Source organism: Chelonia mydas, chromosome 2, assembly GCF_015237465.2.
Source record: "Chelonia mydas isolate rCheMyd1 chromosome 2, rCheMyd1.pri.v2, whole genome shotgun sequence".
NCBI classification, from domain to species: domain Eukaryota; kingdom Metazoa; phylum Chordata; order Testudines; family Cheloniidae; genus Chelonia; species Chelonia mydas.
This window is the reverse complement of record NC_057850.1, coordinates 126,598,928-126,671,016: the sequence shown is the minus strand read 5'-3', so window position 1 is coordinate 126,671,016 and position 72,089 is coordinate 126,598,928. Positions and strand designations below refer to the sequence as shown.

At 40.1% G+C, this 72,089-nt stretch overlaps 1 long non-coding RNA gene across 1 annotated transcript; it reads left to right on the top strand.

Moving 5' to 3' along the window:
* Positions 1-31,534: 31,534 nt before the first annotated feature.
* Positions 31,535-50,317, top strand: LOC122464574. Its single transcript, XR_006288747.1, has 3 exons — positions 31,535-31,547; positions 47,136-47,139; positions 50,051-50,317. It is a non-coding gene; the product is annotated as an uncharacterized LOC122464574 (long non-coding RNA).
* The last annotated feature ends 21,772 nt before the right edge of the window (positions 50,318-72,089 follow it).

Genomic DNA, 72,089 nt, shown 5'->3' with positions numbered 1-72,089 from the left:
CTCAGTAGCGATTTTGCTGAGATGACCAGACTCACTCTCTTACAGTAGGAATGCAAGATGAATTCATATTGGATGGTGCAAACATTTCTTTTCTCTGTTAAACTAAACCTTTATCTACTTTGACTTCTATGAGATCATGTTGAATAGAAGTTACATGTCAGAATGGGAAATATAAACACACACTTATTCAATAAACAGTAGAGAGAAATGTATATCATTCATTAAAGAGTCATAAAATGGCAATTTTAGAGCAGCTATAAGTGGTTTATGATAAACAAATGTTGCACTCTTCTTTTTCCCTGTTATAAGGTTTATTATAAGATTCCCAAGCCCACTAAAGCAGATTGTAAACTTTCCTTAATGTCATGCTTCCTGCTATAACATGCAGTTTCAGGGCTCTGAAGGAGAATGTTAGCAAGGGAAAGCACTAAATTAGTAGTGAAGTTAATTAGTTTAGAAGTTTCCCCCTTGAAAAATAAATTTCATTCAATACAGACTTTGCTGTGTCAGACACCATATGAAGAAGTCATAGTCATAGAGTGTAAGGCCAGAAGGGATCACTCGATCATATAGTCCCATTTCTGAATATCACAGGCCACCAATACTACCCAGCACCCACACACCAAACCCTACAATGGAAATTAGACCAAAGTATTACAGCCCACAGGAGACTCGAGAATTATGTGCCACAAGCAGAGAATAGAGGGGACTGAGATGCACCAGTGCTCCAGACCCCAGCAATGGCAGGGAAATGATTAAATGAGATCCACCCAGCTAATTCTAACGAGTGACCCACACCCACTATGCTTCAGAGGAAGGTGAAAAAAACCCCAAGGTCACAGCCAGTTTTGCCTGTGGTAAAACCCTTTCCTGACCCCACATATGGATACCAGTTAGACCCTGACATGTGAGCAAGAACAATCCAACCAAGCCCCTGAGACAGAGAATATCCAGTGCCATCTCTAGGCTGGGCCCTGGGTCACTGTACCCAGTGTCCCATCTCCAGCCACAGCCATCCTTGATACTTAGAATCATAGAATCATAGAATCATAGAATATCAGGGTTGGAAGGGACCTCAGGAGGTCATCTAGTCCAACCCCCTGCTCAAAGCAGGACCAATCCCCAATCAAATCATCCCAGCCAAGGCTTTGTCAAGGCTGACCTTAAAAACTTCCAAGGAAGGAGATTCTACCACCTCCCTAGGTAATGCATTCCAGTGTTTCACCACCCTCCTAGTGAAAAAAAATTTCCTAATATCCAACCTAAACCTCCCCCACTGCAACTTGAGACCATTACTCCTTGTCCTGTCCTCTTCTACCACTGAGAATAGTCTAGAACCATCCTCTCTGGAACCACCTCTCAGGTAGTTGAAAGCAGCTATCAAATCCCCCCTCATTCTTCTCTTCTGCAGACTAAACAATCCCAGTTCCCTCAGCATCTCCTCATAAGTCATGTGTTCCAGACCCCTAATCATTTTTGTTGCCCTTCGCTGGACTCTCTCCAATTTATCCACGTCCTTCTTGTAGTGTGGGGCCCAAAACTGGACACAGTACTCCAGATGAGGCCTCACCAATGTCGAATAGAGGGGAACGATCACGTCCCTCAATCTGCTCGCTATGCCCCTACTTATACATCCCAAAATGCCATTGGCCTTCTTGGCAACAAGGGCACACTGCTGACTCATATCCAGCTTCTCGTCCACTGTAACCCCTAGGTCCTTTTCCGCAGAACTGCTGCCTAGCCATTCGGTCCCTAGTCTGTAGCTGTGCATTGGGTTCTTCCGTCCTAAGTGCAGGACCCTGCACTTATCCTTATTGAACCGCATCAGGTTTCTTTTGGCCCAATCCTCCAATTTGTCTAGGTCCCTCTGTATCCTATCCCTGCCCTCCAGCATATCTACCACTCCTCCCAGTTTAGTATCATCCGCAAATTTGCTGAGAGTGCAATCCACACCATCCTCCAGATCATTTATGAAGATATTGAACGAAACCGGCCCCAGGACCGACCCCTGGGGCATTCCACTTGACACCGGCTGCCAACTAGACATGGAGCCATTGATCACTACCCGTTGAGCCCGACGATCTAGCCAACTTTCTACCCACCTTATAGTGCATTCATCCAGCCCATACTTCTTTAACTTGCTGACAAGAATACTGTGGGAGACCGTGTCAAAAGCTTTGCTAAAGTCAAGAAACAATACATCCACTGCTTTCCCTTCATCCACAGAATCAGTAATCTCATCATAGAAGGCGATTAGGTTAGTCAGGCATGACCTACCCTTGGTGAATCCATGCTGACTGTTCCTGATCACTTTCCTCTCGTGTAAGTGCTTCAGGATTGATTCCTTGAGGACCTGCTCCATGATTTTTCCGGGGACTGAGGTGAGGCTGACTGGCCTGTAGTTCCCAGGATCCTCCTTCTTCCCTTTTTTAAAGATTGGCACTACATTAGCCTTTTGCCAGTCATCCGGGACTTCCCCCGTTCGCCACGAGTTTTGAAAGATAATGGCCAATGGCTCTGCAATCACATCTGCCAATTCCTTTAGCACTCTCGGATGCAACTCGTCCGGCCTCAGAGGAAGCAGATAGAAAAAACCTTCCCGAATACTTTGGAGGATGGGGGAGAGAATCCCTTCCTTACCACTGCTGATAGCCAGCTGAACCACCTGATACATGAACTTTAGGAACATGACTGTCATGGTTCCCTCCCCACTCTGAACTCTAGGGTACAGACGTGGGGACCCGCATGATAGATCCCCTAAGCGTATTTCTACCAGCTTAGGTTAAAAACTCCCCAAGGCACAAATTCTCCCTTGTACCTTGGATTAGGTAATGCTGCCACCACCAAATGATTTAGACAAACACAGGGAAAGGACCACTTAGAATTTCTACTCCCCCCTAATATTCCCCCAAACCCCCACACCCCCTTTCCTGAAGAGGCTTGATAATAAACAACATGAGCACAGACCAATCTTGGGTTTTTTTAGGACACTAAAAAAAAAACCAATCAGATTTTAAAGAAACAGAACTTTATTATAAAGAAAAAAAGTAAAAGGAGCACCTCTGTAAAATTAGGATGGAAGATAATCTTGCAGGGCAATCAGATTCAAAAACAGAGGATTTCCCTCTGGGCCAAACTTTAAAGTTACAAAAAGAAAACCAGGCATACACCTTCCTCTCAGCACAGAGAAAATCACAAGCCAAAACAAAAATAAGCTAACGCATTCCCTTGCTAGTACTTACGAATTCTAATGGGGTTGGATTGCTTGCTTCCTTGATCTGTGTCCGACAAGCACACAGAAGAGACAGACCAAACACCCCCCGCACCCCAAGATTTGAAAGTATCTTGTCCCCTTATTGGTCCTTTTGGTCAGGTGCCAGCCAGGTTACCTGAGCTTTTCAACCCTTTACAGGTAAAAGGATTTTGTGCCTCTGGCCAGGAGGGATTTTATAGTACTGTATACAGGAAGGTTGTTATCCTTCCCTTTATATTTATGACAATGACATAAACTGGAAGTGAGCCCGAGGGCTGTTAAGCCCTGCCTCCAGCATCATAAGCAACCCCATCATACACAGGACCTAACCAGATCAGCCACACCATCACCGATTCATTCATCTGCACGTCCATCAATGTAATATATGCCATCATGTGCCAGCAATGCCCCTCTGCTATGTACATTGGCCAAACTGGACAGTCCCTACGTAAAAGGATAAATGGACACAAATCAGATACCTGTAGGAGAACACTTCAATCTCGCTGGACACACAATAGCAGATTCAAAGGTAGCCATCCTGCAGCAAAAAAACTTCAGGACCAGACTTCAAAGAGAAACTGCTGAGCTTCAGTTCATTTGCAAATTTGACACCATCAGCTCAGGATTAAACAAAGACTGTGAACGGCTAGCCAACTACAAAAGCAGTTTCTCCTCCCTTGGTGTTCACACCTCAACTGCTAGAAGAGGGCCTCATCCTCCCTGATTGAACTAACCTTGTTATCCCTAGCCTGATTCTGGCTTGCATATTTATACCTGCCTCTGGAAATTTCCACTACATGCATCCAACAAAGTGGGTATTCACCCACGAAAGCTCATGCTCCAATACGTCTGTTAGTCTATAAGGTGCCCCAGGATTCTTTGCCACTTTTACAGATCCAGACTATCACGGCTACCCCTCTGAAGCTATATTCCATATTATCATTGTTACTGAAAATTGAAGCAAAGTAGTCATTTAGTTTTGGGGACATACCTAGATTCCCTTTAATTTCCTTCCCATCCACATTACATAGTTGCCCAACCTCATCCTTCCTTATTCTCCTTTTATTTATATAACTAAAAGCCTCTTATTATTTACTGTAATCTCCTTGACAAGAGTTAATTCACCTTGACTTTTAGCAATTCTCACTTTATTCCTACATTTTTGAACATCCACAATGTAGCTTTCTTTGCTGATCAACCAATTTTCTCATTCCGCAAAGGTTCTCTGCTTACTCCTAATAACCTTTTTGAGGTGATTATTCATTGAGGTGGGTCTGGAACCTTTTCCTATAAGTTTTTTCCCCTCTTTCTTGGGATGAATATTTCAGACAGTTTTTGGATAGTTGATCTGTGGAAATTCCATACCTCCTCCACAGTTAAGTCCCTGAGCTTCTCAGTCCAGCTGACTTTTTTAATCAATTCCCTAAATTTCTGAAAGTCTGCTCTTTTGACATGAAAAATCATAATTGACAACCTAGTTTTGATTATCATTCCATTTAATCGAAGATGAATCAACTCATGATCACCCAAGGTTATTTCTTATAACCAGCTTTTGTATGATGTCCTCACTATATAAGAAAACCAAGCCTAAAATTGCATTCCTCTTGTTGGTGCAGTGACAATTTGATGAAGAAAATATCCAATGATCACATTAAGGAATAACTGGGTCCTACTAGTATTAGTTGCATTTATTCTCCAATCCATATTCCGAAAGTTAAAGTATCACATTATGACATAATTCCCTAAAGTATGTATCTCTTCTAATAACATAAAGGAGGTCAGTATCCATATCTGAGTCTGACCCTGGTGGTCTATAACAGACCACTAACACTACCCCAGCAGAATCTGTTTTACAATCATTCCCCAAAGTGATTTTGACACAGACAGATTCTGTTTTTGTCCATACCATCCGTTTGTATTTCTTTACAGTTTATTCTTCATTGATGTACAATGCTACCCTACAATCTTTACCTTGATTCTTATATTTCCTGAACAGCATCTGCCCTATATTTCACTTATGAGTGTTATTCCAGCATGTTTCTGTAATCCATATAATATCCAGTTTGACTCCCTGCACCAGTAGTTCCAGTTCCTCCATTGTATTGCCCAAACTCCTTGAATTTGTGTACAAACATTTCAGTTGTTTCCCCTCGGATCTTGCTCAGTTTTCTACACTGCGGTGTTCCATTATCCTTTACTATAGCTGCATAATCTCTAGTCTCTCCCAATCTTCTCCCCTATCTCATAGTTTAAAGCCCTTCTTATCAATCATGCCAGCCTTGATTCCAGAAGATTAATACCCTAGGTACTCAAGTGGCATCGATCAGTTGAGAAGACCCTTTTCTGTAAATACCTCCCAATGGTTAATCATTTTAAACCTTTCTCATCACACCAGTCCTTGAGCCATCTCTTGCTCTTCATTATCTTGTCACTCCTTTGCTCTCCTTCTCTAGCAACCAGAAGTAATCAGCTGAAAATCTAATGAGTTTCCATTTCTTTAAGCATCTTACTCAGCCAAGCATAGTCATCCTTGATCTAATCTAGTGGGAATCTAGTAGAATTATTCCTGATATGGAGTCAATCTGTGGATTTTTCTTCACTCCATCAGGATCCTCTTCAGCCTCAGATCCTTATCTCAGATCATTGGTCCTGGCAGACAACAAACTCTTCCATTCTCTGGATCTGGTCTGATGACAGGCCTGTCAATTCTTCTGAGTATGGAGTCCCTGATCACATAGATTTGTTTCTTGCAGTGTTATTATGCATCTGTTTTATGTTCTCTCTCACAGTCCCCTATACATCATCCTCATTCTCCTTAGGCTCTGTAGTGACTCACTTCCCTTCTTTTTCTTTCTTGCTACCCCATCTTCTGCCTATTTCTCCTCCTCATTCCCCAGGACAGCAAACCTGTTACTCAACTTAATTTCACCGCCAGTAGCTGGTCCCTCCTTCTGCACTGACCTCATGGTCATGCTGACCTATGGATCACCCTCCTCTTCCGGCAGTCCTCCCTGCAGGTCCTTTCATTCGGCAAATGTCCGCAAATCTTGAGTTATCTGTACCATCTCTTCTCTCCTGCATTATACCTTGAAATATCCATCTGAACTCCATCATTGTCTTCAGCTATGTGTCTAATCCTTGACTGTTCTCTGCTATGAGGTCTATCAGGAAACATTTCATGCATCAATAGCTTCCATCAGATATCTTCTTGAGGATGATGTAAATCCTGCAGCTTCTGTATCCAACCATCTTCTTTCTCTCCTCTTCTCCTATGGCCACTTCTAGTGCTGCCTCAATAGCCATCATTGTCTACTCTTCCTAGACCCTATTACTAGAGAAAGTCATATTTTGTAAAGTTTATTGGCTCCTTCATAGCCAAAAATGAAGGGCTCCATCTTACAAGCATTTAGGAATGCATTTAACTTCATTCATAGGAGTTATTTATGTCTGTAAAATAAGCAGATGGCTCTATAAAAAGAGTATGTGAATCATACCAAATTATATTTGTTTTCTGATGTGCCCTAATGAGGATTTGTATCAGATAATATAACTTACTTCCACTTGTCACCTATACCTGAATTTGAACAATAAGTGAAAAGGTTATTCTCTAACAACCCAGGTTGCCCCACATGAAATTTGTTCACACCTTCAAGATTATAATTCAATCATCGATATACACCATGGATTAGATTATACCGATTAAGAGGCAGAGTCATGCAGGAGAGGGAAGAAGGTGAAACACCTGAGCAGTATGCCTGGAGGCACTGTGTTTTAGGTGTAATGCCTTTCTTGCATGCTATGGGAAATGCATCAACATATTGCCCACCTGAGACATTCAGTGTGGCTGGCAGCACTAGCCACTCTGTGTTGTTTTCCTTAATAAGATATAGAGACCTTGTGTTTAACACTTACCTTATTTTATTTAAACATTACATAACTCTACAACAGCAATCAGAATCTGGCAATGACTACAGTCTGTGTAACACACATCCACTCGGAGTGGCACTGTTCCCCGTCTAGGGGCCACAGATAGATGTTGATGATCTAGCCTTGGCTAAGAGAACCGGGTCTTTTAGCTCAGGCAGTAGAGATTCAGCTTTCAGACCCAGAGATCCCAGGTTCAAGACCACTGCTGATGACACATGCCTGGGCTACGTGTAACAAGTGGTGGCCCTATCACACATCAGCTCTTGGTCCAGTGCTGTGTTATGTCTGCAGCTCCCTGTAATCCAGAGGTCTCCCTGGAAAAATGGCAGGCAAATTTGGGCTCTGCATTCTCACCAAAATCCTTGTACAACAACAGCTGTTCCACACACACCTCATTCCCCTCACACTGCACCATGTAGAGGGCCAAGTTATGGGTGTCTTCTGTGAGAGTTGGGGGTCAGGGGCTCAAGTATCTGTGCTGGACCAGTCATAATTTAGTCCCATGGAAATTTCACATACCTTATAAAATGCCAGTTTATCACTGCATATATCCTATCACACAATAAACAGAAACCCAAATCCTCACAAACAACAATACATCAAGGCTATACTCAGAAACCAGACTTCCATCTGGCTCAGAGCAGCAAAAGTCACCAAAGGCAGCACGAGCATTGGCTTCAATGGTATCTCTATTCATCAAAAGTTTTTGCCCTCCCACATTCATACATAGTCAACTGTCAGTGTATTGCAGTTCCCTGGACTATGACAAATTATTCATAACTCCAGAGAGGAAAATACTTTCTGAAAGAAATGACAATGCTCAGCATGAGCCTGATGCAACCATTTGTCCATTTTGGAACTTGAAAAATACTCAGTCATAAAGATTCTTAGTAATGCTCACAAAATGACAAAAAGAAAAACCTCTAAAAGCAGCTGTGTTAACTAAGCACACAAGAACAACCAGCAAAATGCTCCACCAGCAGATGCATGAGGCTACAGTACCCCAGCAGACCTTGTTCACCCAGCAGTAACCCACAGCAGCAGATGATAAAAACAGCCAAAAAAGAGAGCCACCAAAGACTCCTAAACCATTCATTAAGTGTCACATGCACGCACACTCACAATTCCCTGCCTGTGAAAATTGCTTCCCATCCAAATGCAGTGGCAAGCTCCCAAACAAACAAAAGAAAAACACAAACAGAATAAGTAGAGACTGCTGTGGCACCTGGCTTTCCTATTGGCACTCAGCCAACATATATCCCATATGATGAATATGTAAATATACCAATCAGATAATAAGCTAATGCACAACAATCTTGGTGCCCCCATACTGTGGCGTCTGGAGAAAATTCACCATGAATCTGTCCGTAATTAGCACAATTCTGTCTGGAAAATTCATCCAGTAAACTGTTTATTTTTATTCATTCCATTGTGGTAATATATTTCTAACAGAGAGATCCCTATTCCTAACAAATAGTATATATTCCAGTAGTTGAAGAGTATTTTGAATGCTTTGTAGTCAGATATCTTAATTTTATTTATATATATATATATGAAAAATATAGCAAATTCACCCTAAAATTACAGCATCTCTTCTTTGAATATTGAATAAATGTTCTGAGAATTTACAAGTAAATCTATTAATTAGTTTAGGTGTTCATATAATTTAAAAATGGATCTTTTACAAATTTAGTGTCCTTTGCCAGATTTTTTGTGTCCCAAATAATCCAACTAAAAGAATAATGCAGACACTTCAGTTTTCCATATAGCTTAAGCTCACTGATACGTTGTGTGGAGGTTACATTTGAAAATTTATTTATCTTTTAAAAAGACTAAATGATAATAATTTTCCTGTTCTTCATAACTAGAAATGTCTTCTTCCCCAGAGGATGACAAACAATGTTTCTTTGAAAGAGAATGCCAAATGACTGCCATCTTTCAAAATGGCTGCCACCTCCCCTCATGGTTATCAATGGGACTGTGTCTGCATCCTAGAAGCAACAAGAACCACCATCATCTCTCTCACTGGGAACAACTGGGTGGATATTTTGAAGGATATCATCCCATGAAGTTAATCTCTTTGAGAACAATCAGAGATGGCAGCCATTTTGAAAAAAAGGCAATTCTTTGCAAGTTTCGTGAAGGAGCTGATTGATGCACCAGTCTCTGCAGACAGAAACTAAGTTATGAAAAGTAAAAGCAAAAATAACTATTAATCCTATAAATTTATTTTCAGAAGCTGCCAATTTCACCAGATTTGCTCAGAGCAGACAATAAGGTATGCAAGTATTGTCATCCCAGAAGTTAAACAATGGCTTAGATCTCCAAAAAGATCATGAAATTGACCCCCAAGTCATTTAGGCTTTTAAAACAAACATGTTATTTGAGCTGTCTTCTGATTTTCAACCTCCACCACCACAGCCAGAGTGTGTGTGACAATTGTTGCAAATTTGTAGTGTAAAACATGATTTTTGGTCACTTCATCCCTCAATTCATTTTGTGTCCCAGACCTCACATCATCTCTGAACCCGCTGCCCCCGCCCCCATCTTTAAATCCATTAATGCTGTGTCCCCTAGGCCCTGACATTTGCTTCACCCATCCAAGCACATAGCAATTCTGCATTCCTCTTTCCTCACATCTGCCTCTTATCCCTTAGCACATCCCTGATTCTTCACCCTTTCCCCAGGCCTGGGGGAAAGGCAACTCCCAGAGGGTTCTCCTTTCCCTGGTTCCAAGATTAGTATTGCAGCATTAGATTGGAGGACTCCTCCTAAGGGTGTTGCCAACCCTTTTGATTTATAGCAACACAATGTTGGGCCCTGCTGGAACTGGTCCCAGGATGACATGAGAAGTTCCAGCCCTCACATGACTTTTAGATGGCCCACAGGAAAACACCTTTGATGGGCTGTCTTCCCCACTTCCCCACCCCTGTGGAAGAACAGCCAATCACAATTACAGTAGGAGCCAGATGAAGCTCTCTTCCCCTCCCCTCAGGAACCCAGAGAAGTTTTGAAGTGAGGGCAGGGGCAAAAGAGGTAACACCATTTTCATAAGAGGGCAGGAGGGAGCAGAGAAAAGCCAACCGCCTTTGCTTCCTCACCTCCTGTGAAAAATTGTTTACCTCTTCTCTCCTCCCCTCTCCTCCTAAGAGCCCTTCTCAAATGGCCAGTATGCTTTGAGGTACTCCAGAGTGTCATGAAGCAGCCAAAGCGTATTGGTAAGTCTGACCATAAAAGTTAAATGTCTAAAAAAAAAGGTTTAAGGTTGATATTTCTTATCTTCAAATATTACTGGTACCATTCTCTGAGTTTCTTGTTTAGTGCTCATGTATGATGTTTTTTAATTACAAACAGTTTAAAATTCTCAAACGAAAAACTATGCTAAAATGGGAATGGAGCTGAAAGTATATATCAGTTATTATTGGCAAAATACATCACAGGGATGTTGTAAAAATCCCCAAATGAAGCATTATAGATGCAGTAAATTCAAAAGTTAAAATTAAACTTAAAATAAATTCACACATATTCATACACAGGTCAGACCACCCAAGCAACCTTAAACTCTGTCGTATAGTGACATAATGGGAGATATGGGAGGAGAGAAAAATCTAATGTGTCTTTAAAAATCTGTTTAGTCTAATGTGGGAACACGAACACTAAAACTACAGAATCATATGTTTATTGCACGGTGGATGTCTAGTTACTAGGTTGGTATCTTAAGAGGAGTTAATGTGGTAAAGTAGGTTATGGAAAGCTGGCATGCCCTAAATTGCAGTGCATGTTCCATGGATTATGGCAGGGGTAATCAATTATTTTTGTCAAGGTCCAAATTTCTTGGTCAAGATATAGTCAAGATCGAGACTTCAGAGACAATAATAAAAAAATAACTATAATGATAATAGTAAGTAAATAAAAAAGATTTTGGGTCCACTCAAAAGGGTCTGATGGTTTGGATTTGGCCTGCAGTCCACCTATTGACTACCCAGGGCTTATGGTAACTTTGGTAATCCTAAAATGCATGCCTATGGATAGAAGAGTAAAAGGTATGTAATGTTATATGGCTTAACTTGTTGTTTCCTTGCTTTTGTCATTTTGCATCAGGTATACTATATTAACTCTTTCTAAATGAAGTTTTTTGTATTTTAATTTCCAAGTAGTGGTGGGTTGTTGTTTTTTGTTTGTTTGTTTGTTTTTCAAGAGGGCTTCCGTAGAAATTGTGTCATTACAGAAGTGTGCCATGGTGAAACTTTATCTAATAGATATTATGTGCATTACCTGTTGGTACCTACACTTTCAGTTATGACAAATAATGACTAAAAATGACCCTAAATCCTACTATTTTTTTTAAAGATCTGTGGCACCAAATATACTAAAAAAAAAAAAAAAAATCTTTCTGCCATTTTTTGTATAACTAGTCAATGTTTTTCAGAAGACATCAATTGATAAAAAGTTGAAGAAAATTACACAACTGCACACATACCACAGAGCATAGGACCAGATTTTCAAAGTTATTTAAGCACCTAAAGATGCAGATAGATGCTTAGTGGGATTTTCCAAAGCACCGTAGCTTCCATTAGGAGTTAGATACCCATCTTCATCTTTAGCTACCCAAATACCTTTATAAATTTGGCCTATAGTACTTACTACCATGAGTTAAATCCCACTGGCTTCAGTGGGATTACTCACAGCAGTAGACATTACACTCATCATGTGCATTTGCAGGATCAGGCCACATACTAGTCAGTTCTCCTTTGCATTCCTTTCAACCATTTCCCATTTGAGGGAAGATTCTTAGAATCTTAAATTAACAATATACCATCTCCCACAGGCTGGAGGGTACAATTTGTCTCAGAGCAGACTTATTTATGTAACTACAGCACCTACAGCCTCCTACCCCACCAAGACTTGAGCCCCATCTTTAGGGTCAGGTAGGGTGACTAGATGTCCCGATTTTATAGAGACAGTCCTGACATTCGGAACTTTGTCATATATAGGCACCCATAACTCCCCCCCCCCCCTTCCTGATATTTTACACTTGCTGTCTGGTCACCCTAGGCTCAGTACAAACATACAGTAAGAGTCATGAGACATGAGACATTTTCAAGTTAAACAGACAAGACAGACAAAGGATGGAGAAAGGCAGCATTATCTCCATTTTACAGGTGAGGAACTGAGATAGAGAGATTAAGTGACCTTCCCAAGATTACACAGTAAATCTGTGGCAAAGCTATGAATTGAAACTGGATCCCCTTGAATTCCAATCAATACCTTAACCATTAAAGCAATCTTCCTCTCTATAGGAATATGTTTTACTGTTGTTTATGCAACAGAAATTAGTACCTAAGGCTACTGTTTTAATATATACATTAATAAAACATGAACCATACCTTATCTGAAACAGTATAAATGTTTTCACTATTGATTTCTTTTATCACCCCCACTCCATTACACAATGATTAGCATTCATTGATTTTAATAAAAGGAAATATAATCACACCAAATGCATAATATTAACTCAAATTGGAAGAAAAGGTATATAAACAAACTGTATGTAACTAGTAAGTTATTCATAGATTCTCTTGGGCACAGAATAGTTGTTTTAATTAAGAACTATGAAATACATTATATTGTTCTGTAATTTCAGTACATACTGGCTGGTGATAAGTATAAATATTCATTTGTCAAACATTACTACATTACATTACATTACAATATGATAGAAGTCTTTAATTAGGTAAAAGTTGTTATAAAAAAGGACAGTGATCAATTCGTCTCTATATACTCCAAAGGTATGACAAGAAGTAAATCATCTTATTTTTCAGCAAGATAAATTTACGTTAGAAATTAGGAAACACTTTCTAATTATATGAAAAGGGGTCTGGAGTAGGAGACCTCTTGGTGTTCCTTCAACCCTACATTTCTATGATTCCATGATTTGACAGTGGCTTTGGCTGCTAGAATTTGGGTTTTATTGGACTCCTTTTAACTGTGCACATTGGAACCTGCAAAGGGTTAGGGCTCATGAGACCTGCTAGATGGTAGGGCCCATAGAACTTTAGCCACTGAAACACCTACAGCACTTGTCTAGGACTGGGTCAGCTAGTATGCTACTGGGAACTGATGTGCAACAAAAAAGTGCTCTAGAGACGCCATGAGGAGGCAAACAATTTGTGGTCTTGTTCATCCTCTGTCCACTGGAGAGACACCATGAGAGGTGATGATGACAAATGACCTGTATAGGAAGTCCTTGCACTGAAGTTTGCAGAGAAGTGGAGAGTAATGTTTGTGGACATGTTCAGGCAGGAGGCCCGGGGTTGAGAAGACTGCCCCAGCTCCAATCCAGATGCAACTTCAAGACAGACAGCACTAACCTCAGTAGTCTTAGGAGGTTATCGGAGAGAAATAAAAGCTCCCATCCTCACACCTATTATTTTATTGTTATATTACCATAGTACCTAGGAGCCGTAGTCATAGACCGGCATCCCATTATGCTAGGCACTGTATGTACACATACACATACACACACACATACACCCCCCAAAAGCCAGTCCCTGCCCTAAAGAGCTTACCACATATTACCCAATATGACATATGTGTTCTGTCCTCACAGCCCCTTTTTCATTTTTCAAATAATTGTTTTCCAATACATTTCCATCATCATATTTGGAGTCCGTACATCAACTTGTGGGCAATCCCAATATTTGCTTACGTTACAAGGCTGACCAGATGTGTGGCACGGACAGGAAAAGTTAAGTGGCCCTGTTCCCACATAGGGTCACTTGCTCCAGGAGTTCTACATGCTTTTGATCTACTTCCGTATTTGTTTGGAACAGCAACTCTTCCATTCCTGATGTTCCACTATTTAATTCACTCTACTCCCAACATTCATTTCCTTCTGAACTGCCTCTGGAGAAATAAATCAAGTATTTTGGTGTCCTGATAGAACCAAGGTTCCTTCCTGGTTTGGTGCTACTATACTTTGGTGATTTCATTGGGATTCATGGATTTAAGTATAGCAACTCTATTCAGATGATGCACAGATTACTCTTTTCTGGTTTGTGTCTTGCTTGCCTGGGAACGAGGGGAGGGAATCTCTCATATTAAATACGGATAAAACAAGGATTCTGTTTTCTTCCCCTTGATTATTACTTCTTATAAATGCTCTTAGCAATTTTAAATTAGCGGCTGGTTCATATTTTGCAATCTAGGAGTTTGGGGGTGCTTTTCCTGAGTTCTATCCTTTGAGCCTTCTATTAAATCAGAGCTTAAATCCCGTCAGATTCAGTTGCTTAACATTTCTTAAACATGGGATTTTCTGATTAACTCTGCCGCTAAGAATGTCATTCATTTGATGATAAATTCTCATTTATGCAATTGTTATACAATTTTTGCCAGGTATTGGCAAAGCAGCCCATTGCACAGGGCTGGATCTGACAGACTGCAAATCCTGTCATGGCAGGGGGTCTAACAGAGAGGCACAGTTATGCTCACGTTTGCTCATGTTGAAACCTGCAGGCCTTGTAAGGAATGAGTGCATGAGATGTGCTTGATGCTGCCTTGCAGAAAATAAATACATCTTAACACTTGATTATCCCAGCCCAGGCAGTCAACCAAGACTTTTTTTTTTTACTACGTAGTGGCTTGTATCTAACCACCCCCCATTTACTTCCCTTCCAGTCCAGTGGAGCAGGGATCCTCAGCTGGTGTAACTTGTGGCATTCTGGAAAGTTACATCAGCTGTATAGCTGTCCCTTGAAGTCTTGGAGGAGGAGAACTAGGAGTCTTGTGGCACCTTAAAGACTAACAGATTTATTTGGGCATAAGCTTTCGTGGGAAAAAACCACTTCTTCAGATGCATGGAGTGAAAGTTACAGATACAGACACAAATATTCTGACACATGAAGAGAAGGGAGTTACCTCACAAGTGGAGAACTAGTGTTGACAGGGCCAATTCAATCAGGTAGGATGTTGTCTATTCCCAGTAATTGATGAGGAGGTGTCAATTCCTGGAGAGGCAAAGCTGCTTTTGTAGTGAGCCAACCACTTCCAGTCCCTATTCAAGCCCAAATTAATGGTGTCAAATTTGCAAATGAATGTTAGTTCTGCAGTTTCTCTTTGAAGTCTGTTTCTGACTTTTTTTTTGTTCAAGTATGGCTACTTCTAAATCTGTTATAGAATGTCCAGGAAGATTGAAGTGTTCTCCTACTGACTTTTGTATGTTATCATTCCTGAGGTCTGATTTGTGTCCATTTTTATGGCTGACTTAGAACAACGCTTCCTCAGCTCTCATCCCCTAGCACCCCTCCTTTACTTGCACTACATTGATGACAACTTCATCATATGGACACACGGGAAGGAGGCCCTTAAAGAATTCCACCTAGATTTCAACAATTTCCACCCCACTATCAACCTCAGCCTGGACCAATCCACACAAGAGATCCACTTCCTAGACATTACAGTGCAAATAAGTGATGGTCACATAAACACCACCCTATACCGGAAACCTACTGACCGCTATACTTACCTACATGCCTTCAGTTTCCATCCAGGACACATCACATGATCCATTGTCCACAGCCAAGCCCTAAGATACAACCAAATTTGCTCCAATCCCTCAAACAGAGACAAACACCTACAAGATCTTTATCAAGCATTCTTAAAACTACAATACCCACCTGGGGAAGTGAGGAAACAGATGGACAGAGTGAGACGGGTATCCAGAAGTCACCTACTACAGGACAGGCCCAACAAAGAAAATAACAGAACACCATTGGCCATCACGTACAGCCCCCAGCTAAAAGCTTTCCAGCACATCATCAATGATCTACAACCCATCCTGGAAAACAATCCCGCACTCTCACAGACCTTGGGAGGCAGGCCAGTCCTTGCTTACAGATAGCCCCTCAACCTGAAGCAAATACTCACCATCAACTATACACCACACCACAGAAACACTAACCCAGGAACCCAACCCTGTAGCAAACGTCGTTACCTACTCTGTCCCCATATCTACTTTAGCAACACCATCAGAGGACCCAACCACATCAGCCACACCATCAGAGGCTCGTTCACCTGCACGTCTACTAATGTGATATATGCCATCATGTGCCAGCAATGACCCTCTGCTGTGTACATTGGCTAAACCAGACAGTCTCTATGTAAAAGAATAAATGGACACATATCGGACATTAGGAATGGTAACATACAAAAGCCAGTAGAACACTTCAATCCTCCTGGACATTCTATAACAGATTTAAAAGTAGCCATACCTGAACAAAAAAACTTCAGAAACAGACTTCAAAGAGAAACTGCAGAACTAACATTCATTTGCAAATTTAACACCATTAATTTGGGCTTGAATAGGGACTGGGAGTGGCTGGCTCACTACAGAAACAGCTTTGCCTCTCCTGGAATTGACACCTCCTCATCAATTATTGGGAGTGGACTACATCCACTCTGATTGAATTGGCCCTGTCAACACTGGTTCTCCATGTGTGAGCTAACTCCCTTCTCTTCATGTGTCAGTATATTTATGTCTGTATCTGTAATTTTCACTCCATGCATCTGAAGAAGTGGTTTTTTACCCACGAAAGCTTATGCCCAAATATATCTGTTAGTCTTTAAGGTGTCACCAGACTCCTTGTTGTTTTTGTGGATACAGACTAACACAGTTACCCCCTGATACTTGGAGGAGGATGTTTAGGTTTCCTTCATCTCTTCTCCTCCTTTCTGATCCCCTGTCTATAAGCTCCCCCAGGGCCTAATAACAGATGAAGCAGGATGCTACCCACTCACTGCAGCTGAACTTTATTCCAGGGCTCCTTGAACATTGCAATCTGAAGTGAGCTGTAGCTCACGAAAGCTCATGCTCAAATAAATTGGTTAGTCTCTAAGGTGCCACAAGTACTCCTTTTCTTTTTGGTCTGAGAATGCGCTCCTTTCTCCTGGAGTGGGAACCACAGTGAAGCCATTCTTCAGCCACTCCCCAGCTGCTGACCACTTGGGTGCTGGTAAGTTTTTCTGTCTCCTGGCCCTTCCTTCCTCCATCCCCAATATCCTGTCTTTGCAACCCTCCCTTACTCCACTATAGATGGTGATTTTTTTTAATTCCTTCAGTGTTCTCAATAAGTCTCCAGCAGTTCAGGAAGTATGAATCAGCCCCACCATTCCGAATTGAATTGTCCAAGTTACTTACTACAGACCTCATTAAAGTCACATTACCCCTTTTTCTGTGTGTTCTGAAAAGTCATTTATATAAAAAAAAAAAAGCTTTGTATCTTCCTCCTAAATTATTTCCATATCAAACATGCTAAGTTTACAAGCAGAAAGATATTTCTCCCCCTACCCATACTGCTAGCTCTGCAAATTCAACCTAAAATCTGAGAGCCAAGTTGGATCATACAACACTGCTAGCAAAAAAAAAAAAACAAATTAGCTAGGTCTTGATCTCACAAAGTAACATCCAGAGGTGGACATGTGAGCTTACATCGATCTTAGAGATTTGCACAGGTTTAGGAGGCTTACTATGTACCATCTTGCGGGACTGGGGTCTTATTTAAGTGTCTAAACAGGGAGTTTAAAGACCAACTTTAGTCACCTAGTTTTGAAAATCTTGACATAATGGCCTCACTCACTGGTTCTAAACTGATGTAACTGCATTAAGTTCAGTGGAGTTATTCCTGACATATATGACTGACAGGAGAGGCAGTATGGTCTAGTGGCTAAAATACTCTCCTAAGGCTCAGTTGACATCAGTTTTATTCCTGGTTCTACAACTAGCCTGTTGGAGGACCTTGGCCAAGTATCTTCACCTTTTGGTTCCTCAGTTTCATCTTCTGTAAAATGGGGTTATTTGTATTTGTAAATTGCTTTGAGATCCACTGATGAAGAGTGCCATATAAAACATATAAAAGTTATTTATTATTATTATGAACCTGTACAAGAACTTCCAATATATTAGCTGAACTATCTGTATTAGAGAGATGAGGCACACTGCATACTCATCTCTATTTCTATCTCTGATGAGAACAAGAACTCAACTATACTATTTTCCCTAATAACTTTATTTAACCTATTTTCTGTAATCACTTTGTTTAAACATTTATATTGTACTTCAGTATCCACTTATTCTTATTTTTTATAATATTGAATTTACAGTTTTTTATAGTTCTTGCATATTTTCAATTTACTTTTATTCAAACTTTGTTTGTATTTTTTTTTTTTTGGTAAAGCACATTGCAATTTATGAAACATCCTACATACAGTAAATTAAGAAACAATAAATGAATATTTTCCTCAATGGGGTATTAAAAGCATAAATCATTTTCAAAATGCAATAGTGGAAGAGACACTTTACAAAAAATAGTTAACATTTTTTTTCTTAATAATTTACACTTAAAGAAATATTTCAAATGAAACAAAGATTTACCATATATGCATCTGAAGTACATCTAGATTTGCTCATGTATTTTCCAAACAGAGATCAATAAGCTCTGTTCCATAACATGCTAAGGATCAGTGTAATTCATTTGTAGAGTTTTAAACCTTGAGGTTACCAGTAAGCCATAAGAATTGGCCTGCTCCCAAAAGGATGTGTATAGACAGGTGAACCAAGAATGGTTCTTGATATGGACCAAATGACTTGCCTACTCAGGAAACAGCAAAATGTTGGAGTTCGAACATGGAGAAAAAAGGGATAGTGCTCCTAACTGTTGGCATTTTTCAGTGATTCGAGGATATAGGAGTGCTGTTCAAACACGAATTGAATTTATAGTATGCTATAGGGGCCTATGTCTTAACCCACTGTTGTCAATAAAAAGATTCCCATTGCCTTCAGTGGGCTTTATCATCAGGCCATAGATTTCCTGAGGGTTGTTGCCAATTCTTTCAAACCTACCAGTGGATGTGGGAACAGTCTGAAGGAACATTGACTTTAATCTTGAATCTTCTAGGAGCTGCCAGATTGTTAGTAGTGAGTTGCTGGATAAAGAAAACTCCCACCCTCTACAACAGATTGGTTTTGATTAAGATCTCGGAAGTAGAGGATGAGTTATTTTTCTGTAAACACTGTGCACATAACAAAACAAACAAAAGCGGTATCTAGACATATGGTTACTGTCTACTGAGTAGTCATACACAGTACACTCAACTGCAGCAAACCCCACGCTTGAAAATTCTGGTTGAATATGGGCTTACACAGAAAGATAAAGCAATGATATGCAATAGAAGATTCACTAAACTGTATGGACCTGACTTATAGAAGTAGGGGCTTTCCCTGAAGAAGAAACAAAACAGAACTTTAGAACTCTGAAATGAGTAAAACATAGAGAGACTAATTAACATTTACAGTTAAAACGTAAAGTTCTGTTCTCAGGAAAACCTAAATATTATATAACTCTGGTTAAGTCTGATTGCAGTAATTATTTAGAAAGCAATTATAATATTGACCTGCTGCTCCTGTAGACTACCTTCCCCATCTATTCAGTATCCTCATTATAGTTACTAGATCTGCGTGTAAAACATGGTGCATGAACATTCATTTCAATTCCAAATGGGTTTTCAGTGGTCCATGTTTCTGTCTTTGTGAGGATGCATTAAAATAGTACGTATACATGCATATATATCCTTCAGGTGTAATAATAAAACTTTGCACTTGTACACAGCCTTTCTTCTGAGGATGACAAAATCCTTTACAAAAATAAATTAAGTATCATAATCCTCACAAGAGGTACATAATTATTATATACACTCTGTAGTAGAGTACATAGAGATACAGTAAGATTGCACGATTTGCCCAAGTTCAAACAATAAATCATTTGTGGACCAAGCACTAGAATCCTACAATGTTTACTCCTTGGAAGAAATTCTGGCCTCAGTGAAGTTAATGGTAAAATTTTTGATATCAATTGGGTCAGGATTTCACGTGCAAGCGGGGGAATAGTCCCGCTACTGTGGGGAACTTTCCTGGCTTCTGCACTACCCCGGAGAAGTGGGCTAGCAAAAGGATCTGAGTCCTCACTCCCACTTCCTTTACCCAGTGGCCTCCCTGCCCTTGAGGACTCCGCTTCCACTCTCCTGTCTGGCAGAGTCCTCGTAACCGCAACAAGACTGGGCCCAGGATTCCTGGGGGGCTCGACCCCCAACCCTGCTGTGGTCACCTAGGACAGAGGCTAGGGTGTCCCCACTCAGGGGTACTCTCTCTGCACTGGGCACTTCTCTGACCCACGGACCATTACATACAATTTAAAGCAAATGCAAGTTATTTAATCAACAATTAATTTTAAAAAGAGTAAGGAAAAATGGGAAAGGTGAAAGGAAACACATCAACCCGCTCTGTGGCGGGGAACATCACAAACAGGGTCTCTGGAATGTCAGGGCAGTTCACAGTCTGTTCCTTGTAAGTCCCCGGCCTCCTTCTCAGGCCCTGGCTGTGCTGCAGGGATGCTGTGGATTGGACACTTGGTCTGGTGGTGGCCACATGCTCTCAGGCTCTAAGTGGTAGGACCCTTCTTCCCTGTCGGGGTTACAATCCAAGCCTGGCCTGCAGAGGCTCTTGGCTGAAGCGTCTCCCTGTGCTGGGCCTGCTGCTCAGGTTCCCCCCTCGCTCTCCCCAGCTGCTCACCGCACCCAGCTCTAGACTGCTCCAGCCCCAGCTCCACCACTCTGTCTCAGTACTGCTGCTGCTGCTGCTCTGCCTCCAGCTCCCTGGGCTGCTTCTCTGGCCCCTCTGGCTCTGGTTGCTGCAGCTCTGCTCCCAGGACAGGTCTGCTCTGCAGGCTGCTTCTGTGACTCTGCTCCCAGCACTGACCTGCTTCCTGGGCTACTTTTCTGGCCCCTCTGGCTCTGGTTGCTGCAGCTCTGCTCCCAGGGCAAGTCTGCTCTCTCTGGGCTGTGCCTCTGGCTTTGGGGCTGCAGCTCTGCTCCCAGGACAGGGTCTGCTTTCTCTGGGCTGCTTTTCTGGTCCCTCTGGATCTGGCACAGCTCTGCTCCCTAGCTCAGCTCAGGCCCCTGCTTTCTCCTTAGCTCAGCCCCACTCTGTCTGACCCAGGCATATCCAGCTCACATGGAGGACGGGACCTCCCTGGCCTCCTGACTCCCTGATTAGCCTGCCCGCCTTGTCATTCAGGCTGGCCTGGAGCATTGCCTCTCCCCATTGTACCTGGGGGCTGTCAGTTTCAGGGTCCTGATTCCCCATCGAACCTTCCCCCTTTTTCGTACTGGGAGCTAGCCAACTAAAGCACCCCCACTGAATGTTAGTAAGGGGGCAACAGTCCCCTTACACACAGACAGCTGTTTGCTCTTACCACTAGGTTGTATTCCTTCCAAGAGCTTTATCTATAGTTGGATCTAAATCTGAGAAAAAACAAGGGGAAAGGTCAATTTTAAAGTATGGTCATACAGCAATCCTTCACAAGGAAATGAATATTACAAAAACTAGGCTTACGAAGCAAGAAGACTTTACTGAAACCTGCTGGATTCTAGAACTGGTCAAAATTTCAGACATTTTTCACTTGGAATGAGGATTAAAAGCAGACAACCTGAATTTAACTCCTATGCCTGTCTAAAATGATCCCTGAATAAAAACAGCTAATGTTTCCAGGACTGAAGAATCATGCACATCCCAGACTAAATAAAAACAATTAATTGACTAAAGAGTGTGAGCCTGAGCTCTCTTATTCTGCACAATATCTGCTACATTAATGCTGTGATATTCTAAATTGGAAATCTGAATGATGATGTTAAGTTTTGAACTCATAGTGTAGATCATATGATATGTTTGGTCTTGCATGATTGAATCAATATAACTCTTAGAATCAGGTTTATGAATAGTGCTGGTCATGAATGTTTCCACAAAACCAATTTTCATCAAGAACTGCCGATTCATTGAAACTGAAACTTTTTTGTGAATGCCTGAGTGAGACCAAGGATTTAAACCTGGGTCTTTCACATCCCAGATGAGTGCTCTATAGACTAACCCAGGAGTCGGCAACCTTTGGAACCCAGTCTGTCAGGGTAAAGCCACTGGCAGGCCACGATGGTTTGTTTATCTGGAGCGTCCACAGGCACAGAGCCCTGCAGCTCCCCCTGGCCGTGGCGCAGGCCAAGGGACGTGCTAGCCACTGCTTCCCACAGCTCCCATTTGCCAGGAATGGCGAACAGCGGCCAGCGGGAGCTGCGGAGCTCCATGCCTGCAGATGCTCCAGATAAATAAATCAGCCCGGCCTGCCAGCAGCTTTACCCTGACGGCCAGGTGCCAAAGTTTGCCGACACCTGGATTAAGCTATTGGCTGTTCTGCATTGGCTCTTACTCCGTTTCTTCAGTTGGAGCTGTTCTTCTTTGTATAAATAATTAAATATTCATTGGGACAGAGTGAGAGAGTGACTCAAAAATCAAATAGTTAAGTCCCTCACCTGGGATTTGGGAGGTCCAGGTACAAGTTTCTACTCTAACTTTCTACTCTCAATAATTCAGTGAGACCCACCCCAGAAGAGCCAACAGCCTGTTTTTTAAAGGGACTCTCTTTAGCAGAGCTGCACAAAATTCTGAAGTTTCACTTTGCAGTTTCTTGGGAAACTTTCCTGTGGTTTCACTTCATACGTGTCACACCTCATGAGTTTTGCATTATATATGGGGTTATAGTTTATCAAACACGTTGAAAGCAAAATTTGCTCTTGGAGAATTCATTCCTCTGAAGTTACAAGGATGAATTTGACCCTGAAAGTATAAAACACTTTATGAATGGTAAGCAGTGTGCAAGGTAACAAAAGTGATTATGTGTGTGTAGGTTGATCAACTGTACTGTATTTTTTAATAAATATTCCAAATTTGACTTCAACAGGAGTACTCACATGCTTAAATGCTCTGCTTGGTCAGTACCAGAATCCTCAGCACTTTGTAGGATCGAGCCCTTGGTGCATAACAGTAAGCAGTGGAAGAAAAATAAATAGAACCAAACACTGCAGAGAGAGGCAGAAAGCACATGACTACTCACCGTAGTTGAACAAGGAGAAACTTTACTGCAAGTAAAAAGGTGAAGAAAAAATCAAACAAAGATATGATGTCAGCAATGTGTCAATTGACATGATTCCAGAAGATGTCCAGCATTCAGGAAAAAAAATGAAGAAATTGTAATAGGCCTAGCCACTTGGCAAAAACATGAAGACAATGCAGGAAAATGCATGATTTAAAGTCAGAACATGAGGATTCCTCTAGCAAAGGAGCTGCAACTTCAAAATGACTGACCAATAAATATGAGGGCTGTCAAACAAAAAAAATAATCACAATTAGTTGCAGTTGTAATCGCACTATTAAACAGTTTGGACATAGCTGAAGAAAACAAACTTCCTCCTTCTCACATCACTGCCACAATATCTATATGTAACCACATCGTTTACCTGGCCCTTATTGTCATAATATTAGAGCACCCCACAACAAATGAATTTTTCTTTACAACAGCCCTCTGAGTAGTGGATAATTGTTATCTGTTATTATATATATGTGTGTGTGCACACACATATAACTGAAATTCAGACAGGTTATGTGACTTACCTAGTCTGTGGCAGAGCTAGGAGTTGAACTCATCTCTCCTGATTTCCAGTCGTTCTTTAGCTATAAAATCAACCTTTCTGGTTCCCCCCACAAAGCAAAGCCACATTTTACAACCCTACCTTGTAGGACATGAAAGGGAGACACAATAACATAAGTCGAGTGCTATTTCATCACCTTACAATGTTGCATTATTACACTTTGTACTGATATGACACCATTGACACAATATGATGTCAACATTGCAACACACAAGTTTTTATAACAATGATGTACAGGTACATGTATGTTTTGCTGGACAAACGTAAAAATAGGGTGCCTATTTGTAAATATTAATATTATAATTAAGGCTGGTCAAAAAATTACCACTGAAACTATTTTTGACAGAAAATCGGGTTTTGATTAAACATTTATCTTTGTGAAAAATGGCTGCTTTCTGTGGAAATATTTTTTCGTTGCTGCTCCCCCTCCCCCCCACGAAATATTTTGATTTGGATATGCTACCACTGTGCCTCATAAGAACTGTAGTTCAGTTTCCCCCTAGGGGCCATCCTCTCCCATGATGCACCATTTTTTCTCATGAAGAGAAGAGACTGTAGTGTATTGTGGGACATGTATTCGGAATAGGGAGTCTACTGTATAGAAGAGAAAGGGAGCATAAGTGAGCAAACCTACAACTCTCATGAGGCTCCACAGTCATTTTCATTTTTTCAGATCTAAATATTTTGGGATAGGGCCAAATTAGGTCAGGTGTTTGTTTTTTTCCCCCACTGGGAAGTTAAGTTATAACTAGACCTCTTTGGAACCCCTCCCTCCTCCCACTGCAAAAAATTAACTTCCACGTCAGAAAATCTGACCCCGGCCCAAAATATTTAGACTATTCAAAGTTATTAAATAAATGGTGTTAAAAGCATTATTCAATGATTGCATACTCCCTATTTTTTAATTTTTACTTCAGTTTTACACGCACACTATTTTCCCCTTCATCTGCACAACAACAGTTCCTTCCTGCCCGGAGCTCACTTTAGTTATCTCTGAAATGTAGCCATGTGGTGTGGGGTTCAGTGAAGCAGATGTGCACAGCACCCCCACACAGCAGTAAAGATGCAGTGATCCTTCCTAACACCAGCATTTGGGAAGTAACTTGTCAAACAACCCTAAGGAAGTAGGAAAGATCAATGCACAGCTGAAAGTGCCCATTCTGGACCATAACTCTACCATCACTACACTGATGTACTAATGACTAGCTGCCAAGACATCTGATGTGTGCTAATAAAGGTGTTCATTTAATTTAATTTTTGCAATACGTAATTGCCACAATTTCCTCCGATACTGGTAAGTACAGTAAAATAAGGGACAATATTGTCATTCTGTCTAGAATGGCTCACGATCGTGAGTGCCAGCCTCAAGGCAAAGTGGTTGTGTGTTCTATACTTAGATTTCACCAACCAAGTATCAAGTGTGAACTCCTCAAATACTGCAACAACCTTAACATGGACTCACAGACCATACCCTTGGGTACTCTATCTTGCCACTGAGGTAAGCTTGCCTTTGTGATCGATGTCCTCTTTCACCAAAAATAACCACAATATTCAGGTTACTCCCAGTCCCAAAGGACCAATCACTTAACTCAGGTCAATTGCACCTCAGATCTCAAACCAAAGACAAAGCTTGTCACCAATCCAATAATAAAATAATGAAAGATTTTTAGGAAAAAGAAATGAGAGTTATTTACAAGGTTAAAGCAGATAAGCACACTCACAAATGAGTTACAGTCTTAGGTTCCAAAAGGTAACAGAAACTGCTGCAAGCTTTCTATGTCGTCTAGAGCTAACCTAAGCCAAGCAGCTTGGGGATCCCTTGCTTATGCTTAGAAATATTGGCCTCTCTAAATCCCAAGCAGCACAGTGATACAGATCCTTCTGGTCAGGGATTTTTATTCTCTTCCTCCACAAGTCAAACCGACAAAACAAGCGTGGCACCTGCCTTCTCTTCATAGATGTGTGTTGTGGGTTAAGAAGACAACCAACAAAGTTTTTGTCCTTTGATGTTTCACAATGGGTCATTTGGTTTCAATGGGCCTTTTTGTGTGCAGGACCAGCACTTTACATTAATTAATGCTTCTTTCTTGTTTGGTGAGTTACACAATTACAGAGGTTTACAATGCAAACACTCAATATAGCTATACCATGGGCTACAGTTGTTACAAGTGAGAGCACTATGTGCAGCATCATACAAGCATTTTCACATGTCTAAACAGTAAACATATTATTATCAATTTAACATCTATTTTAACCATGCCAACACACAGATTGGCTTCCCACTATGCATTTGTCAGTGTTCACATAATCTATTTTCTTTAGCACCTGGTCTGTCATCATCACAATCATATCTCAGCAATGGAGTCTTTGGTACATTTCACTGTGTGGAAATATAAATATTTTACTACTGATGAGATCCACTTACTCTTCCATTAGAGTGGAGAATCTGTCCTGTATAGTACACAGCAGGGTTTTGGAGCAGAGCCTGGAGCTGGAGCGCGGAGCAGCTCCAGAGCAGTGGAGCTGCAGGTTTTTGCCTGGAGCTGGAGCGGAGCCGGAGCACAGCTCCAAAGCCCTGGTACACAGGAAAGCAAATGTTTTAGAGATTACCCAAATCAATATCTGATCCATCATTTCATATTATATAAATCAAGAGTGTTCATTCTGAAGTTAATCCATTTCAAATTCCCCATTCTTCTCAATATTTCAGATGGAATAATCTATTTTCTTTAGTCAATAAAGCTACAGCCATGTGAAATCCCATTAGGTTTATATGATTCAACAGCTATATAAAGCCATTGGAAAACACAGTGAGACAAAATGGGCTGAAGTGCCAACAGCATATGGATAACACCCCATTTGAAGATCTTTATATTCAAAGTAAACAGTACTATCTCACAAATTTCTCAGCAACCTATTGAAGTAAGCCTGGATGAAGAGCAGCTGAAACTCAAGCTAGACCTACGCAGGACTCAGTGATGCTAGCAGGAAGAAAGTAATATTTTGAAAGACGTGGTTCTTCTATAACATCTGCTCTTAGCCTTGAGGTTCTTTTGGACTCCACAGCGCTACCGGATGCCCAAAATAGCAATGGTGGCAACACACATCCGTTTGTATCTACAAAAGGCCAGATTTTATCCCACCCCATCAGACACAGCTCTGGCCACAATGATCCATTTATTCAAGACCTCTCTCCTTAATCATCGCAACTTTTTTTAGAACTGGTTGGAAAATGGAATTTCTGGCCCATAGGAAATCTGACACTTCAAAATTTTGGAACAAAAAATGTAAAATTTATCATTTATAATGGAACAGGTATTTTAAAAAGAAATGCACCCAGATAATGTTGAATCATTTAATTTGGACAACAAAATAGTTTCATTTGATATTTTTGAAAAGTTTTGTTTTGATAATGTCTAAATATTTTGTTTTTATAAGGTACAAATGTTACATTTTGATAATGTTAAAACCTTAACATAGGATAGATGTATAATATTAAATTATAATGTAATATTAAAAAGGAAATAAAACGAAATGAAACCAAACTTAAACATTTTGACATTATCAAAATGAAATAAAGTCTAAATGGTTGGTTTTGACACTCCCTTTGAAAATGTTGTCAAAACTGCACAGTAACGCAAAACATTTTGATTTTGACAAAACTGCATTTTCTGACAGAAAACTTTTGTCAAAATATTTTCAAACAGATCTATTCTTTATATCTAGGAACTCTGAAGAATCTCCAGCTAGTAGGAAACACAATACTCTATCTACTTAGCACATCACACCAGTGCTCTACTCTCTTCATTGGTTCCCCATTTAATATAAGTAAGGCCAAAATCTCTGTGCTGATGTCCAAATACCTCTGTAGAACTGGCCCTAGCTACATGGGAGTGTGTTTTTCCCTCCATGACCATTGTGATGTCCTGCCCCCTTTAAATCTTTAATCACTCCCTCCTCCCTAGTGCAAAGCTTCATTTTTGGGTTGGTTTCAGTTTTGTTGCAAGAACAATAAAAGGTTTCCCGACAGCTTGCTGTTCTTAAATGAGCTCCTCTGTGTCTATATCCTTCTCTGCTGGGTCCAAATAAAACAACTTTGACATCCCATGTCCACTGTTTTCTGTTGGAACAATAAAACTGGCAACAAGTAGGAGGAGGCTCATGAGTGCAGAAGGCAGCACATTTATAGGAGGTGGTTCTAGACTATGGAACTCACTCCCACAAGAGACAAGGATGAACATGAAACTAACCACTGTCAGAACTAAAAGAAAAACTCAGGTCTCTGAATTAGTTTGTCCTCAACATGTTCTTCCCACTCACAGAAACAAGCACTATAATTCTAATTATTTCTCAGGCAGGCTGAGGAGAGAGATAACTATTGTTAATATTGGTTTTTGTTTGAAACACCTGGGAGGTGCTTAGATGCTACAATGGTGAGGACCATAGAGGTGCAAAGGTAGATCACATTAGAAAGACCAACCATAATTTAACTCAAATGGTGTGTGGTTTTGATTGGTTTGTGAGTCTTGGGCCAAACTATGAGCAAATGTTTTTTTGAGCAATTGTAGCACAGCCATGATAAAGTTAGAAATGACTCCAATCAAAAATCTATATGCAAACATCTCTGAAATTTTGGGGGCAATTTGGGTCCAGCTGCAAAGTTTGCAACTCAGCCCCAGTTCCAAGCAATATATGTATCTATTATAACACATTAAATATGACAGATTTGGGCAAATGATAGACATGCATTTGATGTCATTTTTTTTATCTTGTGGCAGCACAAGTCACTCTGAAAAGCTTGAAGTTCCAGTGACTATTCTGTACCAGACCAGAAAGTGCACTGAAGCTGTAGGAAACAAAACATATTCTAGATACTTAGTAGCTTAAGACCCACTGGACTTTCAATGAGACTTAGGATCATAACTGCAAAGTCACCTTTGAAAATGGGACTTAGGCTCCAAACTCATTGATGCCCTTTGAAAACTGTATGCAATAGCTGTGAGAAACAAATGAACAGATTCCATTCATCTCAGTGGCTGATTAACTGAAACCTAATAATGTCAACATTGTGAAAATAGCAGGCAGGTTTTTTTTGTTTGGTTGTGTTTTTTGACCAGCCATAGAGATGATCCATTTTTTTCTGAATTTTAATGAAATTTCAAATGTTGATGAAAAATTTCAAAACAGCTAGCTATTTTCCCCCTTGTTTTTTTTTTAGACAGGTATAACTGTGCGTTATTATTTTAGCAGACACATCAAGCTATTCTAAGTTTGCAGGTGGCATTTGAGATTGGGGGAAAACCCTGAAACAACAATACTCCCCCACTTCCTCTGACACTTACAATTATGTTCATGTCACAAAGAGTGGGTGGGACAGTTTCCACTAGCATGGCATCCTCAACTATTCATTTGGAGTATGTCTACCCAGCAAAAGCTGTGTGTGTGGTAGTTCACCCAAGCTAGCTTGAATATAGCTAGTTCAGGTAACAACAGCAATGAAGACCATGCAGCCTGGGCTTCAGCCCCGGTAGCACAAGCCTGGCACAGAACCAGGGGAATGTTCCTTGCTCACTAGCCCATGTTGCATTGTCTTCACTGCTATTGTTACCCATACTGGCTAGATTGAAGCTAGCTCTGGTAGACTAGCCTGTGCACAGCCTTTACAGTGTAGCCATAAACTAGGAGAGGCTAGAATTACAATTGACACCATGGCAAAAAACCCAGTCTGGAAAGGAATGGCTATCTCTGAGGAAGCCATGCTTGAGAACTCAGACTGAAAAGGAACAGTTGTTTCAATGCCTCTTTCCCACCACAGCAATATTCTGCTTCTCTGTGTTACGAGACAACAATGCCACTATACTTTGATCATTTGTTCTATAACTGTGCATCTTTGTGTTTTGAAAGCAAGAGACAAACTCCAGATGGAAAATAAAAGGGAGGCTGACACACAAGCAAGAGAAATGTAGATTTAAAAAGACAGCATGTAATTGCATGCTACAGTTATGTTTTCCTTTTGTATGAGAAAGAGAAAAAAGATAAAAAGAAAAAAATGTCACTGAGTTTATGAGGTAGTTTCTGAAAAGAAAAGAAAAGAAAAGAAAAGAAAAGAAAAGGCCTGTGGTTTTTGATGGAAAATCACTTTAAGTGATCCAGAAGTACATGAAATACATTTAAGGCAATGCAGCAGATGGAGAGTAGAGAAACATCTTGAGTTAATTTATTTTTCAAGTGCACAATGGTTTTTCATGATATAATTGAATTAAAGAGTCAGAGGGAAAGAAAAAAATCCTTTTTTCCTGTTATGTTTATCATTCTCACAGAAAGAACCATTGAAAGTTGTGTGGGATTTTTTAAAACAACTAGAGTAAATGTTTAAGCTTGCTGTGATAAAGCAGAGAAACAGCCCACCAGCACAGAAGTGATTAAAAAAAAGCCTTTTGGCCAAATAGTCCCTCCCCGATATACCTGCAGCCAGTGCCAGACCTGGAAAGAGGAAAAGAGGAGAGAACCTGGCTCAGTTCAAGGCTGACTGATGAAGGGCCAGGAGCTAGGCACCTCCCTACCTGAGGTGAAGGATCACTAGCCTGCCAGCCAAGGCAGCCACCAGGAAATAAACACCATCCCCCTGGATAAAGAAGACTGTGGAAGAGACTTAGGAGCACCCTACCTCAGGGATAACTGGCTGACCAAAGCACAGAGACCTTGTGGAGTTCTAGCCCAGCCAAACTTACAGCTGCTCTGCCTGGAGGAAACTGGGACTGCAGCAGAACACCGCCCAATGTCCATGAGGGATCACTACTAGAGACAAGCCACCACAGCAACTTGAATTATAGGGGCCATACCCCAAATTGTAGGACAGTGGTAGGAAGTAGCCCAGGGCAGTGGATGTCCTATTCTGGGGTTAACTTACACAGGGCCCTGGTGGAGAGGGAAGGCCCAGGTTCCCCTACCCCACTGCCATAAAGAATGAGGCACCTCAACCACGGAAGCAAGGGCCCAGAAATCAAGCTTTACAACCACTATTCCACCCGGCCCTATTTTTCAGATGAATAGTTTATTCACCGAAAAATGCAGTTTCAGTTGACTCAAAATTATCTTCAAATGTGACAAAAATAGTTTTGGTCATTCACAAAATCGCTAAAGAAAGAGAGGAAGAGGTGGTGGTGCTGCTTCCCCTCGCCCACGCCCCACTCATCTCCCGTTATAGCCTCTAGCCCAGTAGTTTGGGCACTTCCTTAGGATGTGGATGACCCAGGTTTAAATCCTTTCTTTTGAACAGACCCCAAACAGACTTTCAATTCACCAAACATTTTGAAAAAAAAAGAGAGAGACCCAAATATTTTTTTTATCAATTCTTCAGAATTGCCACAGATCCAAAAAATCAGTTATTTACCCAAATCTAATCACAATTGTTTCTTCTGATCTGGCATATATCTATTCTAGCCAAGTTCTCCTTTATAATAGAGAAAAAGTTGTAGAATTGTTTAAAATGGAAAAAACACAATTAAGCGTGAGCACTGCAGACTCGTTTCCTGTCTCCCACAGTGGTCAATATCAGATGCTTCAGAGAAACATGCCAGAATCCCCACAGATTATGCACTGAAGCATGAGGGTTTATGTACCCTTTTAGAGTATATAACAATGTTCTCCTTAACCACACAAATGTCTAATTATATTCTGAATTTGGCTAAGCTCTTGGATCCAATGAAATCTTGTATCAAGGAGTTCAAAATAATTAACTGTTGTGTAAAAATGTACTCACTTTTATCTGTATAAATCCGTTGCCTTTCAGTTTAATTGGATAACCAATTGTTCTTCTACTGTGAGAGAGGGTAATCAAGAGCACCTGGCTGACTTTCTTCATTACTTTATATATTTCTGTCATATCACCTCTTATTTGTTTTTTCTCTGAAGTAGGACCAGATTTCTCTATTGTGGCTGAGATCTGCGCTGTGTAGAAGAGAGTGGGCATCTCTTTAGGAGCTGGTTGCATCTGCCTGGTTTGCTGCCTGGATAGGCCTTGGACAGCAAAGAGGCTGTAATAGGGGAAGAAATCTAGCTCCTAATCTTTTTCAATCTCTCTTCAAACAGAAGTTTCTCCAGGCCTAGAGTAATTTTTGTCACTGTCTCTGAATCCTTTCTATTTCTGCTATCTCCCTTTCAGGGTGAGGTAGAGGGGGACCATTATTAATTATGGCTATTACAGTAGTGCCTAGGAATCCACCAAAATTGGGGCTTCATCGTATTAGTCACCATTCCACCAGAGGAGCTGGCAGTCCTGTCCCCAAAGAGCTTACAGTCTAAATACACAAGTCAGGCCAACGATAAGTCAGACTAATGGTAGGGGAAAGGGATATAACACACAAGTAGAGCAAATGTGATGGTGGTAGCAAACATTCCTGTTAATGTCAGTATTTTGTAGGGAGGTAGGTTTGGTTGGGGTGGACGGAAGAGAGCAAGAGGGGAGTTAGAGCAAATAGCCAATTATCTCAGAGGGCAGAGAAAGCCTAGTCAAAACTGTGGAAAATATTATCAGTGTCTATAAGTCCCTGCTTAAACTGTTTGTGCAGCTCCTCTGTCAGCTTCAGTGTATCATTGGCTCCTCCCTGCAGTTTCTTTTCTGAAGGCCACTTATGGCTTCGGAGAGAGAAGGCACCACATGAGTGCTTGTGGTCCAAGAACAGAGGTTTCACCTACACACTTCTGAATTAGAGGAGCAGTCAGGGGAAAGCATGACCCCAAATGAACCAGAACTGAACACAAAATAGTCTAGGTGGCATTGGGCAGAGAACGAGAAATCTGTTTTGTGAAGGAAAAAAAATGAGGTTTTGAGATTTGGTTTCATTCCATGTTGAAACGAAACTGAGATCTCTAAATTCTTTCCTTGAAAAAGAGAACCACACAGACCCCAGAATAGCCAATAGCCCAGTGGTTAGAGCACTCCCTTGGGATGTGGGAGGCCCAAGTTAAAGACACTTTTTTTGTTAAGTTGCTCTAGAGTTCCTCAATATTTTCTGTGTACTTCTTTAACTCAATTAATTTTGTGCCATCTGAAAATGACCACAAGGGCTAACCATGTCTGCAAAGTACACAGATATACATATTCAGAAACTGCATATCCTTAGAAGTGCTAGCATGGAAGTCTTCCACCTGTGGAGCAGCTGTGGTGTAGAGACAAGGTAAAAGCAAGAACAGAGGAAAAAGGTAAAGGTGACAGTAGAACATGTTTGTGGGAGGAACCATATATAGGGATGCCACACATGGCACTTCAAAGTGGGTTATAAGCCAAACTGACTTATAGTCACATTTCTCCCTAGGCCAAAAATATCAAATAGAGAACACAAGGCTACTAACATTGATAGAATCATAGAAGATTAGGGTTGAAAAAGACCTCAGAATGTCATCTAGTCCAGTGGTTCCCAAAGCCGGTCCACTGCTTGTTCAGGGAAAGCCCCTGGTGGGCCAGACCAGTTTGTTTACCTGCTGTGTCCACAGGTTCGGCTGATCGCGGCTCCCACTGGCCGCAGTTCGCTGCTCCAGGCCAATGCAGGCTGCGGGAAATGGTGCGGGCCAAGGGATGTGCTGGCCGCCCTTCCTGCAGAGAAGAGAGGTCTCCCTTACACACTTCTGAATTAGAGGAGCAGTCAGGGGAAAGCGTGACCCCAAATGAACCAGAACTGAACACAAAATAGTTTAAGTGGCATTGGCCAGAGAACGAGAAATCTGTTTTGTGAAGAAAAAAAAATGAGATTTTGAGATTTGGTTTCATTCCACATTGAAACAAAACTGTGATATCTAAGTTCTTTGAACAGCATCAGCCCATGTCTGCAAAACTCAAGGATGTGGATGATAGTTATGGGTTCTATGGGTCCTGAGTTAGCCCTGATTGTGGGTGAGTGAATCCTTACTTTAACTCTTCATATCACCTGAATAATGATCCCTGTAATACCGCTGTAAGCAACTCGGAGTCAGACTAATATACTGCGGGCTGTACGTGATTTTTATCAAGGATGCTTTGTAATGTGTTTCTCCATGGTAGAAAAAAATGTGCACTTTGCCAGGTTTTTAAATTGCTTCTTAAATTCATCCATCAATTACAATAAATGAATTATACATTCCAGGCTAGATCATCCAAGAGAAAATAAATTCTGTGTACATTTTTGGCATCTTAAAAAACAAAACAAAAAAAGAGAGTGTGTGTGAAAGAAAGCATATCTTACTTCTCTGCTAATTAGTTTTTTGATATCCTCTCTGAAAGGGTCCGGATGAGAAGCCACTGAAGACTTCATTGTTTTCTAAGCTGCTGTTACACTGCAGTAAGCTATGACTTGGCATCTTCAAGGACACAAGGTTACTGAAGCTAAAGCAGTCCCTTTTTTCAGGAGATATTGCGAGACATCATGTATGCAGGAGCATCTATCATAACCTATTCAGCATATCTTCCGCTGACAGGTAAGTTGTCACTACATGCTTCACTTTCCTTTCTCTGTTACAGACTGGCAGCTTCTGCACACTTTTCATTGTGCAGGTGCTTCCTTTTGGCAGACTTGTTCAGATAATAGAGTAATCCAATCAAAACATCACTGAGAACCCCTGACAGAACATTTGCTGCTTTAGAAACATTTGCACTCACCATATGGCAAGGGCAGCTTAGGCTATGAAACTGTGATAATTTTTGTTTTCACTCAGTGAAGGCATCTGAGATTTATGAGGGCCAAAATTCATTATGTGTTGACAAATCCATCCAAATTTTTAAAACAATTTGTAGGATGATTCCAGAGCTCAGTAAAGGAGAGGTGTTTCTGTTTTCATTGCCACACATATAACGACAGATAGCTGCATTTCAGCAGGCGTTCTGCATGGTGCAGCCAACAAGCTGCTTATTACAAAAAGACTACAGTATTCTGTAGTAATGGGATAACATACTCCAGTTGGACATAATACTAACTATATTGTTTGTGGCCATATATGAAAAGCACTTATTTAGTAGCAAAATAAACAGGAAATGTCTTTTGATAGACATGACCATCATCTCATTAAATATAATTTCTTTCTAAATTTGGTTGAAAGATATTTCTTAAATATCTCACACTCGTTGACTTACCACAAACTAACAAGGAGCAGCATTGTGTTGATTCTTTTTTAATCTGAAATACGCTAGTTTCCATATGTTCCCTGGGAACTTAAAAGTAAACTGCAGTGCTTTTAAAATAATTAAGTACCATTATAATAAGATCTTGCCATATCTCATTAACAGAACACATTGATATAAATTAAACATTTTTTTCAAGTTAAAATTATTTCCTCTTAATTTATCTCTGGACCGGATTTCATGGCAGTAGCACCTCAGCATTTTAGGTGGGATACAGTAACATGCATTATCTCCCATCTGCTCTTCAATTAAGGGCACTTTCAAGTGATCCTTAGTGTTGTCCAATGGATTCCAGGCTACTCAATGAAGGACAGCTACAGCTGATGCCTTGGAGACCCACACTGGAATATGCACATGTGAACTCTATGGTCTTGTACACTAGAACAGCTGGACCCAAGAGAAGAGCTTCAGTTGCTAGAACCAGATTCTGTTCTCATTTATACCAGTTTTAAAACAGAGTAACTCCACTGAGTTTACAAAGGTTATATCCTTAACCCTATTCTACTCATGGGGAAACTGAGGCATAAAGAAGTGAAGTGACTTCCCCCAGATAACACAGTAGATCAGTGGCATATTTCCTGACTCCCTGGACAGTGCCCAATCCATTGGATCAGGCTGCCTCCACTGACCTGGGACCACCAAACCTGAGGACTTTTAGCTGGTGGTCCAAGCAATGAAAATCTAATATTTTATGCACTAATCAGTCATCCCTCTCTGTAGTGCATTAAGCTTTACATGATTCCTCACTCTGGATTGTTAATTAAATGTCTCCTGATGGTGGATGCTTTTTATATAATTAATTTGGTGCCTAGAGAATAATTATCATAAGCAAGAAGCACCATAGTTTCCAGGAGTTAAAAGAAATAGCTTGAAATGAAGAGGACCTCATTTATCTTAACAAGTTAAGCAGTAAATACAAGAGGCTATATTGTGTCTCCTAACCTCCCTCCTTCCTATGGTGGGGGGGGGGCAAAGAGTTCTAAAGTTCAACTAATTGAGAGCCTTCCCCAAGGCAATTTGAAATCACAAGGGACTTTCCAATTAATTCCATAGGCTTTGGATCTGCCCCGAGTTTCTAGTTAGTGATCCCTACAGGAGGAAGCAATTTATGGCCTAAAAAGGGTGCATATAGCCCAGTCTCCGAAGCCTGTGCAATCCATAGGGAAAGACAGCTTTGACCTAGCAAATCCTGGGGCACCTAAATGGAGCAGTTACCTATCTGTGCTTCTCTGTGAGTGTCACTCTTCTCTGACAGCATAGCACCCTCGGCTGCTGTGTAGCCATTGTGTACCTGTGTCCTCCCATGGGGAGTGGACAATATGAAGTAGACACAAATTTTGCTGGTATTTAAGGATTACCTATAATTTCTTCCCTAAAGTCATAACGGGATATTAAAATTTGGGATTGTGCAAGATCCCTCCCTCCCTTCCCACCACAGCCACTAATCTTTGGGAAAGTTCTGTGGAGCCACAAGTAGAATTTTTCCCGTCTCCCTATCCTTAAATTATACAGACATTCTATAATGGTGGTACAAAGCAGTACATCAGCTTCTAATAGCATTACTACAGTGTTTTGTGTCCTCATGTTCTGAAAGTGTTTAGAATGATGGGTGCCCAAAGCACATATGCATGGAGTAGACATAGCACAGGTTGATCTGGGTAGTGTCTCTGGGTGGAAGAGAAATACCATAGGTGTACAGTGAGTAATAAGTAGTATTTTTATTAAGAGGAGAACTACTCCATACACTCCCTCGCTTTCTGCTTCCCCTGTCTATGGAAAGCAATGTCATTTTCTGAACTGCATGATTTACATGTAAAATGGGGAATGTTTTAGCAGCTAGGCAATTAGGTCTAGGGGGAAAAAAACAGTAGACCATAATATTAAAAAAGCACCATTATGCTTATATATCCACCACTGAACATTTCATGTTTGTAATCTGCACATCAATCTATTTAAAGCGCTCTGTATGTTAAAAAAATATATTTTGTAGGAGTCTTTTATCTAGAGATTGGACAGTCCATACAACTCATGCTCAGTGTGCTGTTTCAAAGTCAGTGGCAATATGCTGATTTACACCAGCTGAAGCTCTGGGCTGTAATAAAACCTATATGTTTGTTACACTACAGAACCTTTTATCATTTCTTTTCACTGAGTTTTCAAATTTGTGTGTGTGCACACCGAAAGGTATAATCGCAACAGAAACACTCATTGAAACGTTGTTCATAAAGAGTTACCCATAAAAGCCCCTTCCAATCTTGACCGCTTAATCCTGTGTGGATCAAATTGTACACTCAGGGGCTAATTAAATACAACATTATTAGAATGTTATAGTTATCAAAAACAAACATTTGAAAGGAAGAATATTTGAAATTCTGGAGGAATACTGAAATTCTATTGTTTGAAAGTGAGGGAATGGTTTGTCAGGATGCTGACACCAACTTCAAGTTTGCTTCTTGTTTTGTACTGAATATATGAATTATACCACTAAGGTATTTTATTATACAGTTATATAATCTACAGACTCTTTAAAAAGCACTCCACTGTTTAAAGAATTTTAAGGCGGAAAAGTCAAGCACTCAAAAGAAAGGAAAAGCCCATGCACCTTAATTCAGCCCTCCAGTATGTCTGCATTATGATACAATCTTTAATTACATGATCCCATTCTCCTTTTTCCACATGACAGCTGCCTCATTCAGTACGCAGTACCATAATACATATGGGCACCTTCAATTTAGGCATTTCCATACTTTTGAGTGCTTCACTTTGCAAACTTAATGTTCTTTTAACATATACTTATGTAATTTCTTTAAAATAAAAATTGAGAAAACAAAAAAATCATCATATGAAACCCACACAGCTGGAACTGCAAGAGGGTTTGGACCTTTAGATTCATAGCACAGTCCTCTACCAGTTATGTTAACAGAGTAACTGGTAGCTATAGAGGACTGTTATTCTCTACTGGACCTGACACTAGAGGTGGATGGAGACACATTTTGCAAGTCGTTTTCGTAGCTATTTGCTATACCACAAAGAAAAGTGGAAGATTTGGAGAAAATGGGTTGAATTCCATATTCTGTAGGGGACTGTGCTATAGTGGTTACGTATCCTTCTGCCCTATTTGCCCCTGCCCAGTTTCTCCCTGTCTCCTTCTGCTACTATCTCTCCTTCCCCAGCTCCTGCCCCTGTCCCTGACCCTGCTGCTTTCCCCTGTGTCTCCTACAAACCCTTATGCCCTTGACTTCACCACTGCCCTCCACTGCTCTTATTTTCCCCTGAAAAAACTCCTGTACCAGTACCACCCCTCCTACTCCCTCACCCCTGCCAGTACTACTTAGAGGAAGAGGAGAACCTTGGCTTCTGGGTGTTTTTTTCACCATAAGGACAAACTTCTTGTTCCTAAGGACTATAGAACTGGACCTAACATAGGACCAGAATCTCAGTAGATGTGTGTAACTGGTGTATCTGCATTGAAGTCAATGGAAGATCTGACCCATAAATTTTACTTTGCAGTTTTAATGATTGTATTAGCTATTACTTTCTATACACATTTCTTAATGCTAAGTATTTTTTATAATTTTGTGGCCCTCTAAAGTTATGTTCAAAGATTAAATGTCTTTGATTGTTTAAGGTTGGATGTTTGCTGTAGGAACTGTTTGAAGTTCTAAAGAAGAGAGCTTTTAAAATCACAGACCCATAGAAATGTAAGGCTACAAAGGACTACATCAAGTCTAGAAAACAAGAGACACTCTTTTCAGTTGTCCAGTGAATTTTTAGTTTTCTCTCATTTTGAAAGATGCTTCTATGTGCTCTTAAGTTTTTTCTGCTGCCTCAGATTTCTGCCTGCATACCTGTCACTAGGTTAATCTTAGTGCTCCAACTCTGCACGTTGTCCTGTAATTTTAGAGGCCTGTTAGGAATTAGCTATGTTTAGATAAAATACTTTCCCTTGGTTTACTATCAGACTGGCTCAATTAAATAGAACCCACTTAACATAGATCTGAATCTTAGAGGCATTAATGTCAACCTCCACTATATTCTTTTAGGCTAGGATTTTTAAAGAAGCCTAAAGGCATTAAGAGTCCAACTGATATTTAAATCAAATGGGGGTTGGGGTGCCTAACTCCCTTAGGTTCTGTTACAAACCCCACTCCTTAATATTTATGGGCCTGGTTCACCACTTCATTACTCCAGCTTTAGGCCAAGAAATTGAACTGAAATCAATGGACTTATACCAGCATAAAACTGGGTAACAGAATTGAATCAGGCCCTAGAAATCTGCAGTTTCTAAGACTGATGTTATTTTCTGCAGCTGATTCTGTGTGTGGGAGTGCACTTGTGAGGAAGGGCTAGGAACTCACAACTGCTCTCCTTCTCATGGTGCATTACTGAAAACAGATGCATCTGCAGAGATGTGAAGGAAAGGGTGGGGAGTACTTGTTAGGCCCTCACAATCTTACTCAAAGTTGCCATGACCACTTTGAAAAGCTGTAATTCTATGAACTGCTACTGAAAGAAATTCAAAAGTTCCATTTTAACCATCATCAGAGGTATCATCAAGGGGCACACAGAACAGACAGTAGTGTAAATGCTAGAAGTAGGCAGGACTATTCTCAAAGACAACGCAAGCAAGTAAGCAATAAATTTCTTATGAACATCATCCCTCAAGAATCTTTCAGCAGGATTGCCATTTTTCACATCTTTTGGTAGAGAAACACAGGCTTGGGATCACACAGACTTGAGGGAGTTGGTGGCATTTTAAAAGAACTGCATGTTTTGAACCTCCACATTTTGCAGTAATAGAAGAAGCTTTAAGCTACTGCTTTGAAATGTCTCCGCTAGTCTCCCTGTCCATGTCCTGGTGTCAGTTTTAAATGCCAGAGCTGTGAGAGACAAAACTGTGACATTCACAAATATACGCTCAGTTTCACACTGGAGAACGTCAAGAGAATGCATGACTTAGAAACTCTTGACCAGCAGAAAAATGATGGAAGTGAAATAAATGAATATATTCATATATTCATATTGCACCGAATGAGATTATCTTCTAATAGCATGATGATGATAATATTATTTTACTTGTATAAAGTCCCTTTCATCCCAAATGATCCCAAAGTACTTCAGAAACTTTATTAACTATCCAGAGAAAGGGGGAGTGGGTCAGCTTGGCAACGCTGACTCATCCCCTAGGATCCCTCTCCACAAGGACTGAGGAGTTGAAAGCCCTGGCATGAGAAGCCCCTTTTCCCAGAGCAGGCAAAGTAGCCCCATGCTCCCTCCCCTTGGAGCTAGCAAAATACCAGGTTTGGGCAGGACCTGCTGTGGTCATCACGCTAGCTGTTCTTTATAGGGGGGCTGAGAAAGATTTTTTCCCTCACACCAGATTGGCCAAGGTGAAGTGGGGTTTTCCGCCTTCCCCACAGTGGGTTCCCGGAGGGCTTTGTTGACGTGAGGCATGAAGGGAGTTAGGCTAATATGTCACAACTCATTATGTAAGTGTGTGGCGGATGTCCAGTGCAGGTGCTCCATAGGGAAGGGATACAGCGACCGGATAAACAGCTTGGTAAAGGACTTTGAAAGGAGCTGTTGGTTAAAGGAACAGAATGGGGACGGGGTTCAGGGCTCCTATGACTGACCCAGCAAGGAACCAACCCCCATTCTTGTAGCCCACCTTAATCCTTGTTCGAGGGGGTGTGTGGTAAGGTCCTCACAATGGGTTGCTGGAGGATCTGGATGGAAAAAGAGTGGGGCTGGAAGAAGCCCCCCGGGTAGCTATTGAATGAACATGGGGTTAGCTGCACTGTACACTTTTATCTGCCAGGTAGTCCCAGACATCCAATAATAAAGTTGTGGACTGATTAAAACCATCTCAAATGTCTCCTGTCCTTCTTTCAGTATAACCGGACAATATTGATTTACTCGTATAAAGGGCCAAATTCTGCTTTTATTTTCAGCCATGCACCCCTACTGAAGGTATACTTCAAAACACTATTTTAACTTAAGAGTATTGATTAAAAATGATAAAACTTTGCAAGTGCAACAACACATTTCAGGTTATGTGCTATTGTGTCATATTATATCTCCAGAATCCATATGTGAGTGGGTGAATGGATTCTTGAGGAAATTAGCTTTAGCCTTATGCTTCCCAATATACATCTGACATTTTTACGATGCTGCGTGGAATGTTCATGGGGTAATTTGTCTAAGAAGTTAATGTAAATACTGAAAATTATATCTGAAAAATATTTTGAATTATAAATGTATCAAAATGTCTTTTCAATATTTTAAAATTATGAAATACACTTTAAAGAACAAAACAACAAGAGAAAAATGTTACTCTATTTTCTGTTTAAAATAATCCCTAAACGTACACAAAGTTTTCTTAGAAACATATTATAAATGAATATACTAAATGTCAGGTATATTGCATGAAACTGCTCTATGATTTAAAAAATCAAAATAAATCGATACGTCCATGAATGTTCTTTACAGTTAAATGGTGTCATTTTGCTAATATCAAACTCCTTTAGGTACTCAGTTCTTCAGTTTTGCAGTACAATCGCTTCAGTCTTGTTACCCCAAACAAAAAAGTGGTATCATTGAAGAAGGCACCTTGAACTACTATATGGTCATATCAAGATAAGGAAAGAGATTCAGAGGAAAGTGGGCACACTAAACTTTTTTTTTTTTTAAAGCAGGAAGTGTCAATATTTGAAATGTATATGTTAGTGCCATCATGTTTATTTTTAATTATAGCTGAAAATATTGCTGTCAACTGTTTATGGGGGATCTGTACACCTAATCAACTGTATTAGTGCCAGAGCAATGTTGTCACAGCTGCCTTGGCAGAGATTATTTGTGTTGCCATGGGATCTTTACAGTGTATATTGAATCTTGCGCATACTTTCTGTGCACCTTTGTCTCTCAACTGAGCTCTCTCATCTATTAAAAGTTAGAGGAGAAAGTTTTGCTTTCATATGTCACCTTTAAAGTGGGTATATTTGGCTGAGGGAACAAACAAAAAGTATAATGCAGCCTTGCAAATTTTTACTTGCCCAATCAAGTATGGCAAATAATTTCTTTGTTTGGGCTATTGAAATACTAGGTTTTGTCATTATCATCATCAAACTAAAGGATAGGTTAGTACATTTTGAGAGGAAGAAAGGCATTAGGGTGAAGGTACTCGACAGGAACTCAGGAGAAGATCAAGGTTCAATTCTCAGCTTTGTCATATTTTATCTGACTTGCCCAAGGACCTACATCCTCTCTGTGCCTTGGTTCCCCATCTATGAAATGAAGATAATATTTTTCTCTTTCCCACACTATGTCTGCCTTATGTATTTAGATAGCAAGTTCTTCGGGCTAGGGATTGTCTTTTATTATACATACATACAGGACCTAGCACAAGAGGGCTCTGGTCCTGGTTGGAGTTTATAGACACAACCATAATACAAGTACATTTTTGGCATGTGCTGGTAAATGCTCATATTTGCAAGCACCTTTGGAATATATTTTCAATTAATGCATGTAAGGTGTTTTTGTGTTTATTATTTTTCAGAACAAATTGTAGGTCTGTACTCCCACAGTTTTAACAAACCAGCCCAGAAAATCTTTGTTACCAAGGAATAAGAATGATCTTTAAGCCCTTATCTAGTCTTGTTTAGTCAGTCATAATTTTAAATTCTTATTGTAGTTTCCCCAGCCATACTAAGTAGAATACCCAGGAGCCAAGTGATGCAAACAAGGAGACCTAAAATAAATACTTCAGACTTTATTCATGTGCCTTGAAAGAACCCTAAAGCAATGCTGTTTAGTATGCCTCAGAATCCTGGAAGATTAACTGGACATAGAAACCTTCACATGGTCTCTTCTGTTATACTTTGCACATTGCTTAATCTAAAAAGTACAGAATCATTTAGAAAACTCACATTTTCTATCCTGAATCCTTATATTTTATATATCCTTATAAACAAGAGGTCTAAACTTGTGAAACTAGCATGACAAATATTGATGGCTTGAAAGATTCATATATTTAAAGTAAAGCAGACACAATTCATCAACAAGAGTTGTCACTGCGAGAGCCTGTTGGGCTAAAACAGGCTCAGAATTTCTGTTGGGTATGGATAAGCTTCCAAAACTTTGGATGATTATCTGAAGCTAATCCAAACCTCTTTTGGTCTAGAAATTGGACTAGGAAGGCTGCAAAAATAGACTCTCTCAAGATTTTCTGTTTGCCTGGTCCCAGGCAGATCAGAAATGCATGAATTCTTATTTTAGCTTAATTGTCTCATGTGTCTCTCTGGTACAGGAGATGTTGCTGTCTTCTGTGTTTCATTTTGAAAATAATAAGTAAATAGAAATCTGCTTTAATGCAAACAGAAACAGAACACGTGAAACTACATTAAATGAAAACAATAACATCCACAGCAAATTGTAAAGACACTCTGTGGGCCTACAATTTGAGATTCTATTTACTGAGATAATACATATTTGCATTGTTGAAATCCTCTTAGTTAGTTACCATTCTTAGATGTTGCTAGGACAGGTGCTTAGACTATGCAGAATTGCCAGCTCTCACCATTTTATTCCAAATATCAGAATATTTGTGACTTTTCTGAAAGTCCCAATTCCTGGATTCATGTGATTAGGTATCTCAACTGTTAATTAAAAGAGCCCTTGAAAACATGAACCCTAAGGGTTCCCAGCACCAGAAAAAAATGCTATTTTAAAAATCTCTCATCTTTTGGGATCTGACATGATTTTCAAATCCACAGGTTTAACAATGCTGTAAACATCTAAGATAAACAGACAGTCCAGATGGTCCCACTGAAGCCACATACTTCCTCAAAAATAACACAACTGCATTTTTATGCATCATAGGCCCACCTATGTCTGTCTTTCCCTACCCCCCTTTGAAATGATGTGTGCCACTGAGAGTGTACAGAGTAGGTGATTCTTGGATTCCCCAAACTACAGGAACTGTTTTCCGGATGACTGGGAAAAGGCTAATGTAGTGCCAATCTTTAAAAAAGGGAAGAAGGAGGATCCTGGGAACTACAGGCCAGTCAGCCTCACCTCAGTCCCTGGAAAAATCATGGAGCAGGTCCTCAAAGAATCAATCCTGAAGCACTTACATGAGAGGAAAGTGATCAGGAACAGTCAGCATGGATTCACCAAGGGAAGGTCATGCCTGACTAATCTAATCGCCTTTTATGATGAGATTACTGGTTCTGTGGATGAAGGGAAAGCAGTGGATGTATTGTTTCTTGACTTTAGCAAAGCTTTTGACACGGTCTCCCACAGTATTCTTGTCAGCAAGTTAAGGAAGTATGGGCTGGATGAATGCACTATAAGGTGGGTAGAAAGCTGGCTAGATTGTCGGGCTCAACGGGTAGTGATCAATGGCTCCATGTCTAGTTGGCAGCCGGTGTCAAGTGGAGTGCCCCAGGGGTCAGTCCTGGGGCCGGTTTTGTTCAATATCTTCATAAATGATCTGGAGGATGGTGTGGATTGCACTCTCAGCAAATTTGCGGATGATACTAAACTGGGAGGAGTGGTAGATACGCTGGAGGGGAGGGATAGGATACAGAAGGACCTAGACAAATTGGAGGTTTGGGCCAAAAGAAATCTGATGAGGTTCAATAAGGATAAGTGCAGGGTCCTACACTTAGGATGGAAGAATCCAATGCACCGCTACAGACTAGGGACCGAATGGCTAGGTAGCAGTTCTGCGGAAAAGGACCTAGGGGTGACAGTGGACGAGAAGCTGGATATGAGTCAGCAGTGTGCCCTTGTTGCCAAGAAGGCCAATGGCATTTTGGGATGTATAAGTAGGGGCATAGCGAGCAGATCGAGGGACGTGATCGTTCCCCTCTATTCGACACTGGTGAGGCCTCATCTGGAGTACTGTGTCCAGTTTTGGGCCCCACACTACAAGAAGGATGTGGATAAATTGGAGAGAGTCCAGCGAAGGGCAACAAAAATGATTAGGGGTCTAGAGCACATGACTTATGAGGAGAGGCTGAGGGAGCTGGGATTGTTTAGTCTGCAGAAGAGAAGAATGAGGGGGGATTTGATAGCTGCTTTCAACTACCTGAAAGGGGGTTCCAAAGAGGATGGCTCTAGACTGTTCTCAATGGTAGCAGATGACAGAACGAGGAGTAATGGTCTCAAGTTGCAATGGGGGAGGTTTAGATTGGATATTAGGAAAAACTTTTTCACTAAGAGGGTGGTGAAACACTGGAATGCGTTACCTAGGGAGGTGGTAGAATCTCCTTCCTTAGAGGTTTTTAAGGTCAGGCTTGACAAAGCCCTGGCTGGGATGATTTAGCTGGGAATTGGTCCTGCTTCGAGCAGGGGGTTGGACTAGATGACCTTCTGGGGTCCCTTCCAACCCTGATATTCTATGATTCTATGATTTTAACTGTGGTTGTCACAGGCCTTTCTGTAGGGTGCACAAGGAGCATGTGTGGTGGAGACATGAAATCCCCATGTATGCTCCCTCTGCCCCCCACACACTGGGGCAAAGATCACTTTCAAATTTGGCCTGGAATTACTTCTCTCTTGTCCTAGAGTTACTAAACAATGAATAAAGCAGATAGTTTTGAATGTGTTCCTTGAATTTCTTTCCTCATTTAGGATAGGAAGCACTGACCTCATTCATTTTTTTTTAAACAAGCTGTGTCCTGGAGTTCTTCTGCCTGTCACACACAAATAAGTCCAAATTAGCTTATCTCTGAATCTACAGACGTTCTGAGCTTGAAGATGTCCCCCATTAAGCACCTCTTTTTACATTTACATCCCACGGATGAAAATGTAAGCAAGTGAGTAGTAAAGATGCTTGAAACAGCCAGTTTTTGCTTTGTGAATATTTGTTTTAACAGCAAAACATTTTCATCCATGCTCATAAATATGATCCAAAATGTAATCTCTTTTCCTCCAGCCATTTGTGGTAAAAGTAGCAAAATGCCTTTGTATGTCCCATCTTGGGCAAAGCACAATTTTTTTTAAATTTTCACCAGGTAGAAATAGGACATTTTCCACAGAGAAATATTTGCTATTTTTTAATGTTTTAAAATTTGCTTTAATGGAAAAAGCTAAGATGCCAATTAGCTTTTTTTTCAAAAATGGTGAAAATTTTCTTTTAGTGGATGTAGGTCAGCAGTACTTCCAAAAGGTACAAACATGAAGTAATCTTCCCTGGTGTCACTTCTAATGAAAAGAGGAAGTTTGAGCTTTCCTGTTTGCAGACTGATTAGACCAAATGTATCTCTTCTAACACTAAAGGCCCCAAAAGGGATATTGCTCTCTATTTATTGTTCTGGCTAGCAATCTCCTACTTAGGAAACATTCAGAGTTCCCTACTGCATCTCTGTAGCTGCACCTGCTTATTCAATGTATCACTTTTTCCCTTGGTTCTCTATTCCAGAAGAAATTTTGTAGGTATCTACTTTTTCTTTGCAGCCCATGATACTCAAGTCTGTCTGTCAAGCTGGCTCTTTTACTTGATAATCTTCCCTATCTTTATTGAGCTTATGCTTGGCACAGTGGGAGAGGAGTGAAGGGGAGAGGTAAAGGTGGTTCTAAGGTGCTTTCATGACTTCCCTGACTTTTGGTCAGCCAGGGACTGAATCAGCCTTCAGCACAAATGAGAGCAGCCACAGAACTGCTCTAATTTTCACAGGCTAGTATGGTCCCCTATGGGCCATTCTACCAGCCAGTGATCAGCAGAGCATATCACACTCCAGCTCCATTGGGCCCCCTTACACTTGATGGAGTTGGCAAGTAGCATAAAGCCAGGTACGTGCCATCCAAGAAATCCCTTGATGTCCAAAAATCCTCAACTGCCCCTTTAGGGCAGTTTGACAGGCCCTTTGCCCCGTTCTGGTGACACAAATGACATTAAAGAGGTATGAGGATCTAGCCCCCACTTTTCTCAGTTTTGAAATATGAGACCAAAGTAACATGTCTTCAAATATTTTTCTCCTGTTGGGTGTAGACCCTACTCACATTAATGTCCATTTAAAAGTACGACTTCACTTTTTTTTGAATTGCAGCTATTTTGTGGCCATTGGCATCTAGGCTGCTCCAAGATTACTTCAGTTAGCAGATTCCAAAACCTTATTTCCTAGATTCACTCTGACAGACCCTTTCCCGCATGTTACAAACCAGTCCTACGAACTCTAGCTCTGGCTAAAAAAAATCAGTTATACTGCAGAGTTGGGTTAGTCAGGTAAACTCAAATTACCCGGTACCAGTTCTTAAGTGCTGAAAGGTTCCCTGAAGCAGCTATCATATAAGATATTAAATGTCATCATTTTCATGCTTCATTAACTGTATAATTCAGTGGGGAATGCTTTTTTAGCTGTTCCTGGTTTCAAATAGTGTTTGTTGTGCCTTGAATGAAATCTTGTTGACCTCAGTAATTTAGCTTAGGCAGCATCCTTACTTTAGTAAGGACCACTCAGTGTAATGAAAACATAGTATTTGCCTTTTATAGTTGGAAGCTCAAAATTTGAGCTTGGTCCAGTTACACTGCCTTAATTAGTAGATTAAAACATTTTAGATGGACAAAATATTTTAGTACAGTTAAAGGGCTGAAAATAATTAATATTGGAATGGTTTAAAAATTAAGTTAAGTGATGGATTACTGGCAGTGAAAAAAATCTCTTTAGAATGAGTTTAAATCATACCTTTGTTTGGCGGTTTTTATATCTGGTGTTATAGCTGGACAATGAGTTGATTATAAACTACATTTTCTATTTTCTTCACCTAAATAAGCAGAGGACTTATGTGACTATGAATTTGTCTTTTTGACCTCTCCATGGTCTAATCCAATGCCCGATATAGTCAAGTCAATGAAGCTGAAATGTTCAAGGGAGACAGGCACCCAAATACCAGAGAATTTCAATGGAATGTGGACACCTAACTCTCTCCTGGAGGCTTCTTCAAAAATCCATGCGTGAATCTTTCCCCTGACTGTACTGACCACTGCATCAGACATCTCTAGAACTTAATGGAAGAAGTTAAAATGGCTAAATGGCTTAAACCAAAACATCCTGGCTATTACAGTGCATTTTCCAAGCACATAGAGATCATTTTTATCCCATACAACATCAGCTTGAATCAAGGCAGTGACGGGATCATATGGAGAGAACACATGGTGGTCAGTACTAATACAACTGACTGTGTGTTGTCTTCTCTTCTGATATATGCTCAGAGCATATCTTCATAAACACTATATCATTGTCGCCAAGGAGTGTATTGGTGAGATTAGGTAATGCTTTAATGACAACAATTGGGTGAGGGTACTGGTTGAAGGAAAAGGTAATTGTAATAATACAGCTGTTATTTTATTAATTATTTGTATTGTTATACCATCTGAAGACCACAATCAAGGCTGGGGTCCAACTATATTAACAGTGTGTGTTACATTCTCATCATGTGCAAAAAAATTAAGGAAACTTGAATAAAACTACGGGTTGGGGGAAAGCTGACAGGTGTGGAAGAGCACATGGTTCAGACAGAGATGTCCCTTAAGGGAGGATTTATTGAAGGAGATAGTCTATATCCTAGTAAAGAGGAGAGGATAGAAGTTGATCAAGGAGAAGTAGGAACTGAAGAGAAACAGTCAAATGAAAATATGCCCCATTCAATTATATCATATAAAAGTAGATAAATAAATATTGACAAATTTTATAAGTGCTTGTATACAAATGCCAGAAGTCTAAACACTAAGATGGGTGGACTTTACCTGCTATTAAATGAGGATAGTGATATAATAGGCATCAGAGAAACTTGGTGGAAAAATGATAATCAATTTGACACAGTAATACCAAGGTACAAAATATACAGGAATGACAGAATAGGTCATGCTAGTGGGGGAGTGACAATATTTGTAAAAACATAGAGTCAAATATAGTAGACATCTTAAATTAATCAAACTGTACCATAGAAGTGCTGTATATATTATTCACATGCTTGAATAAGAAAAATATAGCAATAGGAATAGCTACTGATCACTTCACCAGGATGGTGATGATGATTGTGAAATTATCAGGGATATTAGAGAGGCTACAAAAACAGAAAAGCAAATGATAATGGAGCATATCAACTCTCCCCATATTGACTGGGTACATATCACCTCAGGATGTAATGCAGAGGTAAGATTTCTAGGCACCACGAATGACTGCTTCTTGGAGCAGCTAGTCCTGGAACCCATAATAGGAGAAGTAATTCTAGAATTAGTCCAAGGTGGACCACAGGATCTGGTCCAAGAGGAGAATATAGCTGAATTGCTTGGTAAAAGCAAACATAATGTAATTAAATGTAACATCCACGGAGGGAGGAAAATATCAAAGAAACCCACCAGAGTAGTATTTAACTTAAAAAAAAAGAAAAAGAAAAAAAATGAGTAAGCCAGTTAGACAGAAATTAAAAGGAACAGTCACAAGAGTGCAATGTTTGCAAGCTGAATGGAAACTATTAAAAAACACCATAATAGAGGCTCAAATTAAATGTATATCAAAACAACAAGAAAAGTACCGTAAAAGGACCAAAAAATGACACCATGGCTAAAAGTTAGAGGCAATAAGACATCATTTAAACCTTGGAAGTTAAATCCTACTGAGGAAAAGAGAAAAGAGCATAAACTCTGGCAAGTCAAGTGTAAAAGTATAAGTCAGCAGGCCAAAAAAGAATTTGAAGAGCAAATAGCGAAAGACACAAAAACTAACAGCAATTTTTTAAAAAAATACATCAGAAACAGGCCAAACAATCAGTACAATGTTAAATTATGCAAGATAGTTAAGTCCAAAGATGACTGTGAAGAGTTACAAAGCAATCTCAAAAAACTAGGTAATTGGGCAACAAAATGGTAGATGAAATTCAATGTTGATAAGTGCAAAGTAATGCATATTGGAAAACATAATGTCAACTATACATACAAAACAATGGGGTCTAAATTAGCTGTTCCCACTCAAGAAAGAGATCATGGAGTCATCATGGATAGTTCTCTGAAAACTTCTGCTCAATGTGCAGCAGCAGTCAGAAAAGCTAACAATTTTAGGACACTTTAGGAAAGGGATATATAATAAGACAGAGAATATAAGATTGCCATTAATATAAAAATATAGTACACCCGCATCTTGAATATTCCATGCAGTTCTGGCCGACCGAGCTCAAAAAAGATATATTAGAATTGGAAAAAATACAGAAATGGGCAACGAAAATGATTAGGGATATGGAACAGCTTCCATAGGAGGAGAGATTCAAAAGCCTGGGACTGTTCCACTTAGAAAAGAGATGATTAAGGGGGGGATATGATAGAGGTCTATAAAATCATGAATGGTGTGGAGAACCTGAATAGGGAAATGTTATTTAGCCCTTCATATAACACAAGAACCAGGAGTTCCCCAATTAAATTAATAGGCAGCAGACTTAAAACAAACAAAAGGAAGTACTTCTTCACACAACACACAGTCAACCTGTGGAACTCATTGCTAGGGGATGTTGTGAAGGCGAAAAGTATAACTGGGTTCAAAATAAAACATTAGTTAAGTTCATGAAGGATATTCCCATCAATGGCTATTAGCCAAGATAGTCAGGGACACAACCCTATATTCTTGATCTCCCTGAGCCTCTGACTGCCAGAAGCTGGGATTGTATGAAAGGGATGTCATACAATAATTGTCCTATTCTGTTTATTCCTTCTGAAGCATCTGGCACTCACTGCTGTGGGAAGACAGAATACTGGGCTAGATGGATCATTGGTCTGACCGAGTATGGCCATTCTTATGTTCTTATGAAAATGCATGAATCCTGCAGAAGGCCATATCTACAGATTAGTAAAAAGTCTTATCCCAAACAACAGAAAACAGATGCAACCTTACTATATAGTGACTTGCTTCTATAGCTGTGCAAAACTGAAAGGAAAAAAAGAAAGTAGCCTCTAAAACTAAAGTAGTATCTTGATTTGGTTTTGTTTGGTTTGTAAAGACCTGTATTTCCTCCTATCCTTTTCTTTAAAAGTTCTTCATTACAAGACCCTAAAAGAAAGTACAGAATGTCTTTCAGTAAAATCAATGGAGAAATAAATCCTCCAACAATTCTGCTTTTCACAGTCACTACAAATTCCTGGAAAGCTGGGCTGTCAAATTACTTAAAAAAAAAAATTACAAGCATGGACACACACACACACAAACCCACTAGCACTTCCACAAAGGACATAGTATTTATTTGGTTTCCTTGTTGCATTATTGCTGCATCCACAAACACGGAAACTCTAAAATAAACTAAAACTACCAAAAAAAATTACAATAATGTTTTAAAGAGGCACTCACTTTTTTTAGTTATGAATTCATTCATATCCCGTCATGTAATCACTTTACAACACTTACATAAAGCAACAACAACAATAACCTCAGCTCCTCCAAAGGCTTATACAATATATCATAGAAGTCAGAACAGATGTCCTACAGTATCTTCCCCCACCCTCAACTGTATCTCACAATGAGCCTTCTGTGAAAGTGGGATCAGGAATCTATGCTAGATCCACATAGTTCAGGGTAGGGGAAAATTAATGGCATTGGGGTGATACACACACACACCCACAAAACATATAAAGAAGTAAATACTGGGGAAAGGATTATGTGGCTCAGGTGGCCACAAGCCTTAATGCAAAGAGCCTGAGTAAGGAGAGTAGTCCTTATGTCAGCCCAGGACCTGGAGAGTTGCCCTATACCCTATGGGTAAGGCTGCGAGTCTATCACGGAGGTCACGGATTCTGTCAGTTTTCATGACCTCCATGACTTCTGCAGTGGCTGGTGCAGCTAGCCCAGTAACTGCCTGAGCAACTCGGGCAGCCCCTGGGCTAGCCGCTGCTGAGGCAGCCTCAGACAACTGTGCCTTCCACAGCAGCAGCAGGAGTTTGGGTGTGGGAGGGAACTCCAGGCTGAGGCAGGGGGTTAGGGTGTAAGAGGGGGTGAGGGCTCTGGGCGGTGCTTACCTGGGGGGGCTCCCCAGAAGTGGTGACATGTTCCTCCCTAGGCAGAGGTGTGGCTCCTAGGCAGAGGTGTGGCCAGGTGGCTCTGCATGCTGCCTTTGCCCTCAGGCACCACCCTACAGCTCCCATTGGCTGTGGTTCCCAGCATGCGGAGCTGAGGGACATGTCGCTGCTTCAGGGAAGCCATGTGGAACTGGGTAGGGAGCCTGCCAGCCCCACCAAACCCCCCTTCCCTGCAACAGCAGGGGTCCTGGGCTTATGCCTCCTGCCCACCGCCCAGCACCAGTGGGGTCCCGGACCACTCCACGGCACTCTTTGCTCCTTCCCCCCAAGTACCCACCCAAGTATTGGTTAGGATTATATAGAACAAGTCATGGACAGGTCATGGGCTATGAATTTTTGTTTACTGCCCATGACCTGTCCATGACTTTTACTAAAAATACCCATGACTAAAACATATGTGTTGGAGTTGTAATTCTCTTCCCTGTCCCCCACACACCCAAAGCCCAGCCCATAAAGTCTGTTTCACCACAGTGACAAAAGAGTTGCACACTCTCCATCTGTACAGCCACTTTGGGTTCTTGTGAGTGTGTACGTGAGCGAGTGATACCACCACCATTTGAAGTTTATACACAAGGACATTTAAAAAGAATAATAAGAAAGTGCCATTTAAACTCTTGACATAGATTGGATGAGGAGAATTTTGGGAAGTACAGAGAGAAAAAATGACAGATGATTTCTAAAAGAATAGGAACAGTTTCTCATAAAAAGGAAGAGCTGGCGTGTGTGGTGAGAGTTGTGGGGAGAAGAGAGGGAGGAAATATTGATCTTCAGGAACCTAGCTTCTCCCTATGACTGAGTGGAGGAAATGATGGCTTGATCAGGACTTGTTCTATGACTTTACACTTTAAAAATAAATAAGATCATTCCTTTTCCTCTCTGGGAAAAGACCCATCTACTTTTGACTGTAAATTACCCAGGCATTTTTTATGTAATCCTCCTAACTAGATTCCAAGTAATCACAAGTGAATGCAGCATGTTATCATCACAACTTCCACAAATATATATTTCATCATGATTGTAGTGATAGTATTAGGAAAGGGTACCTAGAAATCATGTAAAATAAAGCTATCGTTCTGGAAACAGTAAAACTAAAAGATACTTATTTGCTTTTTGTTTTATTTTCCACATTGTAGATGCATGATGAGTGTGTGTGTGTATATATATACCTTTGCATTAAAAAAATTATATTGACACGACTGAAAAAAAACATCATGACCAAAAACCGAAGAACATCCTTTCACACAAAGCCTAAGTAAAGAGAATAGCTTTGCTTTGTGCCTTAAAGGAGAGACATTTTGGTCTTTGAAATCAGCTGAGGGCTCTTGACTGAAAACAACCTGCCAGCGGAATCTAGATATACAATCTAGGGCTTGATTCAATTAACACTTGAAACAGCCTTTCCACTGACCTTAATGGGTTTTGGTTTGGACTCCTAAGGACCTTCAACCTGAACAACTCAAGAGGAAGGATGTTTTTGTGGTTAAGAAATGGGATGGGAGGTGAGGAAAGAAACATATTCAATTCCTGCTTCTAGATGCCATTTCCCTGTACTTCTTTGGGCATATTGTTTAAACTCTATGTGCCTCAATTCCCAGTCAGTAAAATGGGTAAGTCTTTTAGAGGCTTACATACCTGGGTGATAAATATGTAACTTAATAGATTCCAGCTGACATAGCTACTAGGATAGGAGAGAAGTAATCTCTAAGATACACATAAATGAAAAGCTGGAAAACAAATCACAAAGTGCAATTGTCTAATATACCAAGGACTGATTGTGTCAGAACAACTGATACAGTCAAACATGCAACATGACATTATTCAAAGGAAATTGTCTAAATATCTCACAAAAGTTGCTGAATAGGTGTTTGTAAAAAGTTTATAATTAATAACCGCAATAAAAACCTCCTGGGATTGTCTGGGGATTAATAATCAGTTGAGGTTAATTAACAGCCATCAGCACCTCTGAGTTTCTAAATAATCCCCCAAGAAACAACCTACACCTCAGTCATTATCACTTAGTTAATTGAAAGATTAATAAAGACTCAGGCTTTAGCCTGATTTTTATATTTTGTCTTATTTCTCACTTGTTGGTATAACGTTTAAGTCTCATAAAGAGAAATGTCCAATTATTAAAATAAACCTCTTGAAGAGCATTGGGTCTGAGCACTGCAGTGTACTAAATGCCTCCTGAAAGGTGTTCAGCACTCTCAGCTACCAAAAGTTTCAATAATAGCTTGTTGAAGTATTCAGCATCTCACAGCATCAGACCCTGAAGTTAGAGACACTTCATTGTCCCATGGCTATGACAAGTTTCTGAGGTTTTCATGGTCTAGCTAAGACTACAAGTTGTAAACCAGATTCACGGATCGAAATCTATTGATTTTGACTACTTATCTAGACATTGGCTATATCACCTAGGTTGTTGAGAATGCGGATTTAAAGGCTCCTCAGGTTAAGCAAGACAGCTACAACTACTTTACATTGTCACATCTTTATGGACCTGAATCTACATGTATTACTGAGGCAGAACTCCCAATACAGCTGAATCCAGTCTTAGCTGTCAGTTCTGCCTTCAATGGCAGGCAAAACAAAAACAAAAAAGTGTTAGGATGCATAAGGAATGGGATGGAGAATAATACCAAAAATATTATAATTCCATTATGTAAATCAATGTTGCAGTCCCATCTAAAATACTCTTTGCAGTACCGGTCACCTCATCACAAAAAAACAAAAAAAAACCCTTCGTCCTTAGAAGTGGTTCAGAGAAAGGTGATGAATGTTATTAGGGTGCTGACCAACATATGCTGGACTAATATTTTTTATATACATCACATTATTAATATGCATTATTCACCCCACATATACTGATATGCATTAAGCACACAATATCAACATTATCTTGTGTGATCTGAATTGGCCTATCTATTCTATAAGCCTGTTTACGTCTATGTTAAAGAAATTTAGCAATGCTGCACGAGATGGCTTCCCGAAAACTGGTATGGCATGAGCCTTTTTTCCTTCATATACTATTATTGGCTTTTAGCAATAAACCTGACTGATACAGTTTATTTGACCTTGAGAATATATGTCATAATGAACCAAAGTGTACTCAAGCAATTGACTATGCAGTTTATCAGCAGGGGCATGGAAAAATCTCTCAGGTGAAGAGACTGTTTACCTTTGAAAGGAGACAAATAAGGGGAACGTTATAAGATTATGTAAAATAATGGAGGGCATAGAAAATAGATCAAGAGTTTCTGTTCTCTCTGTCTCATAGCACAAGAGCAAGGGGCCCAGTGAAAGTAAATGGTGACAAAATCAAACCTAATAAAAGGAAACACTTTCACATAATGAATAATTATGGAACATCTTGCCACAGGATGACATTAAGGTGAAGAATTTAGCAAGATTCAAAAAGAAATCAGACATATATATTCACAGCAAGAATACACAGAATTGATATAGTTAATTCCAAAAAAATTTGGGAGAGATATTAAACCTGATGCTTCGGGATTTAAACAAAGTGTTAACTACCAGGGATTAAGTGTTGCCCTTCTTAAGTACCTGATGCTGGCCAGGATGATGATCTAGATGGACAACAGGTTTGATCCAGTATAGCAATTCCTATGTTCCTGTGCCTTCTGACTCTGATTAGGATGATGCAGACATGTTTCCTTATGTCAGGGAGTATACATATGACTGTCATTCATTTTGAAGAGTTGTAGGATGGAACTTTATTGGCTATATTTTCAAACAGAATTTCAAATGATAGCCTTGTGCATGTGATGTAAAATAAAATAAAATAAAAATGATTGTTACGGGTTGGTTTGTGTGCTTTACTTTTTTTTCAGTATATGTACTTCATTGAATACACATGAGTTGTGCTGTTCCAGTAGAGAAAAGTAACAATATATGAAGGAGTGGGTAATTTAGTAGCAGTGGAAAAATATTTGTGACTGGTAAAAAGTTTTTAATAGATGTAATTTGGCCAGATGATTGATTGATACCATGTGAATCTATTTACCTCATTCATCAGTGCAGAAAACAATGGTATTTGTGTACTGAAATTACTTCAGACTATTCTAGAACTATATTTGTAGTGTATAACAAGAGCTATTTTAAGATCACCTAAGTGCTTAGATTCTTAAAGGGCCCTTTACAGCTGCTTATAACTTTTCCAAATCTTCACCTGCTAGGCTGAAAATATCTGTCTCTGACCTCTGTTTGAAGACAATTTATTTTTAAAGATTCAGCGGAAACAGTAGTGAATGAAAAAAATAAATTTTAAAATTATGCCTATTTATTTGCAACCCTTCCCCCCACATACTTTTTTAAACAAGTACTTCTGTTTGCAAGATTGGGGCCTTTCTCATATTTCAAAATTTTTATCCCTTTGAAATAGATCCACCAGTATGAACCCTTCTATTCATGCAGAGCCCTAGGAATCCTCAACAGCAGATTCCATTGCAGTATCAGTGCCATTAGACATTAGGTTGTCCAACCATCTGTCCTGCCCACATAGAGAGACAGGGTCTTCTGGAAATAACGTGATAATGGAAGTAAAGACTACATTGTCATATATATGCACAAGGGATCAGAGTTAAAGTGTCTCATTCAAACTTAACTTTGCTAATGCTACACTTGGCGGGCTTCACTTTGCAACTCTAATGCTGTTTGGTAGTACTTTAAAAATACAGTACGTATATATGTATTGGTGAAATCAGTTAACTGCACAATTTTAATCTGATAGCAAAGTGGTTTGACCATATCAATGTAATCTAGATTGTTTCATATGTATTTGTCATCTGGTTACCTCAGCATTCTAAGAACGATTACAGTATGCAGTCAAGAAGTGTATATATTATACCAGACATTTGGCCATCGGGAGTATAGGACTTTGCACTTGGCATTACGCTAAACCACATGGCCACTCAGAACTTCATCGTGGCAGTGGGGATCCAACTCAAAACCTTCTGCTGAGAAAGCACAGGTTCCCTACCCCTTGAGTCAAAGCAGATTCTGCATTAGCCCTGAATAGTGTGTCATAGATCCTATACATGAGAGTAATTCTCATTTCATCCAATAGAGTAAATAGTTAATTATAAACTAACATTCTAGAAGGAAAACTCTATCTGGTAAGGGTTACTGTGATGGCATTTGTTGAACAAGAAAGTGTAGAACTTCTTAGCCAGTTCACCTGATAAAAATAATTATGCTTGTTAAAGGGAAAATATTACTATGTTTAAAAGCATATTATTATAATTATTGAACTAAAAGCATTGCACATTTTGAAGCCAGTGGTTTATAGCTGGGTTTTGCAAACTGGCATTTTCAGTGCTCAGCAGGCAGCCAAGAGGCGAGGTAAACAAAAAGTTTCCTAGTTCCAGCTGCTGGCTATCTACATTTTTTCATCCTGTTTCCATGGAAATGCTGGTTGGATATATGTAGATAAGGTAACTTAATTACAGACTTTTTAACAAATATATGCTATTAACAATATATTTTCTCCATTCCAATATCTGTATCTGGCCAGCCAGACAAGTGTGAAAATTTTTCATTTTAAGGAGCTACTTGCCACTGGAGTAAAGGTGAAGTTTGTGTCCTGCACACTGTAATATACCATCACTGAAGGCAAGGGATCTGCATCTGTTCCATTCGGAAGCAGGGTCCAATTTATATTTGGCCAATTTAAAAAAAAAACAAAACAATATAGGGAGGAAGGATGATCTTGTAGTTAAGACATCAGATTGGGTGTCTGGAGATCAGGTACCAATTCCCAGCTCTGCCAGACTTCCTGTGTGATCTTGAACTAGTCTCAATCTGTGCCTCATTTCTCCATCTGTAAAATGTAGATAATGCTCCTCTTCGCTCACCTTCTGTCTTGTTTATTAGATTGCAAGTTCTTCAGGGCAGTGGATATTCCTTACTGCATGTTTTATGGAATTTTATAGAACACTCACAGCTAGAGCCTCTATTAGCTAACATAATGCAATGAAATATTCTAATTATAAATGTCTTTCCATTTAAACATTTACATTTAACCTTCTTTGGCTGAGTAACTCAGTTTTTAAAGACTGAGGCCTGGTCTATGGTACAGAATTAGGTTGATGTTAGGAAGTTTACGTCAACCTAATTATATAGGTGTCTACGCTACAATGTTCCTCCCGCTCCTGTAACTTGCCTGCTATTGTGACCTAATAAATCCACTGTCCTGCTGGTAATAGCTTATCTAAAGGGATCATTCTCCTTACAATGTGATCCCTTTAGATAAGCTATTACCAGCAGGAGAGTAGGGTGGGGGGAGAGAAAACCTTTTGTAGTGATAAACACCCATTTTTTCATGGTTTGTGTGTATAAAAACATCTTCTGTATTTTCCACAGTATGCATCCAATGAAGTGAGCTGTAGCTCACGAAAGCTTATGCTCAAATAAATTGGTTAGTCTCTAAGGTGCCACAAGTACTCCTTTTCTTTTTGTGAATACAGACTAACACGGCTGTTACTCTGAAACCTGATGCAGTGTGTTTGTCTAGCAAATCACTTTTAATCTCTGCCTCAATTTCCCCATCTGTAAAGATGCTATAGTAAGACTTGCGGTGGGGAGGGGGGAGGATGCATTGGTTAATATCTGCAAAGTGCTTTGAAGATGAAAAAATATAGTGTGTAGGTGTTGAGATCACATAGGCATTTTGGAAAGGGTTTTTTTGGTGTGAAAGGGTTCTTTACTTATACATTGCCCCTTGGCTCATAGTCTGGAGAACTGTGCAACTTTTCTCTGTGAGAAAATGAATATTGTGGTTGTTGGTAGTGTTTGACCTTCTGTGAAATCTTCATGCTTTACAAAATGAGAACACATAGACTTGCCCGTTATTTTATTGTCCAGGAATAGTCAGAGTGCCAAATGAGGGGTGATGACACATGGTATGGTCTGCATAATTCCTTACTATCTGAACAGATGGGGGACTCTTACATAGCAGCCAACCTGTAGTAGTCAGAGCTAATATGAGCATAGTCAAGACAGTGTGAAACATTCGCAAGTCAGTTTTAAGACAAAAAAGGGACAATAACAACTTGCAGCAAAATTCTGCTCATTTAAACCCCTCTGCAACCCCACTGACTTTAAAGAGGTTGCACAGGGGACAAGTCAGCACAAAACTTGGCTCGATGTACTTCCACTATTTTGCACTACCAAATTCCCTTTGTACACTACAGAATTTTCTTTAATCTTTGACTGAATTAATTAGTGAGACAAGGTGACTGAGGTAATATATTTTCTTGGGCTAACTTTTGTTGGTAAAAGAAACAAGCTTTCAAACTTACATGGAACTTTTCTTCAGATCTGGGAAACATATGTATCACAGCTAAATACAAAGTGGAAAAGATAAGGAGAAACTATGATGAACAGATAAGGAGAGACCATTCAAGGTGAAGTGGGCAGTTAACATCTCTATAGTCATAGGACAAAGGAGGGTTAGTGGGTTTCAGATTGTTGTAAGGAGCCATAAATCTGGTGTCTTTATTAACTCCATAATTTTTGGTGTCTAACAGAGTTATAAATTTAAGCTCCCAGGTTCATCTTTTGAAATTGTTGCACAGGTTTCCTTTGAGGATGAGGACTGATAGGTCAGATATAGAGTGATCGTTTTGTGAAAAGTGTTCACCCATAGGTGATAGTGTGTATTTGTCTTTTATTATTTTTCTGTATGAATTCATTCAAGAGTGTAGTGATTCTCTAGTTTCATCCACATAATTGTTATTGGAACATTTAGTGTATTGGATGAGGTACACCTGCACGTGCCAACTCTCCAGGATTGGCCTGGAGTCTCCAGGGATGAAAGATTAATCTTTAATTAAAGATTATTTCATGTGATGAGACCTCCAGGAATACGTCCAACCAAAATTGGCAAACTTAGGTACACCACATGATGTGATAGGCATTTGTAGGACCCTTGGATCTTGAAAGGTGCATTGTGGGGAATACTGATGATCATAGCAGTGGAGATATTTCTGTAGCTTTTGTGTCTGTTCTGTCAGGATCTGGTGCCAATTTGAGTTGGTATGTCCTGGTCTCTGGGAGCTTGTTTCTGATTATGAGTAAAGTGGGAGAGGGGAGGTTGTTTGAAGGCCAGAAGAGGGAATTCATGAAAGATTTCTTTCAGGATGTAGTAAGGTAACCTGGCCAATAAAGTGATTTTCATAGGGTAGTGATACCACTAAAAATACTAGATATTTTAAAGGTACATGACATGAAAAGGAAAGACACATTCAAGATGTATCTACATCAAGCTTGTGCAGGCAAAGAAAAAGAGATAATTCCTTCCCTACCCTGATGATAAATTCCATTTTCATCATTGTTTTCACCTACATTGTTTCTGACCCCTCCATGCCTACAGACCTAAAGAATGAGAAAAGGTGTACAGAATTTTCTGTTGCCACAGCAAATAGGATAGATAAGATTATCTGTGTCTGTTTGAATCTTGATACACAAAGAATCTAAACTAAAAGCCCATCAATGAGTGTGAAAGCAAAATTTGACCCACACAGGTTTCTTTGGGTTATTGCTCAATCATAGTTAATGATTAATATGCATTATTACAGTATCACATGTAAATACTTGTGTCAAGTTAGAACGGTTGAGGGAGGGGAAGTGTCTCAGTATAAGTGAGAAGAAGTAAAATGTAGGAACAAAGAACCCATGACTATAAAATGTATAAATTGCCTATTCCAGAGAAATATGTAGCTATAAAGATTCAAAGTGGGTTTTTATTTCCTGAAAAGAAAAGGAGAAAGATACTGTCCTTGAAGGTTTATGAAGGGGGTTGAGCTTTCCTGAAATATCTTTGTTGCCTGGTAAAAGTGAGTTACTCTGTGAGAAGGAAGAGCACTAAATGAAACGGGTGAGATTAATTCTGTTGTAACAGGCTCATAATTAGTTTTTGTTTACTTAATACAATCCTGGAGCTGGAGAATAAGTTAATTAGAACCATTTCCAAATAATGACAGGTCCCAGGCATTGCCTTGAATATAAATATGTCGCTACTGCAAGCAGGAATGCTGCCTTATAGTTATTATACTCATTAGTTGAGCTCAAGTCAGAATTTTGAGTGCTAACTGTTTAACCATTCTTTACAAAGAAAAAAAAAGGAAATATGAATATAAATTAGCTTTGTTCAGCTAGTCAAACAAATGGCTGTTTAAATTTGTATGACTCTTCCAAAAGACAAGGAGATCCTGGACAAAACTGTCACAGGACTGTAGTAATTAAAATCGTTTCTTAAAGAGTCTTTGAGCTGGATTTTTGAGAGGTATATTGCAGTAGGAAAGTGTATATTTTTTTGTGGAGAGGGGAAGTGATCAAGTGAAGTTTCAATGAATGACCTTTCTCATATATATATATATATATATATATATATATATTATACTCTCAAATGTGAGCACAGTTCTCACAACAATGATGCTTTAGATCTGCATAGCAATGTTCACCTGAGTATTTTAAAGCACTTGACAAACATGAATAATTACGTCTTCCCATACCACTATGAGGGAAGTAATTTTTCATCCCTATTTTATGATGAGTAACATAGGGAAGACTGAACCTTGGCCATAGCCATATAGGCTGAGGTTTGCAAAGGTACCAAAGGAAGTTAGGTGTCCCATCCCATTGAATGACACGAATAAGATGAATCGATTTGGGTACCTAATAACCTTGAGAGTACTTGCAAAATAAGGTACTACTCAGCATGTGTAAGAGTTGCAGAATTAGGACCACTGTGACTCAATGAAAATTGTAGGTACAGACTCCAGGAATCATGACTATCAGCCCATGGCTCTAACCACCAGACTCCCTGCTAATGATAATTAATGGACTTCTTTAGTAAATGAAACTGGTAGTCTAATAACATTGAACTGAGTTGTTATTTCCATATATGTTTGTTTTCAGGTGACTTAAGAGACCAAACCTGCAAGATGCTAATGGTCCCACAGCTCCCACTGAAATCAGCTTCCAGAGCCACACAGATTTGAGCCCTTGATCACTTACAGTCTATGGACTGCCAGGTCAGTATTTCAAATGTAGGGAGATTCCTTCCTTTTTTTTTTTTTTTTTTTGGTGGCTGAATATATGGATTCAGTCATCGGCACTGTCAGTCCAGCACCTTTCACAAACATTAAATCAATTTAAGGTAGGTGCTGGCTTTCTATGAACATAGACATTACAAGTTATTACTCAAACTTTGTAATAAAAGTTCAAAGTAAACAAAAATATGCATTTATGCATAACAATTAGAACAAATAAATTATCCCTTTCTGGAAACTAGGCTTCAGTTTCTAAGTGTCTGGGGAAATACAATATAATTTGTTTTGAGCAAGCAAAATTGCTGCACAAGCAGGTTAACTTGATAACATTTAGGGTTACTTTTTTTTCCTTCCCTTTATACTGCAATTTGATTTTTGTTAACCCTTCACTGCCTGGGTGGGTAAAGGGGGTTTACTGTATATGCCTTTGGTATACAATATTTGGGCAAGATTAAGGATAGTGATGAATTCTAAGAAATGTTCCTGCATTTACTGCAAATATAAAGTAACTGAACCTAAGGCAGGTTAATAGGATCAATACGCTGGAAGAGCACAAGATCAAGATTAGATTTGTAATCCTCATGAGTAAATAAGAAAGGACAATGGCATATAAAATAATTATAGTTACATCTGCTACAGGAAGCTCTAACATATACACACCAGTTACTTTTGTCAAATCATTTTTTTTCCCTAGGGGAAGGAAAGAATGTATATTGTTTGCAGGAAAGAACTTCCAAATAAGACAACTGAGAGCCTTAATCATTGTTGTTCTATACCTGGCACAAAAGGGGGTATGAGGCAGATTTAAGCCCCACTGATGAATAGCATCAGTTCAGGATCTCTTCCACCAGATGCAGAGCCACTGGAGCAATGTGGACACAAGAACAAATGGATATAAACTGGCCATCAGGAAGTTTAGACTTGAAGTTAGACGAAGGTTTCTAACCATCACGGGAGTGAAGCTCTGGAACAGCCTTCCAAGGGGAGCAGTGGGGGCAAAAGACCTATCTGGCATCAAGTTTAAACTTGATAAGTTTATGGAGGAGATGGTATGATGGGATAACATGATTTTAGCAATTAATTGATCTTTAACTATTCATGGTAAATAGGCCCAATGGCCTGTGGTGGTATGTTAGATGGGGTGGGATCTGAGTTACTACAGAGAATTCTCTCGTGGGTATCTGGCTGGTGAATCTTGCCCACATGCTCAGGGATCAGCTGATCACCATATTTGGGATCAGGAAGGAATTTTCCTCCAGGGGAGACTGGAAGAGGCCCTGGTGGTTTTTCGCCTTCCTCTGCAGAATGGGGCACAGGTCACTTGCTGGAGGATTCTCTGCACCTTGAAGTCTTTAAACCATGATTTGAGGACTTCAATAGGTCAGAGATAGGTGAGAGCTTTATTGCAGGAGTGGGTGGGTGAGATTCTGTGGCCTGCATTGTGCAGGATGTCAGACTAGATGATCATAATGGTCCCTTCTGACCTTAATATCTATGAAACCAGGGAGAGAGAAATTAGCATAATTAAATAGGTCCCAGCTATCACAAAGAAGGCAACAACTATAATGGCCACCCCAGCAGAATAGCAATTAATTTTCAAGGAATAGTTAATTCAATTAATTTTGCCTTTGTTTGTGTCCACACAAATTAGTGTCCACAAAGAAAGGATGAATTTGACTAATTATTCAAAAATATTCACAAATTCATCTGAATATTTTTTGGTCTGAAGTTTGTTAATGATCAGGGCATTATTCATATTTGTAGTTCATGTGTTGAGGGTTAGTTATGTAAGTCACATGGTATTGTTTCCATTCTTATTGGATAACTGACATAGCTAACCAGCACACCTAGAATTTCAAACTGGGTACTTGGTTCTAAGATTTGCAATTGTCAATATACATGTTGGTTACATCAGACATCCAATCAGAGAAGAGGAACAATACCTCATTACTTGCAATACTAATCAGCATATCATAAATGGAAACCGTGTAGTGTTAAATTCACTTTTGATGAATCTGAGTAGTCAAGTTTAAAATTCAATTTTTAAGAGTACTTGCATGAGTAACGCTCGAGAGCTCAAAAAGTGAATAAAAAGGATAAAATCCTTCTTCACATTAAAACAATTATGCATGGCTATCCTTTCCACTGTTCACTCAGTCACACACATAAGCCATGACATATAACCAAACCTGTTAGTTTTACAGAATCATAATACTGGAAAGGACCTCGAAAGGTCATCTAGTCCAGTCCCCTGCAGTCATGGTAGGAATAAGTATTATCTAGACCATTCCTGACAGGTGTTTGACTAACCTGCTCTTAAAAATATCCAATGATGGAGTTTGTGGTCAGCTAGCATGATTAGGTATCTTAACTATATTATGAAAATGGGTCTGATGAGCCAAGTGACAAAACTTGATCTTGTTTTGCCAGGAAAGGGTTAGGGTGAAGGAGGATAAAAAAAAAAGAATGATGTAACCAGAGGCAGATATTCTGGCCTGATCCTTCCCCTCACTAGTCAATGACAAGAAGTCCCATTGACTTTCACAGGGCCAGGAATGGGCTTTATGAGAGAGAGTGAGAGAGATTCAGGAACTTAAACAGAGAACAAGCATAATGAAGATACACAGAGCTAAGAAACTGTGTAAAAGTTAAGGGCCCTGTTCTGTCTTTGAAAACATACATTAATTCCTCTGGAGTCATGTGCAAGCCAGGCACCCGTGCATCTAAAGAGAAATATGGGCTAAATTTTTTAAGCAGTTTTGCTGGTAACTAAGGGCCCGATCCCGTGAAATGATGAGCACCAGCAACAGTAACTGAAATCCATTCAGTTTTTCAGTTACTTGCTCAAAATACTTATTAATATTACCATTTGGAGTGGATATTTCTTGTTGAAAAATGAAAGAGTACAGAAGTGCCCCATCTTCCATTTTTATAAATGACTTAAGTAGTGCTTGCAAGTGCTCTAATATTCAGTTCAAATGACACAATTATCTATTAGAGTGATCCTACTTTTATGATTATCATCTTATTTACAATGTGATTTTGTCAATGTTTGGAGATGGTTTTGTGATTTATTTTTAAGTGGTAAGAAAACTGCTTCAACATTATTCAGCTGTGACACAAGGATGGCAACATAGCATTTAGTATTTTCCAGCTTCATAAGTCTCCACTTGGGTTTGCTGATGAACATAAACATCTGAGCATCTGGCTGAACACCCAACTTTTGCTAAAAAAACCCATGCTATAAAAAATGTATTAATGTTAAATTTAGTGCTATCTAGCCTGCAGAAAACATTGCAAATTATACTGTAGAGAGCAATACTTCCTTCTACTGTAGGAATAAGACTAAGTTAACAGGGCCTGTTTTCTGTGAATACTCAGTCTGGGATAGCAATATTATTGAAGTGAATTCAGGATTATCAGTAAAAAGGTGACACTGTACTTAGGAGTCAGTGAGAAAGCCTTACTGGTATTTGTGACAGCATAGTTAACAGTGGGGAATAAAAAATAACTCTGGAATAGCCTATAGAAAGAAATTATCTTTCAAACATATATGGAACAGGTGTGTATCTGAGATAATTTGGATTTCTATGCATCTCTGGATCCAGATTTGATAGCTGAGATTTGACCCTGGATAGCTCATGCACAGTACTGATGAAACTGATGAAAAATATACATGTTGAAAGAGCATCACACCACTGTCAAAGTGCTGATTGGTGTGATAAGATACTGGTGCTACCAGCATCACTGTTCAGGCTTCAGACATAAGCTATCAAGTTGGACAAGACAGATGACTGCTTGCATTTGACATGAAATGCAATTGATGAATCTCCGTGGCTCCCTTATATTACTCAGATGACATTCCAAAAGGGTTCATCTGTCTACCAAGAGAATGCTGACTGAGGAAATTAAAATATTAGGGGGACGACACTATCATGGCTTGTACATGATGCAAATTCAAATGACCATCAATAGGCAGGAGTGAAGGACATTTAACCTCTTTACTGCTTCCACTCATGACAGCATTATTTTTGTAGTAAGTGTTCCCATGAGGAGCACTGAGGATGTCATCTGCCTACTACCCAGGACTATGAGCAGCCATGAAGCAATTCATTATGGAGGACTTTTTTAAAAAATCGCTATTTTTAACATGATTTGAAGAGAGATCAGAGCTAGCAAACCCCAATAGTATGGCCAGCAGAGTCAGCACAAAGCAGGAAAGAAAGAAAGCCGTACTGTTTTTCAATGTTGCAGTGAATTAGATTCCCTCACTGCCCAAAACAAATATTATCCTCTTTGTCCTCACCTTCAAAGTCCTACACTGCTTGGTTCCTGCCTATCTCTCTGCCATTATCTCTTTCAGCTGCCACCTTCTCCTCTTTACACTGCCAAAAATGCATGGCTAGCTATACCTTTGGGCCTGGCCGAAAGCCCATTGAAGTCAATGGAAAGACTTCAGTGAGCTTTGGATCAGGCCCTATGTGTTCTTCTCCCACTCTCATCTGCCAGTCTCCTTCCACATGGCTCCATACTCTCTTCCTGACCCAGTTCACTATGCCCCAATCCTCCTCTTTTTTTTCCAAATCCCTCCTTAAAATGCACTTTTAAAGAAGGCCTGTAAAACCTGGCTTGCTCACTTCAGCCCTCCCTAACCTATTGTAAAGAGGTGAGTATGAGAGAGTAATCCATAGAAAAATTGTGGAGCTCTCTCTCCATCTCTTACAAGCCTTTCCTTCTCCTGTGTTTATCTGTTTAGCTGAAAAACTCCTCAGGATACAGACTTTGTCTTCTTATATGTCTATAAATTGCCTCAAACTGTCTCTACCTAGGTACTTAAAATGGCTGCCATAACCTAAAGACTTGAATTCCTGACAAATAAGTATGTATTTATCTTCACCTCATGAAGTTGGAAAGCCCTGTTGGCAGTGTACACACACTAAATGATAAACTAAATAATAATTTGGGATCATGTGGAATGACCGGTGTTCTATAAATGGAAGATCAAATAGAGCCTTTAAAAGCAATTGGACTACTCATGTGAGCAAGGAAAGCAGGATTTGGCCTATAATCAGGTGAAATGAAATGAAGAAATGGAACACACTTTCAGGTTGTTCTGCCACAATTCAACCACTTTAAAGTGCATTTTGTTCCAGTGATGATATTACATAAAGTTTCTATTAAAAATAATGTCCTGCAGTAAAATACTTTAATATCACCTTGTTGACTGATAATAAGGACACTATTCATGGGCAACATCCCTAAGTTGAGGGAACACCTACTATAAAAATGTGTTTTATGATCATATAAAAGTTTGTTCTGTGGTAAAGACATTAGGTAAAATATTCCCACTGTGACAGGTGTCGGTCCTCCGAGCCCCTAGGGGCGATGGAGAGCTATGGTCTCTGTGGCAGGCCTCAGCCACACCTTCCGGGCGTTGGGGAATTAGCGGAGAAGGTGTGCCGGCACGAGTCAGTAGCACGCCCCTCAGGCAGGGGGAGCGCCGGGGTAGGGGAACGCAGGCTCACCCAACTCCACTGCGTTCCAGCCCAGGGCCCTGGCAGTGGCGGAAGGCGAAGGTCCCGCCGCTGGGTCAGCGGGGCCGTCCGCGACCGCTGACCAAATACACCCACCCCACGGTGTAGTTGGGCCCCTGGGCTACTTCCTACCTGGTCTCTCAGGCGGGTCGCTCCGGTCCCTCCATCTCCTCCGGGTATTCCGCTGCGGGCCACTCCCGCTCCCCCTCGGTATTGGACTCATGCTGGCCCGGGCTGCCGTCAGGCCCCTCCAGGTCCTCTGGGTATTCAGCGGCTGGCAGCCCAGGTTGCCACAGGCCTTCCTCCCAGTCAGGCTCGTCCTTGCCCAGGGCTTCGCCTGGGTCAGCAGCAGGATCGCGAGGGAGCAGCCAGCAGCCTGTGTCTGTCTCCCTCCCTGGTGCTCTCTTCACTGGGCAGAGGGCCCTGCCCTTTGTACTTCCTGTCCCACCCTTCCCCTTCCGGGGATTGGCGGAAGCTTGGCCTGGCCCCGCCCACTCAGGCTGCAAGGGTGGCTCTTGACCCTCTGGTCTGGAGGGGAGCCACCCTGGCTTCCTACACCCACACAGAAAAGTTTTTCATTAAGCGAACTATCAGTTTACTGCATTAACAGAACATATTTAAAACGCAATACATGCATGGTCAACTTTCACAATGAAATGTCTTAAACGGTGTTTTCCTCTAGGATACCCACAGTAATGTATCTGTTTCAGGGATTAAAACCTTGCAAATGTGAATGCATTAAAAGATAATGTACCCTCTCCCCATACCCATGTATTTGGTAAATATTTCTAAAACTGATGGAAAGACAGAAATGTGTTCTTTGTTTGTTGTCTTAAAAAACATTCAGAAGTAATATATCTTACCCCATTTTTGTATTTTAAAACACTTTTCCCATGCACGTATATAATACATATGATTGATACATGTAGTGAAAACTTTTAAATAACTGAGATATGAGGTGAGAAGTGATATTTTGAATTAAGGCAAGAAGTGAAACTTGATTATGGAGATGCTATTAATTAGGGACAGAATGTTTCAGATGTGGACGCCTTAACTTAGACACCAAATTCCATTTTTAGGCTCCAGTCCTCTGAACAATTATTAATGTGCTTTAATTTACACCTAAATAGTCACAGCAACGTTAGCATTTACTTACATATACTCATAAGTATAAAGTTAAGCATTTATGTGTTTACAGGATTGTAGACTTGGTCACCTCTATAGACGGCCTGATTTTTAGAAGCACTGAGAACTGGCAGCTATCATGGAAATCGATATTGTGAATTTTGACCTAGTTTTTCTTTTATATAAACAACGATATTTTGGTCTCTTTATTCCAATTTGTTACCTAAGTCAAATTCTCTTTATTCCAGTGCATTATCTACACTCTTTTTTCTTTTAACTCATTCAGGAAAAGTTTGACCATTACATGTATAAATTATCACTGCAGTATTGAATTTCCTTTTGAATTAAATGGCTAATTTGTTACAAATTTTAAAAAGAACTACTATTTTATTAACCTCAACAAGATCATGCGTCACGAAAAAGGGATAGTGAAATACTGCAGTATGTCGTTTAACCTTAAATTACTTTCTTATTCCTAGTTTTTTTAGGATTCTTCATTTACTGTCTTCTGCTGGTTGTTTTTTTCCCCCCGTTCTCTCCTTCATATTGATGGAATGTTAGCTATCTTGCAGCTGATACGATATCATAATTAGAGCTTCAGCTGTTCCTTGCAAGATATGATCTGTACTGAGGAAAGCTCTGCATGCCTGAATGAAAGTCCTGATTTGCTTCTCAAGCTTGAATCAGTTTTTTCGAATTATCACTGAGGGTATCCTACAGAGAAATGTGAAAGATAACAAGGCACAGAAACATGAAGTGACAAGCCAAAAGTCACAAAGCAGATTAGTGGCAGAGCCAGCAATAGAAAGCAGGTCTCCTAACCTTCACATGAGTGTCCTATCCTCTAAGCCATGCTACCTCCTTTACTAAGGGTTATAGTCTCTTTGTAGATATATGCAAACAACACTCACTGAAGTTATTTGTCTAGAACTTGTACTATTTACACAGACAACATTCTCTAGTGACTTCAATAGAAATCACATAGTATCAGAGGTAGAATTGGGCCCATTAAAAAAATATATAAAGCCACAGAGTTTGTGCAGTTTGAAATTATTCATAGTGTCAATTATACTTTTACTTTAGAATGTTGTTCCTTCTTTAGGCCAAGTCACCCATCTTGAAGAAAGATTAATTTACATTGGAACAAGTGCAGAGAAGAGCTCCTAGGACAGGGGTCGTCAATCTTCGGCACACAGCCCACCAGGGTAATCCGCTGGCAGGCCATGAGACAGGTTGTTTACATTGACCATCTGCAGGCCTGGCCCCGCACAGCTCCCAGTGGCCGTGGTTTGCTGTTCCCAGCCAAAGGGAGCTGCGGGAAGCGGCGGGCCATAAACAAACTGTCTTGCGGTCTGCCAGCGGATTACCCTGATGGGCCGCATGCTGAAGGTTGCTCTCCCCTGTACTAGGATGATCAGGGGAATGGAGACCCTATCTTATCTGAGGAGACTGGAAGAGCTTGGCTTATTTAATCTAGCAAAAAGAAAGTTGAGAGGGAATATGATTGTTCTCTATAAAAACCATTAGGAAAGAAATACCAGGGAGGGTGAAGAGTTATTAAGCTAAAGGACAATGTTGGTACAAGGACAAATAGATATAAACTGGACTTTAACAAACTCAGTCTGGAAATTAGAAGAAGGTTTCTAACCATCAGAAGGATGAAGTTCTGGAACAGCATCCCATTAGGAGATGTGGAGGAAAATGACTTAAGTAGTTTTGAGAGAGAGTTGGACAAATTTATGAGTGCAATTGTATGACAGGGTTGCTTGTGATGTTGGGGTGCAGGGCTCAACAGCCCTTCAGATCACTTCCAGTTTATGTCTTATGCTCCTAAAGCTCATGCTTCAGGTATTCAGCCTGCCACTGGCAGAGGTTAGAAAGGGATTCTCCCCAGTGTATTCTAGGATGGTTTTTTAATCTCCTTACTCTGAAGCATCAGGGATTGCCACAACTGGAGATGTGGCATGGACCAAGGCTCTAAGATGGCACCAGCCCTTCTCTGTGTCAGGTGCTTGGCTGACTGGTTCTTGTTCACATGCTCAGGATCTAACTGATCACCACAGAATCATAGGACTGGAAGGGACCTTGAGAAGTCATCTAGTCCAGTCTCCTGAACTCATGGCAGGATAAGTATTATCTAGACCATCCCTGACAGGTGTTTGTCCAACCTGCTCTTAAAAATCTCCAATGATGGAGATTCCACAACCTCCCTAGGCAATTTATTCCAGTGCTTAACAACACTTACAATTAGGAAGTTTTTCCTAATGTCCAGCCTAAACCACTCTTGCTGCAATTTAAGCCCATTGCTTCTTGTCCTATCCTCAGAGGTTAAGAAGAAAAAAAAATTCTCCCTCCCCCTTGTAGCAACTTTTTATGTACTTGAAAACTGTTATCATGTCCCCCCTTAGTCTTCTCTTCTCCAGACTAAATAAACCCATTTCTTTCAATCTTCCCTTGTAGGGCATGTTTTAAAACATTTAATCATTTTTATTTCTCTTCTCTGGACTTTCTCCAATCTGTCCACATCTTTCCTGAAATGTGGCATCCAGAACTGGACACAATACTCCAGCTGAGGCCTAATAAGCGTGGAGTAGAGCAGAAGAATTGTTTCTTGTGTCTTGCTTACAACACTTCTGCTAATACATCTCAGAAAGATGTTTGCTTTTTTTTTGCAACAGTGTTACACTGTTGACTCATAGTTAGCCTATCATCCTCTGTGTTTCCCAGATCCCTTTCAGCAATACAGCTTCCTAGGCAGTCATTTCCCATTTTGTATGTGTGCAATTGATTGTTCCTTCCTAAGTGCATTTGCATTTGTCCTTATTGAATTTCATCCTGTTTACTTCAGACCATTTCTCCTTTTTGTCCAGATCACTTTGAATTTTAATCCTATCCCGCAAAGCACTTGCAACCCCTTCCAGCTTGGTATCATCCAAAAAACTTTATAAGTTTACTCTCTATGCCATTATCTAAATCATTGATGAAGATATTGAAAAGAACCAGAACTGATCCCTGTGGGACCCCACTTGATATTCCCTTCCTGCTTGACTGTGAATCACTGATAACTACTCTCTGGGAATAGTTATGCACCCATCTTATAGTAGCTCCATCTAGGTTGTATTTTCTTATTTTGTTTATGAGAGGGTCTTGTGAGACAGTATCAAAAGCCTTACTAAAGTCAAGATATACCACATCTACCATATGTGGATTCAGGAAGGAATTTTCCCCCAGGTCAGATTGGCAATAACCTTGAGGGGATTTCACCTTCCTATGCAGTATATGGACATGGGTCACTTGTCAAAATTATCTAGGTGTATCTCACTTAATCATTTCCCTTCTATAGCAGGGGCCTTGAACATTGGTGCATCTCCATCCC